The sequence below is a fragment of the Oryctolagus cuniculus genome, chromosome Y (assembly GCF_051225735.1).
Source record: "Oryctolagus cuniculus isolate XC-2025 breed Fujian yellow rabbit chromosome Y, ASM5122573v1, whole genome shotgun sequence".
Classification (NCBI taxonomy): domain Eukaryota; kingdom Metazoa; phylum Chordata; class Mammalia; order Lagomorpha; family Leporidae; genus Oryctolagus; species Oryctolagus cuniculus.
In genome coordinates, this window is record NC_142889.1 from 12908335 (window position 1) to 12980423 (window position 72089).

Consider the following 72089-nt stretch of genomic DNA (forward strand, 5'->3'; position numbering starts at 1 on the left):
GTCACAGACAGACAGAGGCAGAGAGAGAAAGGTCTTCTGTCTGCTGGTTCCCTCCCCAAATGGCCACAATGGCTGGAGCTGAGCTGATCAGAAGCCAGGAACCAGGAGCTTCTTCCAGGTCTGCCACGCAGGTGCAGGGTCATCTTCCACTGCTTTCCCCGGGCCATAGCACAGAGCTGGGTTGGAAGAGGAGCACCTGGATCTTGAACCAGCAGCGCCCGTTTGGAATGCTGGCACTGCAGGCAGAAGCTTAGCTTACTACACCACAGCACTGACCCAACATAGATATGCTCATAATGTGCATTTCACATGGACTTTTTGAAGATGTCTTATCTTTTTTATGCCTGCTATTTGTGTTTGAGGAGCTCAGTGAAGCAGGGAATTCTAACACTACACTTTTTTCTTTTTAAGATGTCTGTTTATTTGAAAGGCAGAGTTGGTGGGGGCCAGGGGAGAAGGGGACAGAGATTTTCCATCCACTGATTCATTCATTAAATGACCACAACAGCCAATGTTGGGCCAGGTTCAAGCCTGGAGCTTCATCTTCCATGTGAGGGGCAGAAACCCAAGTATTTGGGCCATCATCAGCTGCTTTCCCAAGACATTAGCAGGGAACTGGATTGGAAGTGGAGCAGCCAGCACATAAACTGGCACTCCTTTGTGATGTGGGCATTGCCTGCAGCAGCTTAATGCTCTGGCACAACACCGTGCCCCTTTACTTCCATTTCATGGAGATCATCTTTTAATTTCAGTACCCAAAGTAGAGTTGAGACCCAGGGCCTGCATCCAGGCTTCTGAGCATGTGAAATGTATCAAAGGATCTTCAAAAACTCAGTGCAAAATAAATATTATGGAAAAAGTGCACTGATTTTCTTTCTTTTTTTTTTTTTTTTTTGCACCACAATAAAATTGTGTCTACTTTTTTTAAATGTATTTATCTTTTATTTGGGTGGAGGAGGAGAGAGAGGGAGGGAGAGATTCAGACTGAGTGATTCCATCTGCTGCTTTACTGCCAAATACCTGTAAGGTGATGGCAGAGCTGGGAGTCAGGAATTCAATCCAAGTCTCCCACATGAGTGGTATTTACCAGAGCCATCGCTGCTGCTCTCAGCGTCTGCATTAGCAGGAAGCTGGAGTCAGGAGCCAGAGCAAGGAACCTAAGCACTCCACTGAGACATCAGTCACCTGCCCCGACCTAGCTCGTAATTCCATTTTCTATGAACTTTTTTCTTTTAAGAGTTACAGAGAAGGAGAGGCAGAGGGAGGGAAAGATGGAATGGGGTGAGGGACAGAGAAAGAGAGAGAGAGAGAGAGATTAATTTTCATCTGCTGGTTCACTCCTCAAATGGCCACAACATCCGGAGCTGGGCCACTGTGGAAGCCAAGAGCTTCATCCAGGTCTCCCAACAGGGGTGAAGGGGCCCAAGTACTTGGGCCATCTTTCAGTGCTTTCCTAGGCACATTAGCAGGGAGCTGGATTGGAAGTGGTGCAGCCAGGACTCACACCAGCACCCTATGGGATGTGGCACTGCAGATGGCAGCTTTACCAGCTATGCCATGGTGCCAGCCCCTCCACAAGCTTTTGTAGCTTCTTTTTATTACCAGGTCCATGCCCGGGTTCCCATGCTGTGTCACCAGGAGAGCTGCAATGCTTCACCTGCAGCCTGTTTACTGTGATAACCTGGTAGTCCTGGCCTTTGCTCTCTGGCTTCCCAGCCTGGCCTGCCAGTTCTGTGGACAGGCGTCACACGAGGGTTCTTTGTCATCTTACTCCCACTGGAGATCCAGACTCTGAAACATTTGTAGTATTTGTCCCTTATCTCTTAGTTCACGTGTTCCCTCACCTTGTGGATATTTATAGGTTACAAGTCCTGCCTGCCTTGGAAGACCTGTCTGGCAGGGCTTGGCACCTCTCTCCTCTTATGTGTGGGGCCCCTTGCCTAGCTCCCTTGTGGGGACAGAGGCGGGGCTGGCCCGGGAATGTGGGGAGGAACTGGCAACGGTGGGGGGGGCCTTCCTTTCCATTCCTTCCACCCTCTGCTTTCCACTTGGGCTAGCATCACAGCTCCATCAGTGTCCACTGGGACACTAAGTTGGTGGGGACACCTTGTCTGGGAAGGGTCCACCTTAGGTTCCCAGGGACAGGACTGTTGAGAAGAGAGAAGGTGTGTCTTGGGAAGCACAGCCTGATGGCAGAGTTTGAAGCTGAGTTCGCTTTCAGACAGCTTGCATGGGTGTTTTCTGTCTTTGCAGTGCAGTGAGCCAACTCTAGGCTCCACATCCTGGTCTCCTATCCTGGCTCTGTCATTGATTAGCAGTGCTGTTTTGGGCAAGTTACTGCATTTCTCTGAGGCCAGATTATTGTGTAAGTTGGGAATAAGATCTACTTATCTAAGTAGGATAAAATACTGATTATATAGACATTGAACCACAATAGAATTTAAATAATGTGCTCAACAAGTAGAAATCACACTACCAGTATTAGGATTATTATTTGGAAGGGGTTAGTGCTGAGACATGGAATGAGGACAGGTTATTGAGAAATTAGTCCATAAGCCCAGTGTTGGTGACGTTGGGAATTTAATTATCCATCAGTTCCTTAAGGAGCATGGTTATTTTGGATTCCTGACGAGTTCTCCACTTGTTGGCTTGGTGACCTTTAACCTCTCTAAATTTCAGTTGCTTCGTCTGTTGGTCAGAAGAAAATGAAGATAATTTCTGCTTGGTGGAATTGTGAGGATTGAAAGAGATGCGTGTAAGCTGTGGTGCCGTGTCTGGCACAGAATCTGATAAAGGCAGAAACACTTATGTTTACTTCATGCTAACCTTTTGGCCACAGTAAAATCAGTGTTCAGTGGTCATTCTGTTTCCAAACTTGTTGACACATCTATGTTTAATTATCCAATGAAAACACACAAGACATTGACATCAATCCATAATTAAATACAGACTCTTTAACCATTATTGCTTTTGCAGAATTTCTGTCTTCCTTTGGAAGCTGTGGGCTAAGTTCCTCAGTTTAAATCTAACATCTGTCACATGGGTCCTTGTCCCTCACTTGTCCAGGCACCTGGGATTTATATAAGTATTTTCTAGGCAGAATAATCTGTTTCTTTATCTCCCAGCATCTAGCAGGGTGGTTCACCTGTGAAAGGAGCTGAAATGGTGGGTCTGGATTAGATTTTCTGATTAATGTCTTTTCTTTCCATTGACAGACTGTGCCATAGCGATGGTTTTTGGTGTTTTATTTCACACTTGAACGTTGAGACAGATAGAACCCATTCTCTCTCTCTCTCTCTCAGTTTATTTATTTATTTGAGAGGCAGAGTTACCCAGGTAGAGAGAGAGAGAGAGAGAGAGAGAGAGAGAGAGAGGTCTTCTATCCAGTGTTCACTCCCCAAATACCTGCAACAGCCAGACCAAAGCCAGGAGCTTCTTCTGGGTTTCCCACACGGTACAGGGGCCCAGGCACTTGGGCCATCTTCTACTGCTTTTCCAGGCCATAGCAGAGAGCTGGATCAGAAGTGGAGCAGCCGAGACTTGAACCAGTGCCTGTATGGGATTCTGGTGCTGCAAGCAGCAGTTTAACCCACTATGGCACAGTGTTAGACCCTAGATAGATTCCATTCCCTTAACCAAGGAATTTTGGAAAGAATTGGTGTATTTGTCAAACACTTAGTATGTTCCAGATGTTTTTGTTCACAGTGTCTCATTGAATTCTTAGTAGAGTTCAGTGCAGAAAGCCAGTGGTGAGCCCCATTGCATGGGTAAAGGAAGAGCAGAGAGGGTGAGCAGCCCACCTGAGCACACAGCCCCCGTGTGAACCCAGACAGCTTCTGGCTCCAGAGGTGGCTGCTGGTGGTTTCCATCCTCATTCTGCTCCCCCTGGTCTCCTTTGCCAAGTGCCTGAAGGCGTCTCTCCCCCTTGGAATCCCCCAGAAGCCACTTTGTCTTGACTCTTGGGCTACTTTCCACATGGTAGCACTGAGGAAGTCAACAACAGGGTGAAATCTGTTGCTGGAAGACCTAGGAGATGTTGATGCTGGTAGTGTCATGTGGGAGGATGCTGTGTCTGGGTGGGGGAGGAGTCCCTGGTCATGTCCCAGCAGGAGGCCACACTGCCCTTGTGTTAATCAGGTTTCTTGCATTGAGACTCCTTCCCCAGGAAACAGCCATCCTTTTAATCTTGTGCTAGAAAATTAAAGTGAATGTGACATGTGGTTTATTTTTAAGTTTTCAAATATTAGTTTAGAGAAGTACCAGGCCTGTGGCTCCAGCTTCCCATGTTCCCTTGCTGCTTTCGCTGTTTAGAGGGAAGACTTTCCTTAGGAGAATTAGATTACCAGTTGGAGGCGTGTACAGCTTATCATCAAATCATGAGCATTTGGGGTCCTGCCCAGGGCAGCAGCTGAGTGAAGGCAGGCAAACAGTACTGCCTCAGATCCCAAGGCTGGAACAGTCTCGGCTACAGTGCCTGTCATCCTTTCCAATAAGGTCTGAGAGGACTTCTCATCTAACTTACAATGGTTGGTTTTCTGGTTTTTGTTTTTTTTCCCCTTGCTGTGTCTTTGGGTTTCTCCAGGTGTTTTGAGTTGCCTGGAGATCTGGCTCCCAGCCAGCATAAGAGCAGTGATCATTAACATTTTCTGGGTCATTGATCACTTTGAGAGTCTGAAACTTATGGACATAGTCCCCAACATGCATGCATGCACACACACCCGTGCACACGCATGGGAACAGTTTTGTTCATAACATCTTCAGTGCTCTAACCCATCAGAGAGTGCACCTGCTTACCACCTCTGCCCTTCTCTGTGCCAGCCTCTTCCTGGCTTGCCTGGCTCTGAAATTCAGATGCCCACGGCCTTGGGTGGGTTTCCAGCCTGATAAGCCCCTTGTAGGGTGATAGATCCTAGGGAAAGGCACTGATGACATCTGACCTACTGCCTGTCTTGCTCAGCAGTACCATGCAGTGCCAGCACCAAGCATGGCTGACTGAGAGATGCCCCACTGCCAAGAGTCCTGAGAGAGAGAGAGAGGATTGGGTGGCTGATTGACAACTTGAGGAAGATCAAAATCCAAGTTTTGAAGAAAGAACCCTGGCCACTGAATGTCCCACCTGCACCTCACACAGCAGGATAATATTTGCATTTGAAAGCCTCAGGAAGCGAGTTCCAAAGGGAAAGAAAAACTTCCCCTCAGACTCCATCAGCTATGGTCACCCAGGAGGGAAGTGTCCCTCCCTGCACCACACTGAATTCCACCGGCTCACTCACTCTGCTGTACCTTGGCACATCCTGTTCTCTACCTGGAATGCCCTTCCACTCTTCACCCCAGGAATGCCTGCTCATCTGTCAGCTCCCAGCTCCAGGCTTTGGGAGAATGACTGCTGTTTCATCTCTTTGAGTGTCTGTTTGCTGTCTGTAGGTTTGGGAAGCATGGGGTTGGTGCAGGAAGAGCACCTGAGAGAGAGGGTATGGCTGAGGGAGGATTATTGATTGAGTGTTAACCATCAAGATTGATATTGATTGATTTTAAAAGCATCATTACAGAGAGTTTTCTTCCATCTGCTGATTCACTCCCAAATGAGACATTGATTGACTAATTGTTGATTGACTATCTTCAACTGCTAGATCATTCCACAAATGGTTGCAACAGCCCGGACTGGGCCAGACCAAAGCCAGAAGGCGGGAACTCCATCCAGGTCTCCTACATGAATGGCAGGCACAGAGATCTTGAGGCATCCTTGCTGCCTCCCAGGTGCATTTGCAGGGAGCTCGAGGGAAGCTGAGCAGCCAAGGCTCCCCACTCTGATGTGGGATGCCAGTGTTGCAAGAGGTGGCTTAACCTGCCTCACCGGGACACAGTCCCAAGCAGTATTGTTATTTAGTGATGAGAAAGTAAAGACACACAGCATAATTAGAGGGCACCTTGTTTAGATTTAAGAAATTAAGTTCTGCTGTCCTCCAAGTTTAAATTCCAGCACAGATGAAATAAAGAAAAGTAAATTTATAAAGCCCCCAGAGAGGATTGGCCAGATGTTCTGTATGATCTACTGTGTATTCTTTATTCTGAAGCTAACTGTCACCTATGTGAGCCATTTATAGACGTAGGTGTGGGGCTGGTGCTGTGGTGTAGTGGGTAAAACCACCACCTGCAAGGCCGGCATCCCATATGGGCAAGAGTTCAAGTCCTAGCTGCTCTGCTTCTTTCTGATCTAGCTCTCTGCTATGACCTGGGAAAGCAGAGGAAGATGTCCCAAGTGCTTGGTCTCCTGAATTTGTGTGGGAGACCCGGAAGAAGATCCTAGCTCCTGCCTTTGGATCAGCTCCGCTCTGACTGTTGTGGCCATTTGGGGAATGAATCAGCAGATGGAAGACTTCTCTCTCTCTCTCTAGCTCTAGCTCTTCCTCTCTCTGTAACTCTTTCAAAGAAATAAAATATTTAAAAAAGTAGGTACTGGGGCTGGCACCGTGCCATAGTGGGTAAAGCACTTCCTGCAGTACTTGCATTCCATATGGGCACTGGTTCGAGACCCGGCTGCTCCACTTCCAATCCAGCTCTCTGCTATGGCCTGGGAAAGCAGTAGAGGATGACCCAAGTCCTTGGGCCCCTGCACCCATGTGTGAGAACTGGAAGAAGTTCCTGGCTCCTGACTCCTGGCTTCAGATCAGCTCAGCTGTGGCCATTACAGCCTTCTGTAGAGTGAACCAGTGGATGGAAAACCTCTCTCTCTCTCTCTATCTCTCTCTGTCTCACTCTCTCTGCCTCTCCACTCTCTAACTGTGACTTTCAAATAAATAAATAAATTTTTAAAAGCAGGTGCTGTGGAACTGTAAGGTTTTTTAGTTTTGTTTTTTTGAGTAAGAAGTACTGTATATACTATCTTAGTGTTAGGATTGAAATGTGGTACAAACCTTGTGGGTTTTTTTTTTAATTTTATTTATTTGAAAGAGTTACAGAGAGAGAATGAGGTCTTCCATCCACTGGTTCATTCCCCAGGTGACTGCAACGGCCAGAGCTGAGCTGATCCAAAGCCAGGAGCTTCTTCCAGGTTTCCCATGTGATACAGGGGCCCAGGCACTTGGGCCATCTTCTACTGCTTTTCCAGGCCATAGCAGATAGCTGGATTGGGAATGGAGCAGCCAGGACTTGACCTGGTGCCCATATGGGATGCTGGCACTGCAGGTTGGGTCTTTAACCCACTGCACCCCAGCACTGGTCCCAACCTTGTGTTTCTCAGAACACTTTCAGAGTAGTCCCAGTAAACTATGGGAAGTGGGTGGGGGTGGGAGTGGGGGATGTTACCACCATCTGTAATGTCAACAGTTCCATTCAACCCTGTGCTATTCCATGAGAAAAAGCACTAAGGCACTGTGGTGTAGTGGGTGAAGCCGCCTCCTACAGCGCCGGCATCCCATATGGGCAACAGTGCCCTGCTAATGCTCCTGGGAAAGCAGTAGAGGACTAACCAAAGTCCTTGTGTCCATGACTCCTATGTGGGAAACCCATAAGAAACTCCTGGCTTTGGCTCAGCCCCAACTATTGGGGCCATCTGGCAAGAGTGTGTGTGTGTCTGCCTATCTTTGTAACTCTGACTTTCAAATAAATAAATCTTTTGAAAAAAATATCACATAAGTGCTTCTATTCCTTAGACAAGTCAAAGAAAATGAGGAAGGGTACTTGGTGTATTTTACTTGTAAGTGGGATGGAAGTATCCTGCTGGGGTTATCAATGTAATAATGCAGTTTTAGAACCAGAATAGGACTTCATCACTCCGCCGCCTCTCCCTTCACTAATGAGGAAGCTGAGGTCCAAGTAGGTGGCAGCATTCTGAGGTCATGTCAGGGGTGTGGAGAGGGATCTGTGCCATCAGTCATCACGTGCATGGCCAGGTCACGGGCTGGGGACCCTGGAAGGAAGAGCTATCCGCTGTGTGTACAGAGTGAGTCTCTGTGTTCTGGCATACAGCCTCTAGAAAGCTTTCTCAGCTCCCTGGGTGGTCTCTCCTCTGTGCCTTCATAACTGAATTTGGCCTAATTTAAAAGCAGTGAAAGCCAAACCTGCTGAAAAGGTATTTGGTCTTCCCCTTTAACAAAACAAAGTAGAACATTGAAGCTAATGACAGTGTTGGATGCTTTAACCACTCCATCTGGTGATCGATATGCCTGTCCCAAGTTTTTGTAGTGAAATATAAAAACAGTGTGTCATCCAAGGGTAACCAGTTATAATAGGTCTCAGAAAGTCCTCTGCAGTTGGATCGTTGCATCAACCACCAAGATTCCTTTTATCAGCTTCTTTGCAACCGTGTCCTTTCAAGTTTCAGTTTCTTGGTGACTACAGTTTTCAAGACCAACAGCCTGGGCTGGCACCGTGGCTCTCTTGGTTCATCCTCTGCCTGTGGCACCAGCATCCCATATGGGTGCTGGGTTCTAGTCCTGGTTGCTCCTCTTCTAGTCCAGCTCTCTGCTGTGGCCCAGGAAGGCAGTGGAGGATGGTCCAAGTCCTTGGGCCCCTGCATTCACATGGGAGACCAGGAGGAAGCACCTGGCTCCTGGCTTTGGATTGGCATAGCTCCTGCCATGGCAGGCTATTGGAGGGGGGGGTGAAGAACGGAAGGAAGACCTTTCTCTCTGTATCCTTCTTTCCCTCTCTCACTCTGTCAAATAATAAAAAAAAGAAAAACAGCCCACCAAATCAGACTATTCCCTGCAGATTTCCAGTGTTTTAAAAATGCTCGGGCCGGTGCTGTGGCATAGCAGCTAAAGCTGCCACCTGCAGTGCTGGCATCCCATATGGGCACCGTTTGGAGTTCTGGCTGGAGTTATGGCTGCTCCACTTCTGATCCAGCTCTCTGCTATGGCCTGGGAAAGCAGTGGAAGATTGCCCAAGTCTTTGGGCCCCTGCACTGGCATGGGAGACCTGGAGGAAGTTCCTGGCTCCTGGCTTTGAATCGGCCATCTGGGGAGTGAACCAGCAGATAGAAGACTTCGTTCTCTGTCTGTCCCTCTATCTGTAACTCTACCTCTAAAATAAATAAAAATGCTGTGATTTGATAATATCCCCTTTAAAAATATAAGTCAGTTTGTGACTTAATTATTTTTTTTGACAGGCAGAGTGGACAGTGAGAGAGAGAGAAAGACAGAGAGAAAGGTCTTCCTTTTGCCATTGGTTCACCCTCCAATGGCCGCCACGGCTGGCGCACTGTGGCCGGCGAACTGCACTAATCTGAAGGCAGGAGTCAGGTGCTTCTCCTGGTCTCCCATGGGGAGCAGGGCCCAAGGACTTGGGCCATCCTCCACTGCACTCCCAGGCCACAGCAGAGAGCTGGCCTGGAAGAGGGGCAACCGGGACGGGATCTGGTGCCCCAACTGGGACTAGAACCTGGTGTGCTGGTGCCGCAGGCAGAGGATTAGCCTATTGAGCTGTGGTGCCAGCAAAGTGAATAATTTTTTAAAGTGAAAGAGGAAAAACAGTTTAGAAGAAATCAAACAATAGTAATTTTGTAATTAAATGCCCGAACTTAAACTTGAACTTATGTAAAAGTTATTTTTGTTGTAATCATACAGTTAACTTCTGAAGGCACCTAGGTCCTTTTGCCAGCTTTGGCTGTCTCAGACACAGTCATACTGATTACCATACACTTGAACTATCTCTGAAGGAGAAAACTTACCTGTCTCTTGATTCTGATCTGTTTGTGAGCCAAGAACAAAGAAGCAGCTTCATTGTAAGAACTTTGACATTTTTCCCCAGATATTTGAAAGTTATGATTTTTAAAAATACTATATTTTTTAAAGATTTATTTATTTGAAAGGTAGAGAGAGAGAGGTCTTCTATACGTTAATTCACTCTCCAGATAGCCGCAATGGACAGAGCCGTGCTGATCTGAAGCCAAGGGCCAGGAGCTTCTTCTGGGTCTCCCATGCAGGTGCAGGGGCCCAAGGACTTGGGACATCTTCTACTGCTTTTCCATGTCATAGCAGAGAGCTGGATTGCAAGTGGAGCAGCCAGGACTCAAACCCATGCTCATATGGTATACTGGCGCTGCAGGTGGCAGCTTTACTCTCTATCCCACAGCTCTGGCCCCCCAAAATACTATGCCTTATAATTCATTTATTCCACACAGACTTATTATGTGCCTACCATCTGCTGAGCACTGTACAAACTGCTAAAGTTTAAAATTAAATTAGGCCCTTTTTTCATTTGGCAAGGATGAGGAAGAGCTAGATGATTACAATGCAAGAGAATCAGTAGTTATCACTGGGTGTGATTTATTTTTAATCTATCAGTTAAAGCCAGTTTAAAGTGTATTCTTGATAGCCTCCATCACTTTGCATTTCCTTGAATTAAATGCAAGAGAAGAGTGTTTGTGGGGTGATAGGTTCACTGGAAATTGTACATTATTCTACTATCCATGTTATAGCTTTCTGCAATGCATATGGATCCTGGATTTCATTGTTTGGCATAGGGTTGTCACCTAGCTAGGTGCTATGTTTGGAATGTTTGTCCCCCAAAAGTCATGTGTTGGAATTGTAATCCCCAAAGTCAGACATTAACAGTGCTGTGTAGTGTGGTATTTTGGGAAGGTGATTGGATTTCAGGGTTCTGCTCATGGAATGATTCATCCATTCATGGATTCATGTTTTATCAAGGGTGTGGCTTTGTTAGAATAGCAAGCTGTCTTTGGCATGCTGGTTGTATCTGGCCATGTGATCACCTAGGTCACCCTGGAACTCAGCCATGAGTCCTTACTGAATGTAGCCCCATGACCTTGGACTGCTAGCCTCCAGAATGATAAGAAGCAAATTTACCCAGTCTTGGGTATTCTTTTTGTCTGTTTATTTGTTTTTTAATTTATTTGAAAGGCAGAGAGAGCTTCCATTGCCTAGTTCACTCCAAATGCCCACAACAGCTGGAACTGGGAGTGCTGAGGCCAAGAGTTCAAGAATTCCATCTAGGTCTCCCAGTTTGGTGGCAGTTCCCTGTGGATTTGGACCATCATCTGCTGCTTCCCTGGCACATCAGCTAGAAGCTGGAAGAGAAGCAGAGGAGGTAAGACTGAAATCAGCCCTCCAGAATGGGATCCAGGGATTGCAAATGATGGCTTAACCCATTGTGCCACAGCACCAGCTTTGGTCTTGAGTATTCTGTTACAGCAGCAGAAAACAGACCAACACATCAGAGGCCAACACAATTTAAAACATTTTAAAAACACTTATTTGAGAGACACAAAGAAGACACAAAGAAGAACGAGCTACACTCAGAAACACAGAAACACGGCCATCAATATGAAAGAAGGTAAAGGAAGAAAACCTACCAGTAAAAGAGCATGGGAAGCTCAAAGCATATACTAGAAAATATCTCTGGGAAAATGGCAGGGCAAAGTCACTATGTATCAATAATCACATTAAACGTTAATGAACTCAACTCTTCCGTTAAAATACACCGATTGGCTGATTGGCTTAAGGAACAAAACCCAACTATTTGTTGCCTACAAGAAACACATCTCTCTAACAAAGATGCAAGCCGACTGAAAGTGAAAGGTTGGAAAAAGATATTCCATGCCAACAGAAACCAAAAAAAAGCAGGTGTAGCCATATTAATATCAGATAAAATAAGCTTTAATACAAAAACTGTTAAGAGAGACAAAGAGGGGCACTACATCATGGTATTAATACTGATCTCTCTGGGGCGCTAGGAGCGAGCAACAGTACATGTGCTCAAGCATTCTTTCCACACCACTGGATGCACACAGCAGCTGTGATGGAGCCACCTGAACTTCTCCACAAAGTTTGTTTTTCCTTGTAGTCTAATACTTTCTGTTCTTTCCCTGAAGACTCAGGTTTTAAAAAGCTTTTTTGGGGGAATGGCGTCTTGCATTCGTAGTTTTGATCATTATGACTAGAACATTTTTAAAGGCCTCCCCAATCTGCATCGTGTACAACAAAAAGGCTCTATAGTACTTCCATAATGGTTTGGAGCCCAGAGTCCTCAAATTGCTGAAGTTCAAAATCATGGTCTCAACAGTTATCAGCTGCTTTGATCTTAGATTCCTTTACCCTCAGTTTGCTCATTGCAAAATGGGATTGTTGATACAAATCTACACTTTTTTATCTGAAGTCCTTGCAGGCTGATGTTCTTCAGAATATTTCAGAATTTAAAACATAGTATTGTAGTACATAACCTATAGGTAATCTAATACAGCAATGGCTAAGTACCTAATAATAGAGAATATTAATATTCCAGCAATGATACATGAGTAGTTACATTATATGGGATAGATTAAAATTAGCTTCACATCACATTAAGTCCAGTCTTGTCATCCAGTGGGGTTGCACACCTCCAGCCCCACCTGATACACAATGTCTGACTTTCAGAGTGTTTTTGGAACTGTGGATTAGAGAGGTGGAAATATATATTTAATCATTTGAACTGTGCCTAGTGTATAGTATGGACGGTATGAATGTTAGCTATGTCCAGAATAGAATTCTCCTTATACTTTGTGACTTTTGGATTGTCATTATTTAAAAGAATAATTAAATAAACACAGTTTATATCTAATTATCTGTGTGTAATTTTTCCTGTAACTGTGTCATTTGTTTTTTATAGCTATTCTTTTTTAAATTGTAGAAGAACAATAAAGAGAGGAAGGTGAAACAGAGTAGGTTCTATGTTCCTCTTAACTGCATCTTGTTGAGCCAACCAAGTGGCTCTCAAAGAACAACTTTTTAAAGAGAATGTCTGCATGCAGATTTAAAATTATTTCTACACTGTTTTCTTGTGCTGTTACTTGTCCTGTTTCTGCCTTGATTTGCCTCTAGTCTTAAGGGCACATTAAGAATGGAAAGTCACCCTGCCCTGTGTATCTTAATCTTTTGATCTACTTTGGTGCCAGTGGATCATTTCTGGAACATCTTATTGAATAGAATATTTGTAAAATTTAAGCAACTTGAGTGCTCCAAAGATTTTATCTTTCCATACCAAAGAAAGGAATAGTCTAAATTTAGAACTGTAGGGGAGATGTTTTCTGTGAACTCAACAGTGTTGGTTGGCCTCACAATCTAGTGATCTGGTACAGTTTAGCCTATGACTCCTTAAAATCTGTTGGAAATGGGTTGTAGCACATACTGAAGATAATTAGGTATCTTGGTTTTCATCTTTTTCACCTGGTACCTACATTTACCCAGTCCAAGCCTGACCAAAAGGATAATATGGAAATGTCTGAAAGAATAATGTATGCTTTTGAAAAGATAAACTATACAGTGGAGGTACATGCAATGGTACATGCAATGAAGTAAAAATTTCCCAAAGGGAAATCTTACTGTCCTTGTGTATGCAAGAAATAAGACACATGGGGAAACATTACAAAATATGTATCTGGACTATTCAGAAGAATAGTTTACTTTTACATTATTTTGTTGGTTTATATCTATTCTCTAAAGAACTATAAGTGTCACTTTTACCCAGAAGTCTATAATCCCATTGATTCTTAAAGAAGTGATTCTCTATAGAATGATAGCTGATCCTGGTGTTTATATATTTCTTCTTCCATCTCACTATTCATCATTTATCTTTAGTCTGACGGTAATTACATGAGGACTTTGCTTAGAAGAAGACAATGAAATCTGTTAAGACATACCAGTATGATAAATTAAAAAAAATCTTGAAATTTTCAATCAAAACTGCCAAAAAAGATCACTTTGTTGAAATAAGCCTTGTTTCTTTTTATAAATTTATCTCCATTAATACTTTGTACTCATGATGTGGGATGTTATTTTTAAAGATGATTTTATGGTTTATTATGGTTAATGATTCCTTCTAGTCATTTTTCCTTTATTGTGTTTCATCTTTGAAGTAGACTTAGTCATTTAGTACATCTTATTTTCGGCAGTCTCATGATATTTTAAATCTTGTTGTTTACACCTGTAACAAGTCAGAATTGGGTCTAACAATCATGGGTGAGGCTGTTCTTCAAAATTCTACTCGAAAAACCAAGATTTCTTAAGTAGTCCTGTTCTCTATTTTAACGCTTAATACACATAGGTTAATTTTTCAATCATCAATTATAATAAACTTAGCTTTAAAATAAGACCATATTGAATTAGAACACTAGACTAACCTTCCTGATTGAGTGCGTACCTGTGTAGTAAGATACTGACTGCCTGGACAGAAAAGCAAAATAATGTGGTGTCTGTTTCTCTCACATGGACGCTGAAAAGTGGTGGACTGACATTCATCAGCGACTTTGTGTTTTGATGCTCACTTAGCTGTCTTCTTTATGGTCTATTGATTACTGTTGGGGCTGGCCCCGTGGCACATCCTGACTGGGACTAGAACCTGGTGTGCTGGCGCCGCAAGGTGCAGGATTAGCCTATAGAGCCATGGTGCCGGTGCTATTGGTTTTTTAGATGAAAGCAACAGTGCATGAAGAAAAGAAGGTGACTGGAGAAATGTGTAAGAATTTGGAAAAACAGATAGCAGTGGGTAAAAATGGGTATAATGGTTGAAAGCTCTTCGAGTCTGGTCTTGTTCATGGCTGAAAGCTCGACTGTGTTACCTAGTTCTGCGACTTTGAGCAAGTTATTTCCTTAACCTCAGTTTTCCTCATCTATAAAATGAGTACAGAAATAGGACCTAATTTATCTAATTTATCTAGTTGGAATTGGGATTAAATAGGTGATGTGGATGGTAAAATGCTTGCCATGGCTCAATAGGCTAATCCTCTGCCTGCAGCACCAGCACACTGGGTTCTAGTCCTGGTTGGAGCGCTGGATTCTGTCCTGGTTGCTCTTCTTCCAGATCTTTCTCTTGTCTGTCTCTCTCACTGTCCTCTCTGCCTGTCAAAAAAAAATGCTTGCTAGTGTTTCACAAGTATTTTGTACTCTATACTGCCTACTTCTTGTCTGTAATCAGTTTATTGACACTATCCCCATAGGGAGCAGTGTTTTCATTTCTTTTATCTGTCATCCAGGACAACCTGCTAGACCAGCCCCTGAAGCTGAAGTCAGGCTTAGAAGCTTGGGAATCTGGGAATGCTACAAGGATAGACAGTGGTGAGAACAATGCTAATTCTCAGGCTATTGAATAGTTGACCATTTTGGCTGTTTTTTAAGGCTTTATTTATTTAAAAGGCAGAGTGATAGATTGGGGTAGTGGGGGGGGAGTAGGTGATCTTCCATCCACTGGTTTACTCTCTCTATGACTTAGTTCTGTGTTCTGTCCTCCTGAAGCAACTTGAATAAGTCCCACTTCTCTCCCCAGCTCTTACTTATCAAGGTTGGCAAGTGAAGCCAAAGCAAGCTCAGCACCTCCACCTCACACAAGGAAAAGGTAGGCCCAAGGGGCACGCTTTGGAGGAGCATTGTTGCCCATGTGAGACTTGAGGCCAGATTCTAACATTTTCTGCTTCTCTGAATCTCTGAGGCATTTTCTCTTTCTGGGCACTTTTCCATTGTCTTAAAAAGAAAGAACTGCAGGGCCGGATTCTAGTTTTATGGGTAGAATTTGATTTCAACAGAAAATTGTGAAAAATTACAATTTACTTTTAGTTACACTTCAAGTCAACTGGGATGTTCTGTTTAGAAGCGAGGCTCCAAGCCTTTTTAAAGAACAGTTTATACTTTCTTTTAAACAAATGGAGGTATTGCTGAAGGTACAGATTGAAGGCAGTTTGCCACATCAAAATAAATTAGTGCATGGTTTCCTTCTCTTAAATACACTCCTTCTTAAAGTGAGGGGATGGGAGAATGGGTCACAATTATAAAATTTTAGATTGTTGCATCTAGACCATTTGAAATCAAGGAGCACAGTGACTAGCCAGCATTTTAATTTGCCTAAAAGTAGACAGCTTTAAAAGCCCTGGAGGTAGCCTGTTTAGATCTCTTGCATGCTATTTCCTGAAAATTATTTTTTTTGGACAGGCAGAGTTGGACAGTGAGAGAGAGACACACACACAGAGTCTTCCTTCTGTTGGTTCATCCTGAAAATGTTGCTACAGCCAGTGCGCTGTGCCAATCTGAAGCCAGGAGCCAGGTGCCAGGTGCTTCCTCCTGGTCTCCCATGCAGGTGCCGGGCCCAAGCACTTGGGCCATCCTCCATTGCCTTCCCAGGCCACAGCAGAGAGCTGCACTGGAAGGGAAGTAACCGGGGACAGAATCCAGCACCCCAAGCAGGACTAGAACCTGGGGTACCAGCGCCGCAGGCAGAGGATTAGCCAAGTGAGCTTTGGTGCTGGCCAAGCATTAATACTTAAGCAATTCAGCATGAAATGAACTTCTGAATGGATCACCTTGGTTTGGTGTTCTCTGCCAGGTAGACTTGATTTCATACTGGTCAGAGACACTGGATGATTTTTAACATGATTGTCAGCTTTTACTCTTTATACACAAAACTGGACTTGGAGGAGTGAGGTACACTGCATCACTAAATAAATCTCTGCACATTCACACACCCTTGTCCAGTAAAGCTTCAGGCCACCAGAATATATGTTTTCACTCACACACACAGCCCCTCACATCAGCACTGGTGCAGTAGACTCTGTAAAATTTTTTCAGTCACACTTCTTATTTTTAAACTCGAGTCAATATAAACCTTGTTCAAAATGTTATGAAATAATGTACATGTTTATACAAGGCAGGCTGTGGCAGGACACTGAGGGTGCTCTCCCTCGAGACGCCCTGGGAGGAGGGGCTAGAGGTGCAGGCATCCTTGTCTCTGTCTCCTCTCCTCTCCTTCCATCACCCTTCCCACCCCCATCCCCAGGAACCAGCAGCACCCTGCCCCGAGGTGAGTACATTCAAACCCGTTCCCTGGGGAAGTAGCTAGGTGACCTTTGCCATTTCCCCTACACCCCAGGAGGAAGGAGCCAAGAGCAGCCAGGCCCTCTCTCTTGCAATTGTTCACCCCTCTGGGCTGGATCCAAAGGATGCTACTCTGTACAAGTAGAGTCCAAGCAGGTGTCAGCTCATCATGTCATTGCTGTTCATGCCATACGTGGGGCTCTTCATTGAGTTGTTGACTTCTCAATGGAATGCCAACAGGTTTTGGGTGAATTTGTCTGTTTTTGTCAGGAGATTTCACTCAATGCCTTCCATTAGGTTTTCAAAGCACAAGTGCATAGCCTGCTGCTTCTCTGGTGGCTGGCTGTTCACGATACTGTTCCTTCAGTCAGAAAATACTTTTCATTTGGTAGTATCAATCCAAACAGAGGTCAGGACATAGGCCACTGGTTCTTACAGTCTTCAAAGAAGATGGTGTTCAGCAGCGTGACCAGCATCTGCTGGATCATCTTTGGATGCTGCTGCATGAAATGCAGAAAGCAATCATTCTCCTGGATCAGGGGGGTCATTCTCTTCATGGTGCTGCATGACAGCTGCTTGAAGAGGTATGTCATGATGTGGTTCAGGCAGGAGCAACAACCTGTGCACACCGTGGTGTCAAGTGCAGTGAGTCCTTCAGAAATGGAAGAGATAATATACATGATGACATGAGGATCCAGGCTGGCAATGAAGTTCATATGGTCCTGGTTGAGGACTTTCAGTAGTGAATAGTAAGACTGGCTGAGCTTGGGGTAATCCAGGAGGTCTCTGTGCAAAATGGAGAGGAGCAGCTTGATGAAGATCTGCAGGGCATTGTCCAAGGCATCATTGTCATAGAGACAGAAGACCCTGAAGTTGACATAACTGCTGCTGAGGGGTGCCTTCAACACGAAGAAGCAGATGGAGATGACCTTCAGGTAGAGGGCATAGACCTGGTCCATGGAGACCTCACTCAGTGTCAGAATGTGATTGCCCTACATGGTTATCATCTTGCTAATTTCCCAGAAGAATAAGATGCCATTGGGAGGTAAGACATCAGACTGCAACTTGTGGGACCTGTTACGAATAAATTCTGCCATCACCTTGAGGGAAAGAACCCATGGAGCTTGCTCAGGTAACTGCCCTCCCATCCATGACCCATAAGACTTCCCAGGAACATTAGCTGAAGTGGATCAGAAGTAAATCAGCTGGGATTTAAATCAATGCTCCTATGTGGGATACAAGCAGTGACTTAACCCACTAAGCCACAATGTTTGCCTCCAAAGGTATTTAAATAAACTTGTTAAATAAAATCCTAGAGATACATCATGAGAAAATATTTAAAGCATAGATTTTAATTATTTTTACTACAAGTTTAACAGTTACTTTTGGTGCAGATAGTATCACAAATTGATATATTTTTTAATAATGTAAATATACATATATATTCTATACAACTTCTATTATTGAAATATCTAGTATTAAATATATAGCATGTTATTTGAATATCTAACCAAAAATGAACCACATAGAATCCAGATGAAAGATAAAATAGGCATATTAACCTTAGAAATCACACACATGCATATACACAAATATGTGTGTTATGAAATCATTTACATGTTTCATCTGATGCACCTTCCTGTAAATAATTAGTAATGTGAATAATATATTCCTTCTTTCTTGAGTACTTTCATAATTTAGTCTTCTTCAAGATGAGACTCAGTTCTAACAGATTAAATTGAAAAGCAGAATTGAATCTTAGAATTTCTGACTTTAATAAATCACAGCATATTTATCATCTACCAATTCATTTTAGAAAATGATATACCCAAACACATAGAGTCATATATTTCCTGACATTTTCTAAAGCATTTATTTTCAATGCCAAGATAAGAAACTATTTACCATAGATAAAATAAAAATTCTTCATCCAAAATCCAAACTGTAGAAAGCCGTACAACTTTGCCATTAATCTGTACAAATTTGCACCAGTTCTTTTTTTTTTTTTTTTGAGACAGGCAAAGTTAGACAGTGAGAGAGAGAGAGAGACAGAGAGAAAGGTCTTCCTTTTTTGTTGGTTCACCCCCAAAGTGGCCGCAATGGCTGGCACATTGTGGCTGGTGCATTGCACCCATCTGAAGCCAGGAGCCAGGTGCTTCTCCTGGTCTCCCATGCAGGTGCAAGGCCCAAGGACCTGGGCCATCCTCCACTGCACTCCCGGGCCACAGCAGAGAGCTGGACTGGAAGAGGAGCAACTGGGACAGAATCCGGTGCCCCAACCAGGACTAGAACCCAGGGTGCCGGTGCCGCAGGTGGAGGATTAGCCCAGTGAGCCATGGTGCTGGCCACCAGTTCTTAATTTACCTAATAAAATGTGAATAACAAAATTAATGAAATAGATGGTAATTTGTGGAAAATACTGTTACATATTTAAGTCCAAGGGGAGTTACAAATCAGACCTCCACTTTCTAAAAGTTGCTTACTTAGTCTTAGAAAACTATAAACTAACAAATGTACAGAGAGCTGGCTGGTGCCTAGTGTCTTCGCAAGGGTCTATTTTTAAAGCCTGCTGCCATGGAAGAATTTGGTCACTTGCTAATTTAAAGGCAAAAAAAAAAACCTGCATTCAAGAACTGACCATTTCCTCAGGTCATGCCTACTAGTTTGTCTTTATGTACATTTATAGATATTTAAGTGCTAGCTAAAAGTCTTGTCATAAAATTTCCAGTACCATCATTTTAAAGATATTGATCTTTCTTATTGAGCTACAAAAATAATGATAATTTTCAAGTGTTAGTAGTGAAAACTTATCTGCAAGATATACTGCAGAGAAAGATTCATTGAAATACTGATTTTCATTAAAGGGACTGATATAAAACTTTAGGTATAATGCCTGGGAGAAACTGAAACATAGGACTTCACTCCCTAGGAAATAAAATGATAATTTCCTTGGTCTCAGAGGCTACTAAGTCATTGAAAGGGACTGTACAAACCATGGCTTTTGACACTTAAAAATTATTTTACCATTCTATCTTGTGCAAGATCTTCACAGCCGTGACATTAAGTTCCATAATGTATCCTCAAGAGGAGCTCACACAAAACAAAAATCAAATTTATAAGACATCTTTCCATAGCCTATATCTTAGCCTGATAATCATTATATTGTAATTTTTGGGAGTTTTCTTTTTCTACTTAAGAGAACCCTCCTTTGAGTAGATTCTTCTGTCTACCATTTGCACCTTGGTGCTGTTCTGAGTGCTGTCTCCTGCTGGCGAGGCTTCCTACAGCACTCTGGTGGAACCGTCCTGTCTGGCTCTGTAGGACACTTCATAGGGGTCAACCCAGAGTGCAAGTTAGTGTTCAGGGAGAAGCCTGAATAGCTCCTGACTGCTCAGTGCAATCAGATGGTCCAGTTTCTGGTTGAGGACCACAGGAATATGATGTAATGTGATCCCTTGCACAGCTTCTCTGGGAGCCAGTGGAGTGTGTAATGCTCTGCCCATGTCTCCTGCAGGCTCTGACTGAAGGTCTGCAGCTATCACTTGCTCGTAAGCCTCTTGTTGAGGAACATGGAGATGATGGAGTTGGTGGTGGCAATCTCGCCTATCATGGGGGTGGCCCAGGTGTAAAAGGGATGCCTGGGGTTGCTCCCAGGTGGCTGGGACTTACCCTGGGCTCCCTCACAGGTGAGAGAGCTGAGAGGGAGTGAAGCACTGATGGCTACTGCCCTCACCACTTCTTTGGAGTAAAAAAGTTATTTTCAAGAGAAGAGGTGATGGGAGAGAGGAAGAGAGGAGGGATGGTGGCCTGGTTACAGTTCTGGGAGCCCCCCAGCCACCTCTGCCTCCAGCTCTTTAACCTTCAAAACCTCAACAGTGGTGTTTCCACCTCTGAGCAGGCAGAGCCTGATTTGTATAGTGAAAAATATCTTCAGAGAAGTAGAGAGTATTCCAACTCATTAAAAATAGGCTTGTCTAGTGATATATAATGTTCTTGAGATGGCAAAATCATTTTATGGAGACAATTTCATTTTATAAATATTCGAGCTCCTTTACATTGCAGATATTTCTGAAGGGAAGCAAGCACATTAGTTGTAACTTTCGGATCCTATAAGGGTTTCAAAGTGATCATGAAATAAAAACATAAATAAAGGGGTTTTGTAAAGTATAGATTTCTGAGTACATTAATAAGTTATAAAAGCATGTCAAGTTGTTGAGAAATATAAAACATAAACAGTATGTACTTATGGTGTGCCCTGAATGACTTCCATCTGCCCAGCTGAATCAGTGAAATATCTCATGGCTGCCAAGTGTTAGTGCTCTTCCAATGCACAGCTGACATTGGAAAAAATTCTAACCACACAGAGTACTGTTTCACAGTTTGCATTTGTCAATAAGAGTGACAAAATAAATAAAATATTTGCATTTATTATTAAAGTATAAATGTGATAATTTTATTTCCAGAAATGCTTTTATAAATTATTAATGCAGTATATAAATGTCTGAAATGTAGGTATAGGTCAGAGAAGGATCAACCTCAGTTAGAAAACAAAGAAAATGTTGAAATTACTATTATGAGTCTTAGAAAAATATAATATATATAATACAATTATGGGGATACAGTATGTTACTACCTCATGACCAGAATCTATTGTTAAGCTGACAACATACTTTCCAGACATTTTCTATGCATAGTCAGATATTTTTATGTAACTGGGATTATACTAGAGAAACACATTTTTATCATTGATACAGTATCTGTCAATAAATGTTTTTAGAACTATACATATTAAAAGATATATATTACAAGATTAGATTTTTTATTTTTATAACTAGATCATGTTATTCATGCATCATTATAAATTATAGCAAACATGCAGGAGTTTAAGTGTAAAAATATTTTCAATTAACTACACACATATATTTCCATTTTGTATGTGATTCATTGAAAAATTACACTATGTGTAAGTGAACCAACCATCACTATGTTTCTCTATTAGTATGGCATTCAGAGAACATGCTAAATTATCACATGCCTTTAATCAATATGTAATTCATAGATATTGTGATTCATATTTACTTTGTTTACATTTGTAGGCAAAATAAATAAATTTCCATACTAAAACTCAAGATTGGATAACATTCAATGATTTCAAATATTTGTCTTTATGTTTTCCAGAGTATATGCAATTAGCTTCCAGTTTGCTTGCAACTGATTTATTATTTCCTTCTCTAACCCTTTTTACATAAAATGCAAGAAAATATGGATTAGTCAGAATTCTAAGGGTGTCATTCAAATGAGAATTTTGATAAAAATATGCAAAATGCTAGTTATGTAAAATATGGATTTGAATCAGATTCTCAGAGTTAAAGCTGAGCCTTAAGGAAAAATACTATATGCTTGATTATTGACATTAGTGTTAAGGATTTCTTAAGTGGAAATACACACAAGGTATATGTGTAACACATGGTAACAATTCATGTTGTGGAATATAAATGAGATAGACAAACTATCTCGAGTTCAATAAAAATGTATCTGAGATACTTATTCTTATTGATGCCATTATTTAGGCAGGAAGAAAGGTACCATTATAAAAAATCAGATTTCCAGGTAATAGATGGACAACAATTTATGGAAACTATCACAGATCTGAATAATTAGAAGGCATGCTTGAGGAGAAAAATAACAACAAGCTCATTGACTATGTATGAATAACTCAGTGTCATTGAATTCTACAATCTTTCAGTGATGTGTTGAAAACCCAAATGTTCTCTAACACAAAATAACCTCAAACAGAAAAAGTTACAATTCCTTGATTTCTTCTGGAGAAAAAGTGATCATCCGGATTATTGTTGTTCCAAGATTTCAGTTGTATTGAGTTCTCAGACTATGTAAGGGCTGCCTAAGTAAGCATCTGTGAATAAAATGAATCAGATGTTCATTGTGGCAGCTTGTCCATGTTTAAAGGGGACAACTGTAGATTGCAATTAGGATTCTTATTTTTACTTTCCTAAATCTTAAATGTAGATGAACATACATCTCGAAACACTGCAAAAATCTAACAGCAGCTGCTTGTTAGCTATGGAGTTCATGCATTTGATTACCAACGGCACAATGGCAACTAATTTCAGATATAGGAATTCATATAAATGTTTTTTTATGATTCAAGCTTCTGAAATTTTCTGATTTATCACTTAAGAAACACCCCACTTAATTTCATGATTAGGTCTGTTTAAGGATTTCACCTGCCATATTCCTCCCATTGCCAGTAGCAGAGAATAGTGTTCTTCACATAAGTAGCTCCTTGCTGTAGATTATATATTTAATTCCTAGTTGTGTGTTGTCTCTTACAAGTTCTCAGAGAAAAGCCATGTCCATTTTGGAGGTGGAAGAACTTAAATAGTGGCTAAATCTATAAAGTATGGAAACATTTATTTTCTTTTTTTACCCTTACATAATCAATGAAAAATTAATCTTATTGAAAATGCTTTTATATATTACCATTTAAAATGCCCACAGAATGCTGGAAGTTGTAGGCACAATATAGTGGGATATTACAAAAGTATAATCCTCATAATTTGGTGGATTCCAAGATGGCTGAATTGAGAAAAGACGTGCTGCTTTAGGCTAGGAGAAAATAGCAAAAGAAAGTGGAGGGGTTGTGTCCCCAGGGAAAGTTGGAGACAAAACTGCAGTAGAAATTCTGTAGATGCAAGAGTGATACTATGACATAGTGCAGAAGTTACAGCAATGAGCACAGACACAATATAGGATCTCACAGCCATGAGCAACAGGATATTGCCAGCTTTGGAGAGTGAGGTGAGAGCAGGCTGCATGCAGCAGCCTGTGCCTCTCGTGATATCACCAGAGGGAAAGCCTGGCAGACCACACTGTCTTTGAGTCTATAATGGGATCCTAATAGGAGCAGGGTATCCCTCTAACACAGTGAAGACAAACGGCATTTCTTTATCCCTATCCCCCAACAAGGGCACCCGGTGGGGGGAAGGTGCCATTTTGACAACAGAAGTGGATGCAGCAGTACATGTATGTGTCGGTGAGCCCAGGATGTTACCAGAGGGAAAAATCCATATTCCTCACAGACTTTGATTCTGGGTGGGGGCTGAACACCCACACAGGATTGTGAGATACCCTCAGCCTCTCAACATATTACAGGTTCTAGTGCTAAAAATGCCAAGGAGGATCACCCACAGGCTCTGGGAACATCTCTACTCTCTCTGTGGATGGGAAATGAAGAATAGGTTTTTTGAAAGAATAAACAAAATTGATACACCATTGGCCCAAATAACCAAAACAAAGAGGGAGAAGAAACAAATAAATGAAATCAGAAATGAAAAAGGAGGTGTAACAACAACACCATAGAAAAAAAAGAATAATCAGGAATTATTGTGATGAGTGGTATGCCAGCAAATTGGAAAATCCAGAATTGGATAGATTCCTGTACACATACAATCTACCAAAATTGAGTCATGAGGACATAGAAAATCTAACATTAATAACCAAGATTAAGATTGAGTCCATAATATAGACCCTCACAATAAAGAGAAGTCCAGGACCCAGTTGGCTTCACTGCTGAATTCTATTAGATATTTAAAGAACTACTTCCAATTCTTCTCAAGCTATTCAAAACATTTGAAAGGGAGGGAATCCTCCCAAACTCCGTCTATGAAGCCAGAATCACCTTATTTCCTAAACCAGAAAAAGACATAACAGAGAACTACAGACCCATATTCCTGATGAACATAGACACAAAAATCCTCAAAAAATACTAACCAATCAAATCCAACAACACATCAGCAAAATGGAACCTTTAGTTCCAAGTGGAACTAAAGGCTGATATGCAAGGATGGTTCAACATTCACAAATCAATAAATGTGATCGATCACATTAACAAACTGAACCAAAAAAAGATTATCTCAACAGTGGCAGAGAAAGCATTTGATAAAATACAACAAGACCTGGAACCAACCTAAATGCCCGTCAACGGTAGACAGGATAAAGAAATTATGGGATATGTACTCTTTAGAATACTATACCACAGTAAGAAACAACGAAATCCAGTCATTTGCAACAAAATGGAGGAATCTGGAACACATCATGCTGAGTGAAATAAGCCAGTCCCAAAGGGACAAATACCATATGTTTGCCCTGATCGGTGACAACTGACTGAACACCAAAAAGGAAACCTGTTGAAGTGGAATGGACACTATGGGAAACGGTGACTTGATCAGCATAGCCCTGACTGTTAATGAACAACTTAATACATTATCCCTCTTAGTAGTTTTTTTGGTCTGCTCTACTTAATATGACTGGTTTAATTCTGTAATTAATACACAGTTATTCTTAAGTGTTGAAATTTAACTGAAATGTGATCCCTGTTAAACATAAGAGTGGGAATAAGAGAGGGAAGAGATATATAATTTGGGACATGCTCAAGCTGACTTGCCCTAAATGGTAGAGTTGGAAACATACCAGGGGACTCCAATTTAATCCCATCAAGGTGGCATGTACCAATGCCATCTCACTTGTCCAAGTGATCAATTTCAGTTCACAATTTATCATAATGAAAGGACTAAGAGTCAAAGGGAGCACATAAGCAACTCTAGTACCTGCTAACACTAACCGATAGAATAAATAAAGGGGAGAGTGATCCAACATGGGAAGTGAGATACTCAGCAGACTCATAGAATGGCAGATGTCCTAAATAGCACTCTGGCCTCAGAATCAGCCCTAAAGGCATTCTGATCTGGCTGAAAAGCCCATGAGAGTATTTCAGGCATGGAAAGCCAAGACACTCTGGCAAAAGATCTCTGCGAGTGAGATCCCAGTGGAAAGAACAGGTCATCAAAGAAGGAGGTACCTTTCTCTGAAGGGAGGAGAGAACCTCCACTTTGACTATGACCTTGTCTAAACAAGATAAGAGTCGGAGAACTCAAGGGGCTTCCATAGCCTTGGAAACTCATGACTGGAGCATAGGGGGATTGCTGATGCCATAGACAGGAGTATCAATTGGTAAAGTCAACAACAGGAGTCACTGTGCACTTACTCCTCATGTAGGATCTCTGTCCTTAATGTGCTGTGCATTGAGATTTAATGCTATAACGAGTACTCAAACAATATATTTCACTTTGTGTTTCTATGGGTGTGCAAACTGTTGAAATCTTTACTTAATGCATACTAAACTGATCCTCTGAAAAAAAAAAAAAAAGAAAAGAAACTATCAACTCCCAACTTGACTCTCACTGGGATTAAACATGACAATAGGTCTGATCTGATTTCATCATCATTAAAAAAAAAATTATCCATTATTTTTCACTTTATGTTTCTGTGTGGGAGCAAACTGTTGAAATACTTACTTAAGGTATACTAAGCTGATCTTCTGTATATTAAGATAATCGAAAATGAATCTTGATGTGAATGGAAGGGGAGAGTGAGTGGGAAAGGGGAGGGTTGTGGGTGGGAGGGACGGTATGGGGGGGAAGCCATAGTAACCCATTATTCGTACTTTGGAAACTTATATTCATTAAATAAAAGTTAAAAAAAAATACAACATCACTTCATGATGAAAACCTTCAGCAAATTGTGTATAGAAGGAACATTCCTCAAGACAATTAAGGCAATTTGTGACAAACCCAAAGCTAGCATCCTACTGAATGGGGAAAAGCTGGAAGCATTCCTCCTAAGATCCAGAACTAGACAAGGATGCCCACTCTCATGATTGCTATTCAATATAGTCCTAGAAGTTTTAGTCAATGCCATTAGGAAGAAAAAGAAATCAAAGGGATTACAAATTGGAAGGGAGGAAGTCAAATTATCCCTATTTGGAGATAATATGATTCTAAATATAGGAGACCAAAAGACTCCACTAAGAGATTATTGGAACTCATTAAAAAGTTTGGGAAAGTGGCAGTATATACAATTAGCACACAAAAATCAATAGCCTTTGTATACAAAAACAATGCCATGAATGAGAAAGAAGTCTTAAGATCAGTCTCATTCACAGTTGTTGCAAAAATATTTAAATGCCTTGGAATAAATTTAACCAAGGAGGTGAGAGTTCTATGATTGATAATTTTTAAAAAAATAATGAAAAAATAGAAGAAGACACAAAAAATTGAAGCATCTTCCATGTTCATGGATTGGAAAAATCAGTATCATCAGAATGTACATTCTACCAAAAGCAATTTACAGAATCAGTGGGATCTCAATCAAAATAACAAGAACATTCTTATCTGACCTAGAAAAAATGATATTAAAGTTAAATGGAACACTACAGACCCTGAATAGCCAAAGCAATCTTATACATAAAACCAAATCTGGAGGCACTATGAAATCAAATTTCAAGACATACTACTGGCAGTTATAATTGAAACAACCTGGTACTGGCAAAAAAATATGAGTAGGCCAATGGAGCAGCATAGAAACTCCAGATTAACCCATGCATCTACAACCAACATATTTTTCACAAAAGAGCTAAAATCAATCCCTGGATCAAGGATGGTCTCTTCATCAAATGGTGCTGGTAAAACTGGATCTCCACATGCATAAGAATGAAACTAGACCCCCTCCCTCACCTTACACAAAAATCCACTCAAAATGATTCAGATACCTTAATCTATGACACAACACCATCAAATTATTATAGGAAAAATTCAGATAAACTTTGCAAGACTTTAGCATAGGCAAAGACTTTAATTTTTTAACATTTATTTAATTAATATAAATGTCCAAAGTACAGTTTATGGATTACAATGGCTTTTTCCCCCATTACTTCCTTCCCACCTGCAACCCTCCCATCTCCCACTCCCTCTCCCATTCCATTCACATCAAGATTCATTTTCAATTATCTTTATGTATAGAAGATCAATTTAGTATATATTAAGTAAAGATTTCAACAGTTTGCACCCACACAGAAACACAAAGTGTAATGTACTGTTTGAGTACTAGTTATAGCATTAATTCACATTGTACAACACATTAAGGACAAAGATCCTACATGAGGAGCAAGTGAACAGTGACTCCTGTTGTTGACTTAACAAATCGACACTCTTGCTATGGTGTCAGTAATCACCCTAGGCTCTTGTCATGAGTTGCCAAGGCTATGGAAGCCTTTTGAGTTTGCGGACTCTGATCTTATTTTACAAGGTCATAGTCAAAGTGGAAATTCTCTCCTCCCTTCAGAGAAAGGTACCTCCTTCTTTGATGGCCCATTCTTTCCACTAGGATCTCACTTGCAGAGACATTTCATTTTTTTTTTTTTTGCCAGAGTGTCTTGGTTTTCCATGCCTAAAATACTCTCATGGGCTCTTCAGCCAGATCCGCATGCCTTAAGGGCTGATTCTGAGGCAGAGTGCTGTTTAGGACATCTGCCATTCAAAGACTTTAATTTTTATCCCTCAAGCCTCCCTGTCTCTGATTATGAGAAATTACTATAATTGAATTGACTATGAATGTGAATTATGGTAATAAAAATAATGGCTAGTAATTTTTGGTAATAGAAATAATGGCTAGTAATTTTTGAACCCTTAACAAAGGGCAGATTTTGTTCTGGGGACTTGGCAGGTATACTACCATTAAATTTTCACAATGACCCTGTAAGGCAGAAACTATAACCTTTTTATATTTTGAAAAAAGAGGGCCAGTGCTGTGGCTCACTTGGATAATCCTCTGCCTGCAGCACCAGCATCTCATATGGGTGCCAGGTTCTAGACCTGGTTGCTCCTCGTCCAGTCCAACTCTCTGCTGTGGCCCAGGAGGGCAGTGGAGCATGGCCTTAGTGCTTGGGCCCCTGCACCCACATGAGAGACCAGGAGGAAGCACCTGGCTCCTGGCTTCAGATTGGTGTAGCTCTGGCCATAGCGGCCATTTGGGGTGGTGAACCAATGGAAGGAAGACCTTTCTCTCTGTCTCTATCTCTCACTGTCTAACCGTATCTGTCAAATAAAAAAAAAGAAAAAGAAAAAAGAAACTGAGGCCCAGGGTTTTAAGTAGAATGTGAAGGTCACAACTGTTTTTTTTTTATTCTCCAAAGAAAAACTATTGATAATAATGCATTTAGCATGGGGTTTAGAAGCTTAGAGATCTGGAATTATGCCTCATCCCTCTAAGTGCAGCCACAGTCATTTATCATTTGTTTTCCACAATTGGTGGAGAAATATAAATTTAAAGAAGTATATAGGTCTTCTTTATCTACTCTGAATATGTTTTGACTTACTGGAAGTTTAGCTAGTAATTAATGGATAGATACTGACACATGGGTGAGTGGATGAAGCCTTGTTATCTTCTGCCACCAGATAACACAAAAATGCCTAAACAAGTTGAAAGTCTCCTTTCTGGGAGTCACAAGCATATGCAATAGTAAATAAACACTAGACTTTAACTCTAACCACAGAAGATTACAAGGGGATTCTGCACTTTACAAACATAATGGAAAGATTAATTTGATTTCTTATTCTTTTGTCTTTTTCTATGTATTCAGTATAATTTTAAAATTTTCCCTTCATTATTTTAAAATACTTTTTCAATTATTTTTAATTTTCATTCATATAAAAAGAACAGCTTTAATATACTTCTGAGGTATAATTCTAGTGAGATAACCATAGTTCACTCCCGTCCTTCTCTCCATCAACCAATGCTCCTCCTTCCCTTCTTTTTTCTTTAATCTTTGCAAAAGCATAATTTTAGCCCATTGTATAATCACAGATTTAATGTAGCACTAGCAATAATAAGTTAAAGTTAGAAAGATCACAGTTTCACAGAAGTATAAACAAGGGCTAAAAACATCAAATTTCAAGATGTCCATTTCATTCCTACACATCTTTTGTACTTTATAATGACTACCGTATATCAGAGAAAACATAATATTTGTATTTGGGATACCAGCTGATTTCGCTAAGCATAATTGTTTCCAGCTGCATCCAATTCTTTCCAAAAGACAGGATTACATTAATTTTTGTGGCTGAGTAGAGTAGTATTCAATCATGTATATATACTAAAAATCTTTTTTTGAAGATTTATTTATTTATTTGAAGGTCTGAATTATATAGGGTGAGGGAAAGACAGAGAGAGAGAGAGAGAGAGAGAGGTTCTTCCTGCTGGTTCACTCCTGAAATGTCCACAGCTGGGCCAGACTGGAGCCAGGGGCTTCTTCCAAGCCTCCCATATGTGTTGTGGAGCCCAAGAACACAGCACATTTTCCATTATTTTTCCATGTGCATTAGCAAGGTGTTGCATCAGAAGTGGAACATCAAGGCCAAAACCGCTTGTCAGTATAAGATGCCAGCACTGCAGATGCCGGCTTAACCTACTGCAGCATAGCTCTAGCCCCAACATTTTCTTCATTGAGTCATCACTTGATGGGCATCTGTGCTGATTCCATGTGTTAGCTATCTTTAAATTGATATGCAATGAACATGAGGGTTCTTTCATAGGGTGATTTCATGTCATTTGGGTAAATTCCCAAGAGATGCATGACTGGCTCAAATGGTAGATCTATTTTCAGATTTCTGAGTAATCTCCCTATTATATTCCATAATTATTATGCTCATTTACATTACCATCAACAGTGTAGTAAGGTAACATTTTTCATACATCCTCGCCAGCATTTATTATTTTACAGATTTTGGGATGATTACCATTGTAACTGGGTGAGGAAATACCTAATGTGGTTTTTATTTAAATTTCCCTGATGGTACTACTTCTGAACATTTTTTCTAAAACTGAGACTATTATTGGTATTTTGACTGGGATTGCATTGAAATCTGTAAATTGTTTTGGGTAATATGGACATTTTGAGTATCTTAATTCTTCCAATTCACAAACATAGATATTTTTTAATATATTATTGTGCCTTCTTCATTTCTTTAATGTTTTGTAATTTTGGTTGTAGAGATCTTTCAAACTTTTGGTTAAATTTATTCTAAAGTATTTAAAATTTTTGTAGTTACTGAAAGTTGTACTGAACTTACAAGTTGTTCTCAGCCATGGCATTGTCTAGGTATAAGAAGGTTACTGATTTTTTTGTGCTGCTTTTATAACCTGCAACTTTACCAACTTTACTCTCTTATGAGTTCCAATATTCTCAATGAAGTCTTTTGTTTCCTTTATATACAAGATCATGACATCTACAAACAGGGATAATTTTATTTCCTCCTTTACACATCATATGTCTTTGATTTCTTTCCCTTTTTTTGCCTAATGGCTCTGGTTAAAACATCCAGGACTGGATTGAATAGCACTTATGAAAGTGGGCATCCTTCTCTGGTTCTGGACCCCAGTGAAATGATTCCACCTTTTCCTCATTCAGTACAATGCTGGCTATATGTTTGTCATATAGTTCCTTGATTGTGTTGAGGAGTGAATATTCCTCTATATCCAATTTTCTTAAGATTTTTATAATGATAAGATGTTATATTTTATCAAATGCATTCTTTGCATGTATTGAATTAATCATGGATTTATTCTTCAGCTTAATGTGATGTATTGCATTCATTTATTTGCATATGTTGAAACATTCCTGCATACCAGAGATAAATCCCACTTGGTCCAGGTGAATGATAATTCTGATGTGTTGCTGGATTTGATTAGCTAACCTTTTATAGAAGATTTTCATATCTGTGTTTATCAGGGATATTGGTTTATAGTTCCCTTTCTTTGTTGTATCTTTTTCTTGTTTTTGACTTAAGGTGATGTTGGCTTCATAGTAGAAGTTTGGGAGGATTCTTTCCCTTTCAATTGTGAAAGTTTCAGAATTAGAATTAGAATTAGTTCTTCTTTAAAGTCTTGTGCAATTCAACAGTGAAGCCATCTGGTCCTGGGCTTTTCTTTATTGGGAGGGCCTTTATTACTGATTCAGTCTCCATCTTGCTTATTGGCCTATTTAAATTTTCTGTGTCTTCATAACTCAATTTTGATAGATTGTATGCTTCTAGAAATCTGTGCATTTCTTGTAGATTTTCCATTCTGTTGGCAGTAATTCTGTTTGTTGTAATTCCTGATGATTCTTTTTATTTCTGTGGTCTCTGTTGTAACATTTCTTTTTTCTTTTTTTAAAGATTTTTAAATTTATTTGAAAGTCAGAATTACACAGAGAAAGAAGGAGAGGCAGAGACAGAGAAATGTCTTCCATCGCTGGTTCACTCCCCAATTGGCTGCAATGGCTGGAGTTGTGCTGATCCAAAGCCAGGAGCCAGGAGATTCTTATGAGTCTCTCATGCAGATGGAGGGGCCCAAGGACTTGGGCCACCATCTACTGCTTTCCCAGGCCACAGTGAAGAGCTTGATCATAAGTGGAGTGTCTGGGTCTCAAACCAGCACCCTTATGGGTTTCCAGCACTTCAGGCAGCATCTTTATCCGCTGTGCCACAGCACTGGTCCCAACATCACTTTTTTCATCTCTGATTTTGTTAATTTTGGTCTTCTCCCTTTTTTGTTTAGTTAAACCAAAGATGTATCAACTTTATTTATTTTTCAAAACTATTTCTTCATTGCATCAATTTTTTGCATTATTACATAATGACCTTGTTTGTCTCTTTTGACATTTTCTTTCTCCTTTTTAAAAATTTATTTATTTAAAAGTCAGAGTTACACCGAGAGAGAAGGAGAGGCAGAGAGAGAGGTCTTCCATCTGCTGGTTCACTCCCCATTGGCAGCAAATGCTGGAGTTGTGCCAATCTGAAGCCAGAAGCAGGAACATCTTCTGGGTCTCCCATGTGGGTGCAGGAGCTCAAGGACTTGAGGCTGTCTTCTACTACTTTCCCAGGCCATAGCAGAGAGCTGGATCAGAAGTGGAGCAGCCAGAACATGAACCAACACCCATATGGGATGCCGCCACTGCAGGCAGGGGCTTTACCTGCTATGCCACAGCACTGGCCCTGACAATTTCTGTCTTAAAGTCTATTCTCTGGCTTAGCACCCACACCTCTGAGCACATTCCAAGTAGAGCTATGGAGACACTGCTGGCAGGCCCTTGGGCTGAGGCCAGACACTCTTCTTCCCTTCCACTTCTGAAATACTGCTAGCTTAGTCTGTGTATATGCAGTAACACCATGTCTGCTCCACTGTGAGCCATAGTGCCTTATGCCTGGAAGGCTGCCACTGTGGTAATTTTCCTTCATGGATTGGGAGATACTGGGCATGGATGGGCAGAAATCTTTTCAGGTGTCACAAGTTCACATACCAAATGTATCAGCTTGCATACGCCTGTTATGCCTGTTACATTACATATAAACAGGGATATGCCTTCTTGGTTTGATAATATTGGACTTCAACCAGGCTCACAGGAGGATGAATCTGGAATTAAACAGGCAACAGAAAATGTAAAGGCTTTGATAGCTCAAGCAGTGACAAGTGGCATTCCTTCTAACGGAATTATTTTGGAAGGATATTCTCAGGGAACAGTTTCATTTTTATATACTGCTGTTACCATACTGTAGAAACTTCAGGGTGTCACAGCACTCAGTTTCTGGCTTTCACTTTGGGCTTCATTTTCAAAGGATCCTGTCAGTGGTGCTAATAGAGATATTTCTATTTTCCAGTGCCATGGAGATTGCAACCCTTAGTGTCGCTCCCCCTCTTCGTGGAGGAACGACACAGGACCCTGCGTTATTCTTTTGTCTGCTTGGCCCTTCCCGGGTTTGCTGCTGGTTCTTCCCGGGTTGGCTACCATCCCTTCCACCTCCGTGGAAGGGCGGTTCCCCCTGCCACTTTCCCCAATTCCACGGGGGAGCGGCACACCGCCAGCCGGCTCTCTCAGGGGCTGCACAGGTGTTCCTTCAGATAGATGCTCCTGGTGCATGTTGTCTCTCTCCTCCTTTATAGTCCACTTCCCACATGCCGAGTACGCTGCTCTCCTCCAATCAGGAGCAGGTCCTGCTGTTTATCGGTTGAACTGGAGGCAGCTGTGTAGAAGCTGTTTCCTCCTCTCCCAGCGCCATATTGTGGGAGAGCAGATGCATAGAATAAGTCTTAATTCCAGTAACAGTCTAGTCCGAGTTGCTCCCAGTTGCTCCCACAGATCCCCCTTTCTTTTTATTTTTTTGGCGTTGATATGCGCCTGTCTTCGGTGCCCCGCGGCACACACTCTGCTCTGCTTGCTAGAGTTGCCCACAGGTGCTTACAAGCCCTACCAACCAGGCAAACCGAATCCGGGTCCTCTCTTCGCCATGTTGTGAGGAGGTTTTTAGGCGCTGATGCATGCCTGTGTTCGGTGCCCTGCAGCACATGCTCTGCTCTGCTAGAACTGCCTGCAGGTGCTTACAAGCCCTATCAATCAGGCAAACCGAATCCAAGCCTTCTCATTGCCGTCTTGTGGGGAGACTTAGTGGTGTTGATAACGTGCCTGTCTTCGGTGACCTGCAGCTGCCCACAGGTGCTTATCATCTTACTAATCAGGCAGACCGAATCCAAGCTCTCTCATTGCCATGTTGTGGGGAGGCCTTATTTTTCTCTATTTCTTCATCTCCGGGCATTCCTATTTCTCCTATTTTACTTCTTTCTGCCAGCATTCCTATTTCTCTCATTTTACTTCTAAACTTCTGTTTCTCTTATCCCCTCGGCTTCCCGGTGCCCGCCCCGAGGCTGCTTCTCGGCACCTCCCCCGTGGCAGCTTCCCGGCGCCTCCCCCGCGGCAGCTTCCCGGCTCTGTGCGGCTTCCCGGCGCCTGCCCTGGGGCGGCTTCCCTGCTCTGCGAGGCTTACCAGCTTCTATTCGCGCCCCGTGCGCTCTCCCCGTTTGTGCCCCGGGCGCTCTCTCTGCACGTGGCGGCCTCCGCAAGTCACACAGCCTAGCTCACATTTCCGCCACCGGTATTCAGTCTAAGTTCCCCGGGCTAACCTGGCAAATTCAACCTAGCTCACGTCTGCGCCTTTTGGTTTGGCTTCCCGTCTTTTGCTCCCCGGGCTAATCTGACGGATTCCAACCTGGCTTACGTTTCTGCCTCTGGTTCCAGATTTTCGCCCCTTGTTCCCCGGGCTGACTTGAAGAATCCCAAGATAGCTTACGTCTCCGCTTCAGCTTGCACCCACGGCTTCATTTTCCCTAACATTTTTCTCTACCCGGTATGTTTCCTAACTTTTCTTCCAACAATATTCCTCCCTCATTTCTCCTGGCTTCTCCCCACAGTCCGTATCTGAGTCTAAGTTTCTTCTTGCTTTCACTTTCAATCCTAACTTCTTTCCCACAGTCTGTATCCGAGTCTATGCCTAGGCTTTCGATAACTTATTCTGGCACCTTTTCCATCTGGCTTTTCCCTAGGCCCTTTGCTAGTCTCTCTCTCCGGTATTTTCCCACTTCTTCCTGTTTCTTCCCTCCTAGGTTTCCTATCCGAGTCACGGCACCATTATGTCGCTCCCCGTCTTCATGGAGGAGCAACACAGGACCCTGCGTTGTTCTTTTGTTCTCTCAGCCCTTCCAGGGTTTGCTGCTGGTTCTTCCCGGGTTGGCTACCGTCCCTTCCACCTCCGTGGAAGGGCGGTTCCCCCTGCCACTTTCCCCACTTCCATGGGGGAGTGGCACACTGCTGGCTGGCTCTCTCAGGGGCTGCACAGGTGTTCCTTCAGATAGATGTTCCTGGTGCATGTTGTCTCTCTCCTCCTTTATAGTCCACTTCCCACATGCCGAGTACGCTGCTCTCCTCCAATCAGGAGCAGGTCCTGCTGTTTATCGGTTGAACTGGAGGCAGCTGTGTAGAAGCTGTTTCCTCCTCTCCCAGCGCCATATTGTGGGAGAGCAGATGCATAGAATAAGTCTTTTTTTTAAAGTGTTTTACATTTTATTTATTTTAATTTATTTAATGAGCATAAATTTCCAAAGTACAGCTTATGGACCACAATAGCCTCCTCCCCCACCGTGTTCCCTCCCATCCACAATGCTCCCCTCTCTCACTCCCTCTCCCCTTCCCCTTCACATCACAATTAATTTTCAATTATCTTTATATACAGAAGATCAATTTAGTGTATGTTAAGTAAAGATTACCACATTTTGCTCCCACACAGAAACATAAAGTGTAAAATACTATTTGAGTACTAGTTATAGCATTAATTAAACACCTAAGAGTAATTGTGTATTAATTACAGAGCTCAACCAATATTTTTAAGTAGAATATAAAATGCATCTTTTGCATTGTTGTGGCTTCCCCCCAACCTCCCTCCCTCCCGGCCCTCCCCTCACCCACTTCCTCTCCCCTCCCCCCCTTCATCATGTTTCATTTTTGGTTACCTTCATATACCGAAGATCAATTTAGTATATACTAAGCAGGGATTTCAACAGGTTGCACTCACACAACCAAACCAGGTATAGGGTATTGTTCGACTAGTAGTGTTGTTTTTGAGTTTCATAGATAAACATATTAAGGACAGAGATCCTGCGTGGGGAGCATGAACCCAGTGACTCCCGTTGTTGATTTAACAATTGGCACTCTTATTTATGATGTCAGCAATCACCAGAGACTCTTGCTATGAGCTGTCTAGGCTATGGAAGCCCCTTGGGTTCACCAACTCTGAATTTGTTTAGTCAAGGCCATATCACAGTGGAGGTTCCTTCCTCCCTTCAGAGAAAGGCGCCTCTCTCCTTGATGGCTTGATCCTTCTGCTGGAGTGTTGTTCACCAGGATCCTTCATTTAGATTGTTTTTTGCCACCGTGTCATGGCTTTCCATGCCTGCGAGACTCTCATGGACCTTTTAGTCAGATCTGAATGTCCCAAGGGTTGATTCTGAGGCAGGAGTGCTGTTTTGGGCATTTGCCATAGAATAAGTCTTAATTCCAGTAACAGTCTAGTCCGAGTTGCTCCCAGTTGCTCCCCACACCTTAGGTCCACTAATGTTTGGTTTTCTTACTATGGAAAAACTAAACACATAGCTAAATCTGGCCAATGTAACCTTTAAGACCTATGAAGGCATGAGGCCCAGTTCCTGTCAGCAGGAAATGATGGATGTCAAGCAATTCATTGATAGAATCCTACCTCTAACCGATTGAGTTATTAACAGGCCTCGTGTAGAAGTACACCAGTATCATTGTTGTACAGTGTAATATTTTTCCTGTGCTCAGCCTTGAAACTTCTATTTGCAGTGTTAAAATGTTTCACAATTACACACCTATGACACTGACTAAATAATGTCTCCTCATAGGAAATTTATATTTGTTCTATAATGTATTTGTAAAATATGATCCAAAATATACTTTTATTAATATAGGTGAAGTAGCTAGCTTCTTTTTCTTAACTGGAATTTAGCAAAATAATAATGTATTTCAGTTTTTTATTACATTATTTGAAATTTAAGAGTATGCTTAAGGAAAATTTATGTAGCTGTCAATGAGCAGTTAAGGTACAAGAAATTTTCTCATGGTGTGACTTAGTCTATAAATTTGTTCCAAAGTTACTTAGTCACCATGCACTCTGTGGTATTTTTATATATGCACTCATGTGTAATGATTGTAATACATAAGAGGGAGAAGGAATTACATTATTCCTAATAATATGGATAATGCTTTTATGTGTCAGTAAGGAGTAATATTGCTCTCTTGAAGTAATGACCCTTTTATTTTGGGGACCAGACTTTTCCCTGATGTCAAGAAAAAAACAATGTTCTTTCCTCATTGTCCTTCATAGCAGACCAAATACTGCTTTCCTGCTATAGAATCTACTGTCAATAATGCCATAATTTGACATTTTGAATCATAAACATATGGTATTGAAAATCTATTTGCACTTTAAGAGAAAATAATCACTACTTAAAACTTTCTGTATAATATTTCAAATAACCTTACATTAGTGTAAACTTAGACCTGTTCAGTGATTACAATCTTCAATCCGGGTAATAAGTCATTCTGGGTTTTTATTTTTCTGTATAGAATTCAAAGAATAATTAGGTCATATTCTAGTATATTCTGAAATAAATAATACCAACTTTTTTTAACTTTTATTTAATGAATATAAATTTCCAAAGTACAGAATATGGATTACAATGGCTTCCCCCCAAAATGTCCCTCCAACCCGCAACCCTCCCCTTATCCACTCCCTCTCCCTTCCATTCACATCAAGATTCATTTTCGATTCTCTTAATATACAGAAGATCAGCTTAGCATACATTAAGTAAAGATTTCAACAGTTGGTTCCCACACAGAAGCATAAAGTGAAAAATACTGTTTAAGTACTAGTTATCGCATTAAATCTCAATGTACAGCACACTAAGGACAAAGATCCTACATGAGGAGTAAGTGCACAGTGACTCCTGTTGTTGACTTAACAAATTGACACTCTTGTTTATGGCATCAGTAATCACCCTAGGCTCTTGTCATGAGCTGCCAAAGCAATGCAAGCCCCCTGAGTTCACTGACTCTGATCATATTTAGACTAGGCCATGGTCAAAGTGGAAGTTCTCTCCTCCCTTCAGAGAAAGGTACCTCCTTCTTTGATGACCCATTCTTTCCACTGGGATATCACTCGTGGATCTTTCATTTAGGTTTTTTTTTTTTTTTTTTCCCAGAGTGTCTTGGCTTTCCATGCCTGAAATACTCTCATGGGCTTTTCAGCCGGATCCGCATGCCTTAAGGGCTGATTCTGAGGCCAGACTGCTGTTTAGGACATTTGCCATTCTATGGGTCTGCTGTGTATCTCACTTCCCATGTTGGATCATTCTCTCCCTTTTTGATTCTATCAGCTAGTATTTGCAGACACTATTCTTGTTTATATGATCTCTTTGGTTCTTAGTCCTATCATTACGATCAATTGTGAACAGAAATTGATCACTGGGACTAGTGAGATGGCATTGGTACATGCCATCTCAATGGGATTGAATTGGAATCCCCTGGTATGTTTCTAACTCTACCGTTGAGGTAAGTCAGCTTGAGCATGTCCCGAATTGCACATCTCTTCCCTCTCTTATTCCCACTCTTATGTTTAACAGCGATCACTTTTCAGTTAAGTTTCAGCACTTAAGAATAATTGTGTATTGATTACAGTACTCAACCAAAAGTATTAAGTAGAACAAACAGAAAAATACTAAGAGGGATAACATATTAAGCTGCTCATCAACAGTCAAGGTGAGGGCTGATCAAGTCACCGTTTCTCATAGTGTTCATTTCACTTTAACAGGTTTCCTTTTTGGTGCTCAGTTGTCACCTATCAAGGAGAACAAGTGGTATTTGTCCCTTTAGGATTGGCTTATTTCACTCAACATAATGTTTTCCAAATTCCTAACACGGATCACTTTTCAGTTAAAATTTAAACACCTAAGAATAATTGTGTGTTAATTACAGAGTTCAACCAATGGTACTAGAAGAAAAAAGAAAATACTAAAATGGATAAAGTATTACATTGTACATCAATCGTCAGGACAAGAGCTGATCAAGTCACTGTTTCTCATAGTGTCCATTTCACTTCAACATGTTTCCCCTTTGGTGCTCAGTTAGTTGTCGCCGATCAGGGAGAACATATGATATTTGTCCCTTTGGGACTGGCTTAATTCACTCAGCATGATGTTCTCCAAATTCCAAAATCTTGTTGCAAATGACTGGGTTTCGTCGTTTTTGACTGTTGTATAGTATTCTATAGAGTACATGTCCCATAATTTCTTTATCCAGTCTACTGTTGATGGGCATTTGGGTTGGTTCCAGGTCTTAGCTATTGTGAATTGAGCTGCAATAAACATTAGGGTGCAGACCGCTTTTTTGTTTGCCAATTTAATTTCCTTTGGGTAAATTCCAAGGAGTGGCATGGCTGGGTTGAATGGTAGGGTTATCTTCAGGTTTCTGAGGAATCTCCAGACTGACTTCCATAGTGGCTTGACCAGCTTGCATTCCCACCAACAGTGGGTTAGTGTCCCTTTTTCCCCACATCCTCGTCAGCATCTGTTGTTGGTAGATTTCTGAATGTGAGCCATTCTAACTGGGTGAGGTGGAATCTCATTGTGGTTTTGATTTGCATTTCCCTGATTGCTAGTGATCTTGAACATTTTTTCATGTGCCTGTTGGCCATTTGGATTTCCTCTTTTGAAAAATGTCTATTGAGGTCCTTGGCCCATCTCTTAAGTGGGTTGTTTGTTTTGTTTTTGTGGAGTTTCTTGATCTCTTTGTAGATTCTGGTTATCAACCCTTTATCTGTTGCATAGTTTGCAAATATATTTTCCCATTCTGTCGGTTGTCTCTTCACTTTCCTGACTGTTTCTTTTGCAGTACAGAAACTTCTCAATTTGATGCAATCCTAAATGTTAATTTTGGCTTTGACTGCCTGTGCTTCTGGGGTGTTTTCCAAGAAGTCATTGCCGGTACCTATATCTTGCAAGGTTTTTCCAATGCTCTCTAATAAGTTGATGGTGTCAGGTTGTAGATTTAAGTCTTTAATCCATGTTGAGTGAATTTTTGTGTAAGGTGAAAGGCAGGGGTCTTGCTTCATGATTCTGCACGTGGAAATCCAATTTTCCCAGCACCATTTATTGAATAGACTGTCCTTACTCCAGGGATTGGTTTTGGATCCTTGATCAAATATGAGTTGGCTGCAGATGTTTGGATTGATTTCTGGTGTTTCAATTCTGTTCCATTGGTCTATCCATCTATTTCTGTACCAGTACCATGCTGTTTTGATTACAACTGCCTGTAGTATGTCCTGAAATCTGGTATTGTGATGCCTCCGGCTTTGTTTTTGTTGTACAAGATTGCCTTAGCTATTCGAGGTCTCCTGTGTCTCCATACAAATTTCAGCACCATTTTTTCCAGATCTGAGAAGAAGGTCTTTGGTATCTTGATTGGTATTGCATTGAATCTATAAATTGCTTTTGGAAGAATGGACATTTTGATGATATTGATTCTTCCAATCCATGAGCATGGAAGATTTTTCCGTTTCTTGGTATCCTCTTCTATTTCTTTCTTTAAGGTTTTGTAATTTTCATCGTAGAGATCTTTAACATCCTTGGTTAAGTTTATTCCAAGGTATTTGATTGTTTTTGTAGCTATTGTGAATGGGATTGATCTTAGAAGTTCTTCCTCAGCCATGGCATTGTCTGTGTATACAAAGGCTGTTGATTTTTGTGCATTGATTTTATACCCTGCTACTTTGCCAAACTCGTCTATGATTTCCAATAATCTCTTAGTAGAGTTCTTTGGGTCCCCTAAATAAAGAATCATATCATCTGCAAAGAGGGATAGTTTGACTTCTTCCTTCCCAATTTGAATCCCTTTAATGTCTTTTTCTTGCCTAATAGCTCTGGCTAGAACCTCCAGAACTATATTGAATAGCAGTGGTGAGAGTGGGAATCCCTGTCTGGTCCCAGATCTCAGTGGAAATGCTTCCAACTTTTCCCCTTTCAATAGGATGTTGGCTGTGGGTTTTTCATAGATTGCTTTGATTGTATTGAGGAATGTTCCTTCTAAACCCAGTTTGCTTAGAGTTTTCATCATGAACGGGTGTTGTATTTTATCAAATGCTTTCTCGGCATCTATTGAGATAATCATATGTTTTTTCTTCTGCAGTCTGTTAATGTGGTGTATCACATTGATTGTCTTGCACACATTAAACCATCCCTGCATACCAGGGATAAATCCCACTTGGTCTGGGTGGATGATCTTTCTGATGTGTTGTTGCATTCTATTGGTGAGAATTTTATTGAGGATTTTTGCATCTATGTTCATCAGAGATATTGGTCTGTAATTCTCTTTCAATGCTGCATCTTTTTCCGGCTTACGAATTAAGGTGATGCTGGCTTCATAGAAAGAATTTGGGAGGACTCCCTCTTTTTCAATTGTTCTGAATAGTTTGAGAAGAAATAGGATTAGTTCTTTAAATGTCTGGTAGAATTCAGCAGTGAATCCATCTGGTCCTGGGCTTTTCTTTGTTGGGAAGGCCTTTATTACTGTTTCAATTTGTGTCTCAGTTATGGGTCTGTTTAGGTTTTCGATGTCTTCCTGGTTCAATTTAGGTAGGTTGCATGTGTCCAGGAATCTATCCATTTCTGATAGGTTTCCCTGTTTGCTGGCATACAAGTCCTTGTAGTAATTTCTGATGATTCTTTTTATTTCTGTGGTGTCTGTTGTTACGTTTCCTTTTTCATCTCTGATTTTATTGATTTGGGTCTTTTCTCTTCTTTTTTTAGTTAGTTGGGCCAATGGGGTGTCAATTTTATTTTTTCAAAAAAAACAGCTCCTCATTTGGTTGATTTTTTGCAATTTTTTTGGATTCAATCCTGTTGATTTCTTCTCTGATTTTAATTATTTCTCTTCTCCTACTAGATTTTGGTCTGGTTTGCTGTAGGTTTTCTAGATCCTTGAGGTGAATTGAAAGCTCATCGATTTGGTGCCTTTCCAATTTCTTGATGTAGGCACCTATTGATATAAACTTTCTTCTTAACACTGCTTTTGCTGCGTCCCATAATGTTTGGTATGTTGTGCTGTTATCCTCATTTACTTCCAGAAAGTTTTTGATTTCTCTTTTGATTTCTTCTATGACCCATTGTTCATTCAGGAGTATGTTGTTCAATCTCCATGTGTTTGCGTATGCTCTAGGGATTCCTGAGTTGCTAATTTCCAACTTCATTCCTTTATGGTCTGAGAAGCTGCATGGTATGATTCTAATTCTTTTGAATTTGCTGAGACTTGCTTTAGGGCCTAGTATGTGGTCAATCCTAGAGAAGGTTCCATGTACTGCTGAGAAGAATGCAAAATCTTTAGCTGCAGGATTGAAAGTTCTGTATATATCTGTTAGATCCATTTGGGCTATAGTGTCGTTTAAATCTACTGTATCCTTGTTGATCTTCTGACCGGATGATCTGTCTATTTCTGAGAGTGGATTATTGAAGTCCCCTGTACTATAGTATTAGGGTCTAAGTCTCCCTTTAAGTCCCTTAACAAATCTTTAGATAAACCGGTGCCCTGTAGTTAGGTGCATATACATTGATAATTGTTATATCTTCTTGTTGCATTGATCCCTTAATCATTATATATTGCCCCTCTTTGTCTCTCTTAATAGTTTTGTGGTAAAGTTTATGTTGTCCAATATTAAGATGGCTACGCCCACTCTTTTTTCTTTTCTGTTGGCATGGTATATCTTTTTCCAGCCTTTCACTTTCAGTCTGTATGGATCTTTGTTGGAAAGATGTGTTTCTTGTAAGCAGCAAATAGTTGGGTTTTGTTCCTTAACCCAATCAGCCAATCTGTGTCTTTTAACTGGACAGTTCAGGCCATTCACGTTCAATGTGACTAATGAAAAGTGGTAACTTTGCCCTGCCATTTGCCAAAGACAAGTTCTAATATATGCTTTGAATTCCCTGTGATCTTTTGCTGTGAGGTTTCCTTCCTTTACCTTCTTTCATATTGATGACCGTGTTTCTTTGTTTCTGTGTGTAACACATCTTTAAGCATCTTTTGCAGGGCTGGACGAGTGGCAACAAATTCTTTCAATTTCTGTTTGCTATGAAAAGTCTTTATTTCACCTTCATTCACAAATGATAGCTTTGCAGGATATAATATTCTGGGCTGGCAGTTGTTCTCTCTTAGTACCTGGGCTATATCTCGCCATTCCCTCCTAGCTTGTAGAGTTTCTGATGAGAAGTCAGCTGTGAGTCTGATTGGAGATCCTCTGAGAGTAATCTGATGTTTCTCTCTTGCACATTTTAGGATCTTTTCTTTAGGTTTCACTGTGGAGAGTTTAATTACAACGTGTCGTGGTGAGGATCTCTTTTGGTCGTGTTTATTAGGGGTTCTGTGAGCTTCCTGTTCTAGGATTTCTCTGTCCTTCTCCAAACCTGGGAAATTTTCTGCTAATATCTCACCAAAAAGGCCTTCTAATCCTTTCTCCCTCTCCATGTCTTCAGGAACTCCTAGAACCCGAATGTTGGGTTTTTTAATAGTATCCTCAAGATTCCCGACAATATGTTTTAGATTTCTAATTTCCTCTTCTTTTCTTTGGTCTGACTGTATCCTTTCCTGTTCTCTGTCTTCTATGTCCGATATTCTCTCTTCTGCTTCACCCATTCTGTTTGTAAGGCTCTCTATTGTGTTTTTCATTTGATCTATTGAATTCTTCACTTCATTATGATTTCTCATCACTATCACAGTTTCCTGTTGTACTAGTTGTTTCGTTTCATTTTGATTCCTCCTTAATATTTCATTTTCACAAGAGAGATTTTCTATCTTGTCCATTAAGGATTTCTGTAGTTCAAGAATTTGTTTTTGAGAACTTCTTAATGTTCTTATCAATTTTTTTGAGATCTGCTTCTTGCATTTCTTCTATCTCATCATCTTTATAATCTTGAATTTGGGTGTTTTTTTCATTTGGGGGCATCATGCTGGCTTCCTTGTTTTTATTACCTCAGTTTTTGCGGTTGTTATTTGGCATATTGGAGATATTTGGTTGCTTCACTGTGGTGCTTTTTCTTGTTATACTATGACTCTAGATTAAGTGGACTGTCTGTTTTTGATGGAGCCTTAGAGGCTTGAGATGGTGTGGCCTGAGAGCTCTGTTTGGTGTGCCAAAGGTGACACTCCCAGGTTAGGCGTGGTAGATCTCTCTCTCTCTCTTTCTTTCTTTTTTTGATTCAAAAGGGAAGTAATTCTGCACAGCTGAACAAAGTTGGAGGTAGTTAGCAGGCAAATGATAAACCCTCAGGAGCCAAAGATTGGAAGCTCTTTCCCAAGGACCACGCCAGAAATCTGTTCTGCCCTCAGAGTAGGCTCAGATTCTCCTTCAGTCTCCCAATGGGTTGCCAAAATTACGGAATTGTAGCGTCTCTGGAGAGTGCTCACGTGAATTCCGTGAGTTCTCTCCCCCACCGTCCCTTTTTTCACAGTCTCAGTTCAGTAGCACCACAAATTTACTAGGTCCTAATCTCCTGTTAATTCGCCCTGGCCAGAGTCAGGTTTTTCTGCTAGGCTCAGGGCCGGTGCAGACCTAAGGTCACTCTGCTTATGACGTATGTCCAAGATGGCGCCTGCTCTTTGTCTTGCTCGCCTTTGAGAGGTGAGTGGAGAGAGAGAAACCTGTGTCCATACCAGTCACTTCTCTCTCTCTCTCTCTCTCTCTCTCTCTCTCTCTCTCTCTTCTAGTTAGCCTGGTGAACTTTTCCCCCTGGGGTTGTTCCTCTAGTCTCCTCTTTCTGCTTGCCTACCGGTGTCTCGGGCTATTGAGGTTCGGCTCACCTCGCATTCCAGCACTGGTGTGTTGAGTCTGCCACTGGTGTCCCGAACTGTGGGCTCCCACGCTCTCCACGCAGGTCCACTGTGAATCACTCGTTCCGGAAGAGTTTCTTCTGCTGTTTCTTCCCCTACTCTTCCTTGAACCTGCAGTATCTCCACTTTTATTAAACTGTCTCTCCCCAGACTATCAGTGTGCTCCCTTCCTATTCTGCCATCTTGTCTCCTCCCCCTTCCCATGGTTCTATATTGATAATATCATGGAAAGGTATGGCTACATTTTCCACAGGATTTTTCAAACCTCCATTAGGAAACAAGAAGGGTTATCCATATATTCCTTGTATAGATAGATTCTTTGAGAACAGAGGGTATACATGAGAACTCATCTCTATACATATGACACCCCTGTGAAATTCTGATTTTTTATTAAATTCTTAATTTGACAAATTCACATTCTATTAATTGAGAAATTCAAATGTGAGAAGTGTTTGGTAATGGTCACTAATTTTGTCATCTTCTTTGGTTCCAATAATTGTATGGTGGTTATGGAGCCCATATCTTCTCATTACTGATATTTAAGTAGGAAAATATCACATTCTATTTTAATTATTTTCATAGGTTTATTTTATTTATTTTAAAGGCAGAGAGAGAAAAAGGGGGACTTAGGGGGAGGGGAGAGAGAGAGAGAGAGAGAGAGAGAGAGAGAGAACAAAATCTTCCATCCAGTGGTTCATAGTGGAAATTGCTGCAATGGCCAGGGTGGTCCAGCTTGGGCCACCATCCATTGCTTTCCCAGGCACATTATCCAGGAACTGGATTGGAAGAGTAACCAAGACTCAAATATGCCCATATGGGATGCCAACATTGCAGGCCACAGCTTAACCCACTGTACCACACACCAGGGATTCTATTGTAATTTAAAACACTTAAAGAAGAAATGTCATTATTTTGGGAGCTCTTTTCTCAATTTTTAAAATGATGATTGATCTCATCTTCTGAAATAATTTGTGAATTATCAATGGATAATTTCCCACAGTTGAGACATTAGTCTAGTCCATTTATTTCCATAATGTGCCTGGGAAATGAGGCAAATGCATTCAAAAATTATTGTGCAAATTCAAAAGCTGACTCTGATATTGGCTTATCCAGAAGTATCTGAAATCCAGCTGACCGTCTGTCCACATGCTTTCCTCTCCACATATCTAACAAAACTAATATTTTTAAAGAACTTGACCAAAACATTGTTATCTATTTGCTGGATTTTGCCACAAACAAGGCAAAGAGGTGAATTTATGAGTTTCATGGAGCTCATGCTGCTACTTCTGCTCCTGTCCTATTGAGAATGGGCATGGATGCTGTGATACAGTTGAAGAGAACTTCAGTGGGAATGTAATGGAGATGATAATCCTTGGTTCACAGCCATTACTTATTTTCTCTATGGGTAGGGGTATGAAATGTACTCTTCAGATTCTTGCATCATTTTAGATGCTGCAACTTCCTATCAGTTACTTCATTCTGCAAATTAAGAGACTTAAGCTTTGAGATTTCCACCTTAAGTACCTCCACCTCAGACCAAAGAAGCAAATTTTGGATACCCTAAATGCTTAGGTCTTAGGGTCACACTTATTTAAATAGAAAATGGATTGCAGAGATAAAAAAATAGAATGCCATCATGGAGTAATAGGTCCTAATATCTGCTCACAGAATTATTGTTCCTGAAATAGTGATCACTTGTCATTGTCAGCAGGACATTCTACAACTTGAGATGTGGATTCCAATCTGCATTGAACAGAGAAAGTGGAAAGGCCACACTCAACTATTGACTGATCATTTTGCAACTCACTTCCTCTCTCTGTATCATAGTCACACCTTCCATGTAATGACTGGAGTTCTTGATTTTGAGTACCTGGTCAGTAAGAGGAGTACTAAAAATTAATTTGTACTGAATGCAGAAGAATGAATGATATAGTCCCTATAGCAAAAAATAAAGGGCACAATGACAAGAGATAGAATTCACTAACTAAGGATTCCCTTAGGATGAAGGGATTACTAATTACTAATGAAGAGACACAGTTATGCACCTCAGGTGTCTGAACTTGTTGAGCTCTCTATTACTTAAATACATTCTTTAGAAACACAGATGGGATTAACATCACCTTCCTCAACAATCTATTGAAGACCTGCCCCCTGCATTAACCATCATTATTAATTGTTTACATGATGCAGCTATTTTTCATGTATTCATAGCCATATCCATCTATCTATATCTATCTATCTATCTATAATGTATTATACATAAAGGAAGTCATATTTTATGTAGCCTGGGATCTGAAATATTAGTGTGTTAGTATCACACACAAAAAATGAAATAATTAAATATACTTGCTTACAAATTATTAGGTCATAAATGTCCTAAAATGTATATTATATATGAGTATAATTAGCTTGCCATATTATTCATCATTGAAAGTGTAAAGTTCAGGATATTTAAGAAATGTGCAATCATAATGAATGCCAGGTTTAGAACATTTTTACTATCTCAAAAATAAATTTAGTACCCCAACTCACGGCAGTGGCAAGGAGATGGGAATAGTTGGCGAGTGACTCTTCTGTACACATGTGATCCAGAAATTCTAGCAGAAGAAAAATTCCAAGGTCCCCACCTTCTTTGAGCCTGGCTGTAACAATTGACAGGGAGCTGGACACCCACTTGAGACTGTGATTAACTCCAAGCCTCCTAACATACCACAAGCTCTGGAGCTCAAGGCACTTATCCTGAACTTCAACAGACAGTGGATTCAGGGAAAAGTCTGCCTCTCTGTGGACTGGACAGGTTGGGGGGATGGAACAGACTCACTGCACCCAGCAACTACAGGTTCCTTGTGTGCTGAGGCTGTGAGGACACTCTGGCTGCAAATGAGAGGGTATAGCATGTATCTGGGCCTCTGAGAAATCACTGTGTGTGGCTCCACACACTCAGACCTACATGGTGACCTGGGCCAGGTCACTGCAGTGGGACCCGTGCTTGGAGTAAGGGCTGTGCAGTTCATTTCTGTGGTTCATATGTGAGTGCAGACAAGTGTTGTGCCCACTGGGGGCTAACACCTGAGCATTGATCAACTTGGAGGAGAGTAGATGAGGCTGTGATCACACCAACAGAGGTGATCATTCACTCCCTTCTGTTAACAAGAGGAGATCTACCTCACCCAAGATGGGACTTACCCTGGGTACTTGCACCATGCTAGGACATTGACCACAGCTCCCTGGTCACCCCCAGCACACACCCCTGGGCATTCACTGAAAGTGCAAGCATTGCACTAAGCCACAAAGCATACTTCAAAGATAAAACCCATCAGAGGAAAAAACCAACAAGTATAGCTACAAATGCCTAAAAATATATGCAGAAATTCAATTCAAGAAACAAGAATAAGGAACACAGCTTGACACTCCCCACAAAAGAAATGCAACAACACATCAATATTTTTTTGAGGTCACATTGCTTTTTATTTTCTTCCTCAATGCAAATAATTTTTATGAATGAAGGTGAAGTAAAGACCTTCCCCGTTAAACAGAAATTGAAAAAATTTGACACCACTTGTCCAGCTTTATAAAGGATGCTTAAGGATGTGCTGCACACAGATACAGGGTCATCAATATGACAAGAAAGTGAAGACATAAAAATTAGTAAAAGTACAAAGGAAATCCAAAATAAACAATAGGAATATTTATGGAAAATGGCAGGGCTAATTTGTTGCTTATCAATAGTCACCTTGAATGTAAATGGCCTCAACTCTCCAGTTAAAAGATACAGACTGGCCAGATGGATTGAAAAATAAGACCTATCTATTTGCTGCCTATAAGAAACACATCTTACCACAAAGATACATGTAGACTGAAATAGAAAGGATGGATGGAAAAAGTTATTCCGTGCTAATGGAAACCAAAAAAGGGCTGGTGTAGCTCTCCAGGTATCAGACAAAATAAACTTTACAACAAAAACTATAAAAAGAGACAAAGAAGGGCATGTGTAATAATTAAAGCATTAATTCAAGAAGGAGATGTCATTATCATAAGTGTATATTCACCCAATTATAGGGCATCTGGATATTTAAAGGAAATGTTAAGGGATCTAAATAGAGATATAGATTCCAATTCAATAGTAATGGGGGACATCAATACTTCACTTTTAGCAATGGACAGATCACCAGACAAAATGGGCCTAAAAGATATCTACAGAGCTTTTCATCTCACAGTAGCAGAACACACATTCTTCTCACCAGTGCATGGAACTTTCTCTAGCATAGACCATATGCTACACCATACTGAAATCCTACCATGCATCTTCTCTGGCCACAGTGGAATGAACCTGGAAATCAACAATTCAAGAATTTCTAGGACATATGCAGACAAATCGAGACTGAACAACATGCTCCTGAATGAACAGTAGGTCATAGAAGAAATCTAAATATTTCTGGAAAGAAACACTACAATACATCATATCAAAACTTACGGGATACAATAAAGGAAGTGCTGAGAGGGACATTTATAGCAATGGGTAACTACATAAGAAATTGAAAGACACCAAATAAGTGAGCTGTCAATGCATCTCAAGGACCTAGAAAAAAATGAACCAAACCCCAAATTAGTAGAAGGAAAAATACTTAGTATTAGAGAAGAAATACACAAAATTGAAACAAAAATACAAAATATCAGTGAAATGAGGAACTGATTTTTTGAAAAAAAAAATACATAAAATTGATACGCCATTGACCCAACTAAGAAAAATGAAGGGAAATATCCACATCAATAAAATCAGAAATGAAAAAGGAAATGTAACAATAGATACCATAGAAATAAAAAGAATCATCGGGAAATACTACAAAGAGCTACATGCCAATAAATTGTGAAACCCTGAAGAAATGCATAGACTTCTGTACACATGCAGTCTAACATAATTGAGTATGAAGACAGAAAATCTAAGAGACCAATAACCAAGACAGAAACTGAATCAGTAATTAAACTCTCCCAATAAAGAAAATCCCAGGACTGGATGGTTTCACTACTCAATTCTACAAGATATTTAAAGAAGAATTAATTTAACATTTTCTCACAAGTTTAGTAATAATCATATCTACTTCACCAAATTTGTAAAATAAGTACAAGAATTAAAAGCACATGCCTGCAGTGCCAGCCTCCCATATGGGCACCGGTTCGAGTACTGGCTGCTCCACTTCCAATCCAGCTCTCTTCTAATGCACCTGGAAAAGCAATAGAAGACAGTCAAAGTGCATGGGTCCTTGTACCCACATGGGAGATCCAGAAGAAGCTCTAGGCTCCTGGTTTTGGATTGGCTCAGCCTAGCAATGGTGACCATTTGGGGAGTGAACCAGTGGAAGGATGATCTCTCTCTCTTTTTCTCTCTCTGCTTCTGCTTCTCTGGAACTCTATCTTAAAAGTAAATAAATAAATCTTTAAAAAAACTATCCATGATTTTTAAAATGTTATTATGCAAAACTGGCAGGGGGGGTGGCACTGTGGTGCAATGGGTTTAAGCCCTAGCCTGAAGCATGGGCATCCCATATGGACGTCAGTTATAGTCCTGTCTGCTCCTCTTCCAATCCAGCTCTCTGCTGTGGCCTGCGAAAGCAGTAGAAGATGGCCCAAGTCCTTGGGCCCCTGCACCCATGTGGGAGGCTGGGAAGATGCTCCTGGCTCCTGGCTTTAGATTAGAGCAGCTCTGGCCATTGTGGCCATCTGGGGAGTGAACTAGCAGATGGAAGACCTCTCTCTCTACCTCTACCTCTCTGTAATTCTTTCAAATAAATAAAATAAATTTTTAAAATAACACTGGCAAGGAATTGAAAAATCCATAATGAACCACTCTGCAGTTACTTTAGTAGATATTGCTCGAAGATCAAAGGAAGTATTAAACCTGTTGCTATAATAATAGATTGATACGCTCTCAGAACTTATATTCCCTATTTGTCATATAATCATAATTTCCAACAGATTAACATTAATTCAAAGTTTATAAAATAATTAGGACAACATCCCTCTTGTAAACCTGTCTGTATTCCTGTAAATAATAGTTTTAGTTTTGTTTCTCATACTATAATGCATGTGTTTTGGGAACGATGAATGACGGAATCATATATACTCTTATATAACTACTTGTGTTCTCATTTTCCTATTTCTTATCCATTTTAATATTTTCTAATATTCAATTTTATTGGTTACTAAGTTGATTTTACCTGAATACAACATTTAGACATTTATATTTTTTGTATGCATACACAGGAGTTTGTAAGTGTGTGTGTGCATTTGAGAGGCAGCGTAGAAAATAATATTATGAGGAATCCTAACCCTCATTTCAAACACTAAGCCCTCCTGAGACCTGGCTTCCTTGAGGCAGAGCACTGGGACCTCTCACTGTAATGGGCTGAACTGATTCTCCCAAAAGTGAGTATCTTGCAGCCTTAACCCCCAATGGGATTGTTTTTAGAGACAGGACCTTTAAAGATGTAACAGAAGGAAAATGATATCAAGTGTGAGGCCCTAATCCAGATGCACACCTGACCTTATAAGGATAGCCACCAGGGATTCACATGGACAGAGTAAATACCATGTGAACACACAGTAAGTTGCTGGCTGACTGGAAGCCAGGGAGTGAGGTCGCAGAAGTCACCAAGCCTGCAGACACCTTGATCTTGAACTTCCAATGTGCAGGACTGCGAGAAACAATCTCTGGTGATTTAAACCATCCCATTTGTTTTAATGTGTCATGGTGACTTTGGCAAAGTAATATACCCAACCCCTACCAGCTTAAATTGCACCCACCCACAAGCTCCACAAAAAAAAAATTCAAAGAAATATGAAAATTCAAAACTGTGATTTTAGGTGCCCAAATGCCTAAGTGAGAAAAGGAGAGAAATAAGATGAATAAAAAATAGAACCCTAGAAATATGTCCATTAAAATCTAGATATCAGAGAAAGGGAAAGAAAATACAAAAATGAATAAATTATTCTTGTGTATATGTGTGTATTTTTAAAAAGCCCATACTTTGATCCAAGGAGAAATTATAATGCTTAATGATATAATAAGCAGATTTAAAAGGACACTGATGGACTATGGTGTTTCCATGGAACAGGGTCTAAATTAACTTTTGAGACCAGCATTGTGGTTTAATGGGTTAAGCCAGAGCCCATGATGCAATCATCCCATATGGATGCTGATTCAACTCTTGGATGCTCTACTTCCAATCCAGCTCCCTGGTAATGTGCCTGAGAAAGCAATAGAGGATGGCTCAACATCTTGGGCCTCTGGATTCATTTTGGAGATCCAGATGAAGCTCGTGGTTCCTGGCTTCAGCCTCGCCCAACCTGGGCCATTGTAGCCATTTGAGCAATGAAGTAGCAGATGGAAGATCTTTTTCTGTCTCTGTCTCTCTCTCTTCCTCATTCCCTTGATCCATCCCTCTCTCTCTCTCTAACTCTGCCTTTAAAATAAATAAGTCTTTATTAAAATTAACTGTCACAACTTCCAATATGCACCTATTTTCAAAATTTCATGGGTGAAAACCATAGTGTGGCCCAAATTACAATTGTAGCTATGGATAGCCCTAAATTTAAACAAAATACAACATATGATCTTGGGGAAATTACAAAAAGAAAAGAGAAGAAAAAATAAGGTATTCACTTATTATACTTGATTTTAATTATAACAATGCTTCAATTTTCCATGGTCAAATGAACTCAATTATTCCATAGGAGGCAGAGTGACTCTAACAGAATAAGTAACAAATTAAAAGTAAACTAAGTTTTTGGAAGTTAAAATTTGGCTAGATAAAGTGGAAATCCACAGGCCAAATTAAAATGAATAAGATGGTGAAATACAAGGAAATTCAAAGGCTTCAAATGTCACAATTTGTGATAAAAAAAAAAAACAATTAACAAAGGGATGAATATTCCCACTGCTTTCCCATGCAGTCCAATTTTGCCTTGTTCTTAAAACTAGAAAGAAAAAAAGCACTCACATAGTGGTGGCTTAACCAACTGAACCACAATACCGAGCCCCTTGTTTAGCTTTTGTTACTTGATGTTGGAGAGTTTCCTTATCCTGTTCCTGACATGTAGCCTTAGACAGAAAACACTGCCATCCTCTCTGGCAGTGGTCACCTCCCAGCATGAAATGACAAAAGAAATTCAAGGCCTGGCATTTGGGCCCAGCTGGTTAAATCAATGAATGCAACATTGGCATTCCATGAGTCCAGGTCCAAGTCCTGGCCACTCCATTTCAGGTCCAGCTCTCTGCTGATGTGCCTGAGTGGGTAGCAGGGGATGGCCCAAGTGCTTGGGACAGTGCCACCAAATGAGAGACCTGGAAGTATTCCCAGGCTCACAGCTTTGGCCAGGTCCAATGGTGACCATTGCATCCATTTGAGGAGAGAACCCTCCCTCCTTCCTTTGCTGCAACTCTGCTTTTCAAATAAATTATATAATAAATCCTAGGAAAAATCTATCCAAATACATCTTCACACCATTCTTCTGACTGTTGATTGTTTTATTATTGGTCTGGATGCATGCCTCAGTTTGCAAACCAAGGACCCAAACTTTTGTTTTTCCCAAAGAAACCTTTTATTTAATGGGTACAAATTTCATAACTACAACTTTAGGAATATAGTGATTCTTCCCACCATACCCACCTTCCCACCCCTACTCCACTTCAACTACTCCTCCCTCTCCCATTGCCAGTCCCATTCTCCATTAAGATTAATTTTCAATTAACTTTATACACAGAAGACTAGCTCTGTACTAAGTAAAGATTCCAATAATTTGCACACACACAAAAAGCTGAGAACAAGTTGTATAGTTAATTCTCTTAATACAATTCATTGAGGACAGAAGCCCTGCATGGGAAATAAGTATACAGTGACTCCTGTTGCTAATTTAACAGTTAACACTCATGTATGATATCAGTGATCACCCGAGGTTCTTAACATTAGCTGCCAAGGTTATGGAACCCTCTTGAATCCCAAATCTGTCAGCAGAGACCCAAACTTTTTTTTTTTTTGACAGGCAGAGTTAGTGAGAGAGAGAGACAGAGAGAATGGTCTTCCTTCCATTGGTTCATCCCCCAAATGGCTGCTACATCCACTGTGCCGATCTGAAGCCAGGAGCCAGGTGCTTCCTCCTGGTCTCCCATGCAGGTGCAGGGTCCAAGGACTTGGGCCATCCTCCACTGCCTTCCCAGGCCACCGCAGAGAGCTGGACTAGAAGAGGAGCAACCAGGACAGAACTGGCGCCCCAACCAGGACTGGAACCTGGAGTACCAGTGTCACAGGTGGAGGATTAGCCTAGTGAGCCACAGCACTGATGAGACCCAAACTTTAAAAGGAAGCAGTTCTAGGCTGGTGGTGGCTAAAATTTAAAAATAAAAAACAAAAACAAAAAGACACTCCTGTATCAATATCACTGCAAATATAATTTTGTCAAACTTTATATCTTAGACAAACCAATGGTTAAGAATGATGTACTACAGTTGCAATGATCTGTGATTATTTTAATATTTACTGTATATAATTGAAATGGACATCATTTTATTTGATTTTTATTTGTAGCCTTTGTCTATATTCCTGATGAGCTATGCTGTTTTTATTTTTTATTTGTTGAACTCTTTATTTTGTAAAGTGGAGCAGTGGGTTAAAGCCCTGGCTTGAAGCACTGGCATCCTATGTGGGCACCAATTCTGATCCCACTCTCTGCTGTGGCCTGGGATAGCCATGGAGGATGGCCTCTTTGGGCCCCTGCACCCTTGGGAGAGACCTGGAAGAAGCTCCTGGCTTTGGATTGGTGCATCTCCAGCCATTGTGGCCATTTGGGGAGTGAACCAGAAGATGAAAGACCTCTCTCTCTCTGTCTCTACCTCTCTCTGTAACTCTGTCTTTCAAATAAATAAAATAAATCTTTGAAAAAGTAAAATGGAATATCAAAAATTCCAAAAGAAATAAAGGAAAAAAGAAAAGGAATGGGAGGAGGAAGGCAGGGAAGTATTGCATTCTTTGAATTGTGTCTATAAATGACAATGAATAGGGTATTAATTACCTTGTAAATGTCATTATTCGACAATCCAATGTACCAATAAATTACTCATAAAAAGGCAAAACAAAACAAAACAATAAAAAATATCACATTTTGAGCACAGAGCAATTTGTTCCTTGAGAGAGCATTACTTCTTTGCTTGGGAACTGCAGATGTTCCCTGGGAAGCAAAATTGGTGCAACAGTTGGAGAAGCAACCTCAGACTACAGTGTTAGGTAAAAGAAAATAGCCCAAAGTAAGCCAGCTGCACATGTCTTATGTAGGTGCACCTGTCTTATGTAGGGAAAGCCTCTCCCTTCTATAAACAGATGGCCACTAAAGGAAAAGTGCTCCCTCTACTGGTAGAGCAAATAAGCCTCATTACATACAGGCCCAGATCCTGGCACTTTTGCAGATTCATCATTAGCAGAAATCAACCAAACCTTTCATCTGGAAGCTGACTATCAAAGGTTGATGAGGGAGATCGCCCAGTTCTCGAGACCAATTTGAAGTTTCAGAATGCAGTCATCGGTGCACTTCAGAAGGCTATTGAGTCACACTTAGTGGATTTCTTGAAAGATACTAATTTGTATGCATTCACACTGAGAGTTGTCATCACATTCAGAATCACCCAGTTCGTTCACTGTATGTGGGGAGAGAAAGGTGTAGTGAAGGCAGTTTTTGTGGGATTCTATAGTGTATTCTGTAAAATACTTTGGTTTAACTTGTGACCTTTTTGTAAGAATTTTTTTATAATGTATTGCATATATTTCTTACAATATATTGCACTGTAAAATGACATTACATCTTTCAGTATGAATATGAAAAATGTTCACAGATCTCAATGATGTGAGCCCTAATGCTCAGGAGTTACATTCCTAAAATGCAGAAGAGATGGGTGATATTTCTTGCTTTCTTGATGCATGTTGCTGTGTATTAATGACTTGTACTGTAGCTATTAATGTTATAGCATTGATTAAAAATTATATTTGCAAGAAAACTGGTTATACCTTGATCCAAATATTTAGTGACTGGGGCTATTAAGTCTGACCATGCATCATGGTGATAGAACATGAACTTTTACAAGGGTGAAGATCCAAGTCTCAACCACAGTGCATCTTACAGTTCTCTTTAAAAAAAGTAAACCTGGCAGCTATAGAATACACTATGTGAACTTATATATTGTAGTATCAACATTTTAAATTAATCTTCTACATTCACAAGTGGTAGAGAGTCTTGTCATAGACATATACTATTTACATCTGGTTTTCTAACTAGACTGCACTTGTCTTCATTGTAGTAAAATGCTTTGTGCAATATACCTTGCATAAGTCTTCATTCTACCATAAGTCAACTAACCCTCCAGCTGGTAATGAAAACAGTAACAGGAGGATTCCATTTGTAAGTGTCCTAGAATAACATTCAAGTTATTCATACCAGAATTCTGTTATTAATATTTTGATCTAGTTTGTGCAGGTTTTTATTATGTTGTGGTTGATCTCATAACTGAGATTTATTTTCTCTTCTGCCAAGAGGAAAAAATACAGGTGTTCTTTTTTCTTTCAGAGTTTATAGTGCAACTCTTGGTGTAAGCCTGCTGTGGAGCAGCAGCAAACAGCACACACCTCCAGTTTATGGAACTTTTTCCAATTATGCTGGTGTCTGGTTAGATTATGTCTGGTTATTGTTTAAGGAAAATCACTTTCCTAAAGGTAGCTTTCTAAGTGATTTTAAAACTTATTTTTCTTTTGAAGTATTAGATCAATTATGTATGCTGACTGGATTTACAAATAATCTTGCTTATCAAAAAATAATGTACTTACCTACAAATATGTGTAGTCATTTGTCAGTTAAAAAAAATGTTTTTAAAAAGTGAAGATTGGGGTGGGAATTTTGGGGTTAAGCCACTGTTTGTGATGCCTGCATCTCAAATAGAGCATGGTTTGAGTTTCTGTTGCTCTACACTTTTGATTCATCTTCATGTTAAGGTGCCTGGGAGGCAATGTATTATGGCCAATATGGTTTGAAGGCTATCTCCCTTCAGGAGACCTGAAAGTGGTTCCTGGATTCTTGCTTCAGCATGGCCTAGCCCTAAAATTTTTGGATATTTGAGAACTAAAACAGTAAATGAAAAGTATCTCTCTCTTTCTCTTCTTCATTTTTCTGTCACTACGCTTTTTAAATAAATATTCCAAAGTCAAAAGTTGTCATGTGGACTTCAAATAAATGCTATCAAATAATATATTGTATACAGAAGAAGAAAAATTTAACATATAAAAAGAGATGAAAATTTAAATGATGAAACAAAGATATACCAAAATGTAACAGAGGGAGATTTATAGTGGCTGGCCACCTCAATAATAGACAGAAAAATTTTAAAACAAACAGTGTTACTAAAGATAAAGTGGGTCATCTTTTAGTAATAGAAATGTCAAACAATTTAAATAATATAACAAATATAGATATATATTTCTCCTACAGAAATGCTCAACATTTTAGGAAAATGAGATAAAGGGATAAGCAGAGTCTTCAACAATAGCATTTGGATTTGCTAGTATCCTTCTTTTAGAAATGGATGGCAAAACTATGAAACAGATTGAAAAGGATATGGAATATTTGAATATGGTAAAACAACAAAATTAATTGGTATATTCCACACTAATCAAGAGAATATGGCTTTCATTCAGTGTGCAGGCAACATTTTCCACAGAAAACAGTTTGCTACATCATAAAATCACCTGAATAAACCTTGACGAACTGAAATCATTTAAGATATGTTCTCTGACCACAATTAGGAGTATTCGGTCTAGTGGTTAAGATAATGTGTTTTGGGGCTAGCGCTGTGGCACAAGGGTTAAAGCCCTGGCCTGAAGTGCCAGCATCCCATATGGGTACTGGTTCTAGTCCCAGCTACTTCTCTTCTGATGCAGCTCTCTGCTATGGCCTGGGAAAGCAGTAGAAGATGGCCCAAGTCCTTGGGACCCTGCACCCATGTAGGAGACCTGGAAGAAGCTCCTGGCTTCTGGCTTCAGATCAGTGCAGCCCCAGCCATTGAGGCCATCTGGGGAGTGAACCGGCGGATGGAAGACCTCTCTCTCTGTCTCTACCTCTCTCTGTAACTCTATCAAATAAAATTAAATAATTAAAAAAAAAGATGTGTGTTATATCCAAATCAAAATCAGAGCACCTAAGTTCAAGTCTTGGCTCTGCTTTCATTTCAGCTTCCTGCTAATATGCATCCTGGTAGGAAGCAGGTGATGGCTGAAGTAATTGCAGCATTGTCACCCATGTGGAAGACTTACTGGCTCCATTTTGCCTGGATGAACTCCATCAGTTGTGAGCATCTAGGAAGCTGTGCAATCTCTCCCTCTCTCTGTCTCTGTCTCTGTCTCTGTCTCTGTCTCTCTCTCTCTCTCTCTCTCTCTCTCCCTCTCTCTCCTTCAATGTTTTTTTAATAAATTCTAAAAGTCAAAAACAGAAGGATACTTGAGAAGTTGTAATATAAGTGGAAAATAAGCAGTACATTTTGGGAAAAAAAGTAAGTAATGGAGTGGAAAAAAAAACCTCAAGGGAAATTATAAAATATTAGGAAATGATTGAAAATGAACACACATTGTACAAGAACTCATGATTGAAATAGTGGTAGATGGAAATTACTAGATCTAAAAAGCTCTATTTTATGAAGAAAAAATATATAAAAACAATAAGGCAGACTTCCCATTTGAAAAAAAAAAAAGCTAGAAAAAGCTGAGAAAGCTAAACTCCAAAAATAGCATCATAAAGAAATAGACTCAGTGCAAAAGGACCGTTCATTGTTGAGAAACTTGGGGCTGGTTTGATGGCAATGGGAGCTGACACCCTCTGTCCATCAGTATGCCTCTAACTATAAACCCAGCCACTACTCCCACGTTCTCTAATGGATTCCATTGAAAACTACAACATCTGCTCCTTCTCTTGATGCCAGATGCTGCTATAACAGCATACTGTCCCTAGTGCTAATTTGCTGTCTGCATTGAGCTCATGGGAGTGGCACACTTGCTATCATCACCCACTTGATCTTGTCTACACATCTACTAGCTTGGCTTGCTGGGTGAGGAAATGTACATGGTGTAGACCATGCTGCAGTTGCTAGTAGTGACACTGGATATCATAGATATTGGAAGATAATTGAGATCTGCATCCAAGACAAAAACTATGCTACTCACCATTCAGCACACAATTTTGACAACAGCCAAATTACCTCCATTTCTCATCTAATGAACCAGGGATTACACATGGGTCCAGACAGAAGCTGCATGCATCAAGGAAGGGGGACACTAGGAATCCTGAACTCTAGTCATCTCAATGAGCAGCTACACAAATGACAGCAAACAACAAAAAGTTGAGCTCCTAGCCACTTTCATTGATGTTCTCTGCACCACCTGGGCTGTCTCCCCACCAAGATCTGCATCACATCACAGACCAGACTCTCAATCTGGACAAGATGTATGAGGTCTGGGCTATGTCTTTATGCACAATCCAAGCTTCCTGCAATGTGCCATATCATCCCCAGTTGCTCCATCCTCTTCATCTTATCTCCATGATCATACCCACCTACCTTGCCCAGTAGCACCCAAGGGTATGCCGGCCTCTGTCAACTGATGGTCCTCTCTGGAGGTTGGATTCTCCCTTTCCAAAGATTCTATGAGGGGCTGGCACCATGGCATAGTAGGTTTGCCTCTCTCTGCAGCATCAGCATTCCATATGGGCACCAGTTCAAGTCCCAGCTTCTCCCCTATAATCTAGATGTCTACTAATTGCCTGGGAAAGCAACAAAGATGGTCCAAGTACTTGGGCCCTTGCACCCACATGGGAGACCCAGAAAAAGCTCTAGTCTCCTGGCTTGAGATTAGCTCAAATTTGACTATTGTGGCCATCTGGGGACTGAACAAGCAAATGGAAGCCCTCTCTCTCTCTCTCTCTCTAACTCTGCCTTCCAAATAAATAAATCAATCTTAAAAAGAAGACTATGGGCAGTAAGGGGTTACCACAGCTAGTGGAAGCCCCTTTGCTGGAATGATGCTCCAGAAGGGACCAGCAATAGATTGGCAGGCGTTGCCTTACAGTGGGCTCTCAGTAGTAGTTGGTTACGCTGCCATAAAGGCCTCTACATAAGCGATATCTTTACCACACACGACACAATAGTTCTAGCTATAATATGGTATTACAATTTACATTCCAATTATCTAGCTGTGTTTTTTTCCCTCAAATTTACTGCAGCAAAAGAATACTGCAGAAAATGATGGCTCATTCCTTCTTTAAGGCCTGGGGATCAAAACATAAACAGTTTTTATACCATACAGTATTATCAGAAAGCCATGGGTTTCACCTGTCACAGAATAAAGGAAAAAAATAATGGCAATAAGAAAGGCATTTCTGCTCATTTCCAACAAATAAGGGGAGATAACAAGCCATTCCTGTTTGATCTCCCAAATGAGGAAGAACAGGCCTGGCAATACTTCTGGGTTATGGAATCAAATAATCCCAGTGATAGAATCAAATAGTCCTTACTGAATAACCCCATCCTGAATATTTCTAAATCTCTCACACAGGATCCTTCCCTATATGGCAGAACCTTCCATTTTTTAAAAAGATTTATTTATTTGAAAGGCAGAGTTACACAGAGAGAAGAGACACACAGAGAGGGAGATAACTTCTATCCACTGGTTTATCCCTGAAATGAGAGAAATGGCCAGAATTAGAATTTTGGATATGAAAAAAAAAAACCACAATCGTCTGAAGTTTAAAACATTCCATCAGAGGAGGAGGCAAGATGGCGTAATAGGAAGGGAGCACACTGATAGTCCGGGGAGAGATAGTATAATAAAAATGGAGATACTAAAGGTTCAAGGAAGAGTAGGGGAAGAAACAGCAGAAGAAACTCTTCCGGACGCGTGATTCACAGCAGACCTGTGTGGAGAGCGTGGGAGCCCACAGTTCGGGACACCAGCAGCAGACTCAACACACCAGCGCTGGAACGCAAGGTGAGCCGAACCTCAATAGCCTGAGACACCGGCAGGCAAGTGGAGAGAGGAGACTAGAGGGAACGACCCCCGGGGGGTGGGGAAGTTCACCAGGCTAACTGGAAGAGAGAGAGAGAGAGAGAAAAGTGACTGGTACGGACACGGTTTTCTCTCTCTCCGCTCACCTCTCAAGGGCGAGCAAGACAAAGAGCAGGCGCCATCTTGGACATACGTCATAAGCAGAGTGACCTCAGGTCTGCACCGGCCCTGAGCCTAGCAGAAAAACCTGACTCTGGCCGGGGCGAATTAACAGGAGATTAGGACCTAGTAAATTTGTGGTGCTACTGAACTGAGACTGTGAAAAAAGGGACGGTGGGGGAGAGAACTCACGGAATTCACGTGAGCACTCTCCAGAGACGCTACAATTCCGTAATTTTGGCAACCCAGTGGGAGACTGAAGGGGAATTTGAGCCCACTCTGAGGGCAGAACAGATACCCTGTGTGGTCCTTGGGAAAGAGCTTCCGATCTCTGGCTCCTGTGGGTATATCATTTGCCTGCTAACTACCTCCAACTTCGTTCAGCTGTGCGGAATTACTTCCCTTTTGAATCAAAAAAAAAGAAAGAGAGAGAGATCTACCACGCCTAACCTGGGAGTGTCACCTTTGGCACACCAAACAGAGCTCTCAGGCCACACCCATCTCAAGCCCTAAGGCTCCATCAAAAACAGACAGTCCACTTAATCTAGAGTCATAGTATAACAAGAAAAACCACCACAGTGAAGAAACCAAATATCTCCAATATGCCAAATAACAAACGCAAAAACCGAGGTAATAAAAACAAGGAAGCCAGCATGACGTCCTCAAATGAAAAAGACACCCCAATTCAAGATTATGAAGATGATGACATAGAAGAAATGCAAGAAGCAGATCTCAAAAAATTGATAAGAACATTAAGAAGTTCTCAAAAACAAATTCTTGAACTACAGAAATCCTTAATGGACAAGATAGAAAATCTCTCTCGTGAAAATGAAATATTAAGGGGGAATCAAAATGAAATGAAACAACTAGTACAACAGGAAACTGTGATAGTGACTGAAGTGAAGAATTCAATAGATCAAATGAAAAACACAATAGAGAGCCTTACAAACAGAATGGGTGAAGCAGAAGAGAGAATATCGGACTTAGAAGACAGAGAACAGGAAAGGATACAGTCAGACCAAAGAAAAGACGAGGAAATTAGAAATCTAAAACATATTGACGGGAATCTTCAGGATACTATTAAAAAACCCAACATTCGGGTTCTAGGAGTTCCTGAAGGCATGGAGAGGGAGAAAGGATTAGAAGGCCTTTTTGGTGAGATATTAGCAGAAAATTTCCCAGGTTTGGAGAAGGACAGAGAAATCCTAGTACAGGAAGCTCACAGAACCCCTAATAAACACGACCAAAAGAGATCCTCACCACGACACGTTGTAATTAAACTCTCCACAGTGAAACCTAAAGAAAAGATCCTAAAATGTGCAAGAGAGAAACGTCAGATTACTCTCAGAGGATCTCCAATCAGACTCACAGCTGACTTCTCATCAGAAACCCTACAAGCTAGGAGGGAATGGCGAGATATAGCCCAGGTACTAAGAGAGAACAACTGCCAGCCCAGAATATTATATCCTGCAAAGCTATCATTTGTGAATGAAGGTGAAATAAAGACTTTTCATAGCAAACAGAAATTGAAAGAATTTGTCGCCACTCATCCAGCCCTGCAAAAGATGCTTAAAGATTTGTTACACACAGAAACACAGAAACACGGTCATCAATATGAAAGAAGGTAAAGGAAGGAAACCAAGGAAGGAAAGCTCACAGCAAAAGATCACAGGGAATTCAAAGCATATATTAGAACTTATCTTTGGCAAATGGCAGGGCAAAGTTACCACTTATCATTAGTCACATTGAACGTGAATGGCCTGAACTGTCCAGTTGAAAGACACAGATTGGCTGATTGGGTTAAGGAACAAAACCCATCTATTTGCTGCTTACAAGAAACACATCTTTCCAACAAAGATCCATACAGACTGAAAGTGAAAGGCTGGAAAAAGATATACCATGCCAACAGAAGTGAAAAAAGAGTGGGCATAGCCATCTTAATATCGGATACCATAAACTTTACCACAAAAACCGTTAAGAGAGACAAAGAGGGACACTATATAATGATTAAGGGATCAATGCAACAAGAAGATATAACAATTATCAATGTATATGCACCTAACTACAGGGCACCGGTTTATCTAAAAGATTTGTTAACGGACTTAAAGGGAGACTTAGACCCCAATACAATAGTACTGGGGGACTTCAAGACTCCACTCTCAGAAATAGACAGATCATCCGGTCAGAAGATCAACAAGGATACAGTAGATTTAAATGACACTATAGCCCAAATGGATATAACATATATATATACAGAACTTTCAATCCTGCAGCTAAAGATTTTGCATTCTTCTCAGCAGTACATGGAACCTTCTCTAGGATTGACCACATTCTAGGCCATAAAGCAAGTCTCAGCAAATTCAAAAGAATTAGAATCATACCATGCAGCTTCTCAGACCATAAAGGAATGAAGTTGGAAATTAGCAACTCAGGAATCCCTAGATCATACGCAAACACATGGAGATTGAACAAAATGCCCCTGAATGAACAATGGGTCATAGAAGAAATCAAAAGAGAAATCAAAAACTTTCTGGAAGTAAATGAGGATAACAGCACAACATACCAAACCTTATGGGACGCAGCAAAAGCAGTGTTAAGAGGAAAGTTTATATCAATAGGTGCCTACATCAAGAAATTGGAAAGGCACCAAATAGATGAGCTTTCAATTCACCTCAAGGATCTAGAAAACCTACAGCAAACCAGACCAAAATCTAGTAGGAGAAGAGAAATAATTAAAATCAGAGAAGAAATCAACAGGATTGAATCAAGAAAAACATTACAAAAAATCAGCCAAACGAGGAGCTGGTTTTTTGAAAAAATAAACAAAATTGACACCCCAATGGCCCAACTAACTAAAAAAAGAAGAGAAAAGACCCAAATCAATAAAATCAGAGATGAAAAAGGAAACGTAACAGCAGACACCACAGAAATAAAAAGAATCATCAGAAATTACTACAAGGACTTGTATGCCAACAAACAGGGAAACCTATCAGAAATGGATAGATTCCTGGACACATGCAACCTACCTAAATTGAACCAGGAAGACATCGAAAACCTAAACAGACCCATAACTGAGACAGAAATTGAAACAGTCATAAAGGCCCTCCCAACAAAGAAAAGCCCAGGACCAGATGGATTCACTGCTGAATTCTACCAGACATTTAAAGAAGAACTAACTCCAATACTTCTCAAACTATTCAGAACAATCAAAGAAGAGGGAATCCTCCCAAATTCTTTCTATGAAGCCAGCATCACCTTAACCTAAGCCGGAAAAAGATGCAGCACTGAAAGAGAATTACAGACCAATATCCCTGATGAACATAGATGCAAAAATCCTCAATAAAATTCTCGCCAATAGAATGCAACAACACATCAGAAAGATCATCCACCCAGACCAAGTGGGATTTATCCCTGGTATGCAGGGATGGTTTAATGTGTGCAAGACAATCAATGTGATACACCACATTAACAGACTGCAGAAGAAAAAACATATGATTATCTCAATAGATGCCGAGAAAGCATTTGATAAAATACAACACCCGTTCATGATGAAAACTCTAAGCAAACTGGGTTTAGAAGGAACATTCCTCAATACAATCAAAGCAATCTATGAAAAACCCACAGCCAACATCCTATTGAATGGGGAAAAGTTGGAAGCATTTCCACTGAGATCTGGGACCAGACAGGGATTCCCACTCTCACCACTGCTATTCAATATAGTTCTGGAGGTTCTAGCCAGAGCTATTAGGCAAGAAAAAGACATTAAAGGGATTCAAATTGGGAAGGAAGAAGTCAAACTATCCCTCTTTGCAGATGATATGATTCTTTATTTAGGGGACCCAAAGAACTCTACTAAGAGATTATTGGAACTCATAGACGAGTTTGGCAAAGTAGCAGGGTATAAAATCAATGCACAAAAATCAACAGCCTTTGTATACATAGACAATGCCATGGCTGAGGAAGAACTTCTAAGATCAATCCCATTCACAATAGCTACAAAAACAATCAAATACCTTGGAATAAATTTAACCAAGGATGTTAAAGATCTCTACGATGAAAATGACAAAACCTTAAAGAAAGAAATAGAAGAGGATACCAAGAAACGGAAAAATCTTCCATGCTCATGGATTGGAAGAATCAATATCATCAAAATGTCCATTCTCCCAAAAGCAATTTATAGATTCAATGCAATACCAATCAAAATACCAAAGACATTCTTCTCAGATCTGGAAAATTGGTGCTGAAATTCATATGGAGGCACAAGAGACCTCGAATAGCTAAGGCAATCTTGTACAACAAAAACAAAGCCGGAGGCATCACAATACCAGATTTCAGGACATACTACAGGCAGTTGTAATCAAAACAGCATGGTACTGGTACAGAAACAGATGGATAGACCAATGGAACAGAATTGAAACAACAGAAATCAACCCAAACATCTACAGCCAACTTATATTTGATCAAGGATCTAAAACTAATTCCTGGAGTAAGGACAGTCTATTCAATAAATGGTGCTGGGAAAATTGGATTTCCACGTGCAGAATCATGAAGCAAGACCCCTACCTTACACCTTACACAAAAATCCACTCAACATGGATTAAAGCCCTAAATCTACGACCTGACACCATCAAGTTACTAGAGAACATTGGAGAAACCCTTCAAGATATTGGCACAGGCAAAGAATTTCTGGAAAAGACCCGGGAGGCACAGGCAGTCAAAGCCAAAATCAACTATTGGGATTGCATCAAATTGAGAAGTTTCTGTACTGCAAAAGAAACAGTCAGGAGAGTGAAGAGACAACCGACAGAATGGGAAAAAATATTTGCAAACTATGCAACAGATAAAGGGTTAATAACCAGAATCTACAAAGAGATCAAGAAACTCCACAAGATCAAAACAAACAACCCACTTAAGAGATGGGCCAAGGACCTCAATAGACATTTTTCAAAAGAGGAAATCCAAATGGCCAACAGGCACATGAAAAAATGTTCAAGATCACTAGCAATCAGGGAAATGCAAATCAAAACCACAATGAGGTTTCACCTCACCCTGGTTAGAATGGCTCACATGCAGACATCTACCAACAACAGATGCTGGCGAGGATGTGGGGAAAAAGGGACACTAACCCACTGTTGGTGGGAATGCAAACTGGTCAAGCCACTATGGAAGTCAGTCTGGAGATTCCTCAGAAACCTGAAGATAACCCTACTGTTCGACGCAGCCATCCCACTCCTTGGAATTTACCCAAAGGAATTTAAATTGGCAAACAAAAAAGCGGTCTGCACCCTAATGTTTATTGCAGCTCAATTCACAATAGCTAAGACCTGGAACCAACCTAAATGCCCATCAACGGTAGACTGGATAAAGAAATTATGGGATATGTACTCTTTAGAATACTATACCGCAGTGAGAAACAATGAAATCCAGTCATTTGCAACAAAATGGAGGAATCTGGAACACATCATGCTGAGTGAAATAAGCCAGTCCCAAAGGGACAAATACCATATGTTCTCCCTGATCGGTGACAACTGACTGAACACCAAAAAGGAAACCTGTTGAAGTGAAATGGACATTATGGGAAATGGTGACTTGATCAGCATAGGCCTGACTGTTAATGAACAACTTAATACATTATCCCTCTTAGTAGTTTTTTTGGTCTGTTCTACTTAATATGACTGGTTTAATTCTGTAATTAATACACAGTTATTCTTAAGTGTTGAAAATTAACTGAAATGTGATCCCTGTTAAACATAAGAGTGGGAATAAGAGAGGGAAGAGATGTATAATTGGGGACATGCTCAAGCTGACTTGCCCCAAATGGTAGAGTTAGAAACATACCAGGGGATTCCAATACAATCCCATCAAGGTGGCATGTACCAATGCCATCTCACTATTCCAAGTGATCAATTTCAGTTCACAATTGATCATAATGAAAGGACTAAGAGTCAAAAGGGAGCACATAAACAAGTCTAATACCTGCTAACACTAACCGATAGAATAAATAAAGGGGAGAGTGATCCAACATGGGAAGTGAGATACTCAGCAGACTCATAAAATGGCAGATGTCCTAAATAGCACTCTGGCCTCAGAATCAGCCCTAAAGGCATTCAGATCTGGCTGAAAAGCCCATGAGAATATTTCAGGCATGGAAAGCCAAGACACTCTGGCAAAAGATCTCTGTGAGTGAGATCCCAGTGGAAAGAACAGGTCATCAAAGAAGGAGGTACCTTTCTCTAAAGGGAGGAGAGAACCTCCACTTTGACTATGACCTTGTCTACACAAGATAAGAGTCAGAGAACTCAGAGGGCTTCCATGGCCTTGGAAACTCATGACTGGAGCATAGGGAGATTACTGATGCCATAGACAGGAGTGTCAATTGATAAAGTCAACAACAGGAGTCACTGTGCACTTACTCCTCATGTAGGATCTCTGTCCTTAATGTGCTGTGCATTGAGATTTAATGCTATGAGTACTTAAACAATATATTTCACTTTGTGTTTCTATGGGGGTGCAAACTGTTGAAATCTTTACTTAATGCATACTAAACTGATCTGTAAAAAAAAAAAAAAGGAAATTATCAATTCCCAACTTGACTCTCACTGGGATTAAACATGACAATAGGTCTGATCTGATTTCATCATCATTTTAAAAAAATCATCTATTATTTTTCACTTTATGTTTCTGTGTGGGAGCAAACTGTTGAAATACTTACTTAAGGTATACTAAGCTGATCTTCTGTATATTATGATAATCGAAAATGAATCTTGATGTGAATGGAAGGGGAGAGGGAGTGGGAAAGGGGAGGGTTGCGGGTGGGAGGGACGGTATGGGGGGGAAGCCATTGTAATCCATAAGTCGTACTTTGGAAATTTATATTCATTAAATAAAAGTTAAAAAAAATCCATCAAAATAAGATTCCAAAATATTGAAAACATTGTCACTCATTTAACCAGGATGCTATGATCAAGAACTATAGACCAGATATATAGTTTTAAGAGTTTTAAGATCACTCATCTTTGAAAAATAAATTGATAATTTTAACTTTTTAAACAAAGATTTATGTATTTATTTGAAAGGCATAGTTACAAAGAGGGAAGGAGAAGCAGAAACAGAGACCTTCCATCTACTGGCTGGGCCAGGCTGAAGCCAGGAGCTCCAAAATATGTTGATGGTCTTCAATGGGGGTGCAGAGGCCCAAGCACTTGGGCCATCTTCCACTGCTTTCCCAGGCTCATTAGCAGAGAATGCAGTTATGGAATTAGTAGGGAATATGGGATACTGGTGCTGCCAGTAGATTTACCTGCGCTGGCAGCACAGGATCTGGGATCCCTCTGGTGATATTATTCCCAAGCTCCCCTATCCTTATGGTCCTCAACTCCAGCTGGCAGCATCGTGCCTTGGGGGCAGTGCAAGGCTGGAACCACTGGGCACTGTAGAGGGCCACCCCTAGCTGGCTGTGCATCTTGGAGTCGAGGTGGCCATCAAAGCCACCAGGTCTCTCAGAAATCGGGGGTTCCTGTGGACCCCAGGTGGCTGCAGCCTGGCTCCATGGTTCTGCTGGTTCCCCAGCAAGGAAAGATTGTACCCACAGGACCCACCCACCCACATCCATCACCTGCCCCCCAAGATGTAGTAGACTCCAGGCATCTGGTGCCACTGAATCCTGCCTCTCTTTAAAGAAAGGAGAAAATTGTGGGCATCCAGACAGTAGCAATAGGTGACATGAGGGCCAAAGATGCATCACCCTGTTCTCCCATCGCCCATCCCCTCTTTCCTGACTCATGCACCCACCTCTGGTCCACCAGCCCGCTGCCCATCTCTTGTCTCCTTTATGCCCCAGGCACACTCAGGACACTGTCACTACCCACCCTCCATACTCACCAGCCTGCGCCTGCACTGCTGGGAAAGCTCTCATCAGCCTGCTGCTTTCCTCCTCCTAATGTCAGATTCTCTCTTTCCTCCTTGCCATCTACAACATTTCAGGGCCAACCCATGCCTTTCTGAACATATGCCTTGAAAGTCTCAGTCTTCCATCCCCATTCCTTTCCGTGGTCATCTCTGGTCAGCTCTGGACTAGGAAGGCCTCTGACTGTCACTGGGCCCCTCAGGTTCCCTCTTCTGCAGTTAGCACATAATCCTTGGCTTCAGCTTCACCCTGCACTGCCTCAACCCAGAGCTCAGATTAGGAGTTAAATAGGGGAGGGTGCCCCTCTATGCCTAGCTGTGCCTCCTGTTCTGGGAGCCCACCCCTGTGTAAGACTAAGGCCCGAGACAAATTTCATTTGCCCTGGAGGGGAGCACTGAGGTCAGGAATGCTGCTGATAGAGTTCACAGCTTTAAGATTCCCCCAGATGACCTGGGGTGGAGGGAGGGCCACAATGCTCCCTTTTGCTTCAGTCTTCTCCTGACTTCTATCCACCTCTATGCCGACTCTCTGGATGAAATTAGAAGCCAGGAATTTCTTCCAGGTTTCCCATGTGGGTGGCAGGGGCTAAACACCTAGGAGTTTTTTTTTTTTTGTATTTTGATTTTTTCAACTTTTATTTAATAAATATAAATTTCCAAAGTACAACTTTTGGATTATAGCAGCTATTCCCCCCATAACCTCCCTCCTACCACAACCATCCCATCTTGCACTCCCTCTCTCATCCCATTTTTCATCAAGATTCATTTTCAATTAACTTTATATACAGAAGATCAACTTAGTATATGATAAGTAAAGATTTCAACAGTTTGCACCCACACAGATTTAAAGTGCATCCCCCAGGCCATTAATGGAATGCTGGATTGGAAGAGGAGCAGCCTGGAGAACTGGAGGCCATATGGGATATGAGCATTGCAGGCTATGGCTTTCCTTCAGAGGCCACAAAGCCAGTCCCTGGAGGGCTTTTCGAATTTGAGTAAGGACATGACTCTGTCATTTCTTTTCCAATGAAAAGTTGCCAGCAAGCTATAATATAAAATATACATACTATGGTGCATTAACACCATACAATCAATTGAAGAATAGGCTAAATGGGGAAATCCAGAAACAAAGCAGAACCTACTTCAGAATTGGCAGTGACTTTCGTGGATGATGGAATCACAGGGTTATTGTTCATGTTAATGCTTTTCAGAATTCCCTTTCTCCAAAATTAACAACATTTTATTTAGAATAAAGGAAAAAACATCACCCATGAGTCTTCTAGCTTGACAAAATCTCAGTTATTACAGTTTGGACACCTTTTCCTATCCAAGTGTTTTTACACAGGTATAATCATAATGTAGCTACACTGTTTTATCTTATCTTTTTTTTGACAGGCAGAGTGGACAGTGAGAGAGAGAGACAGAGAGAAAGGTCTTCCTTTGCCATTGGTTCACCCTCCAATGGCCGCTGCAGCCGGCATGCTGTGGCCCGCGCACCGTGCTGATCCGAAAGCAGGAGCCAGGTGCTTTTCCTGGTCTTCCATGGGGTGCAGGGCCCAAGGACTTGGGTCATCCTCCACTGCACTCCCGGGCCACAGCAGAGAGCTGGCCTGAAAGAGGGGCAACTGGGACAGAATCCAGCGCCCCGACTGGAACTAGAACTTGGTGTGCTGGTGCCGCAGGTGGAGGATTAGCCTATTGAGCCATGACGCTGGCCTTATTCTATCTTTTAAACATGACATGAATTTATTTATATGAGAGGTTTTACATACAGCATTGAATGCATGATCCATAAAAATATATAATGTGAGCTGTGTTAACTAAAGATGTTCTCTAACATATATTTAAATAGAAGAAGATAAGCCCCACAATGGGAAGGTAATACTTGGAAAATATATATCCACCAGAATTACCTGCAAATTTCATGAAGCTTGTGACATTTAATAAGGTGATAAATCCTCCAACTTAACCTAAATAAATTGAGTTATATTTACATAGGATATATGCAGATTAGAAATAAAAACATACAATATATTGAACTTTAGGGGATTGTGAGATAAAAGAATGAATGTTCCATAAAATTAACGCAAATTAAATGCCAATGAGGTAGAAAAACTACATAATTATAAAACGGTCTTAATGAACAATCCTGATGGTGCCAATTGTTTACTAGGATGTAGAGTATTCAAAAATATTATTCATTACTGGCTAAATCCTTCACAAGATATCTGGATAAGTTATTGCAAAGCCTATGATAGCATCATCATACAGTGCAGGAAAGATGTCCTGATATATTTACCCAGCTAACTTGAAAGCTTAAACCCACAATCTAGGATAAAAACATACAGCTGCTTTACTCATACTGCCTAAAACCTGAATGAAATCACAATGTTCTTTAGTAGATAAACAGAGAGCCAAGCTGTCCCAGTAGGTGGAGGCTCTTGAAGGCACATGGGATTAGGAAATATGGGGCATGGACACTGGACATGGGGACACAAGAAAAAAGGCGTGGGCTGGAGTCACAGGGGTTCCAAAGACAAAAGGAAGACATTGGCTTCAGGTAAGTAGCATGCAGACAACTGAAGGAAGCTGTAGTTGTAAGCAAAGGTCAGAGTGGTACCCAAAGGCTTCCATGAACTGGGAGTAAAGGGATGAAGTCACTGCAGGGCAGGAGAAAGGTCACTCTATACAGAGAAAGACTGGAGACACACAAGTCCTGACAGGTTGTATGGACAAGGGAGGTCAGCACTTAGGGAAAATTAGGGCTACATACAGAGTGGCTCGGGACCCATGAGGACTGGCATGGTGTGCAGGCCCAGCAGGAGACTTGCAGAGAGATGTGCTGTACATAAAAGGGATGAGCACTCTCACAGCTGGTACATGCTGCAGACACAAGGAGTAGAAGATTTAAAGAACTGGCTTGGATGACACTTTTTAAATGACAAAACTATCAAAATGAACAAGGGTCCCAGATAA

At 40.8% G+C, this 72089-nt stretch overlaps 2 pseudogenes; one reads left to right on the top strand and one right to left on the bottom strand.

The window, feature by feature from the left end:
- Positions 1 to 16955: 16955 nt before the first annotated feature.
- Positions 16956 to 17944, bottom strand: LOC149119245 (exportin-7 pseudogene; annotated as a pseudogene).
- Positions 17945 to 32851: 14907 nt separating this feature from the next.
- LOC149119246 (acyl-protein thioesterase 1-like) lies at positions 32852 to 36786 on the top strand (annotated as a pseudogene).
- The last annotated feature ends 35303 nt before the right edge of the window (positions 36787 to 72089 follow it).